The sequence below is a fragment of the Lactuca serriola genome, chromosome 3, assembly GCF_051521515.1.
Source record: "Lactuca serriola cultivar US96UC23 chromosome 3, Lser_US96UC23_V15, whole genome shotgun sequence".
Taxonomy (NCBI): domain Eukaryota; kingdom Viridiplantae; phylum Streptophyta; class Magnoliopsida; order Asterales; family Asteraceae; genus Lactuca; species Lactuca serriola.
The window spans coordinates 200,708,545-200,780,633 of record NC_136410.1 but is presented as its reverse complement, the minus strand read 5'-3'; the positions used below and the strand labels follow the sequence as shown (position 1 = coordinate 200,780,633).

The 72,089-nt window shown below is 40.6% G+C and overlaps 2 protein-coding genes and 1 non-coding gene across 4 annotated transcripts; 1 reads left to right on the top strand and 2 right to left on the bottom strand.

Moving 5' to 3' along the window:
- The first annotated feature begins 3,690 nt into the window (after positions 1-3,690).
- Positions 3,691-3,797, top strand: LOC145096621 (small nucleolar RNA R71). Its single transcript, XR_013703996.1, has one exon. It is a non-coding gene; the product is annotated as a small nucleolar RNA R71 (small nucleolar RNA).
- Positions 3,798-24,220: 20,423 nt separating this feature from the next.
- On the bottom strand, positions 24,221-41,749 carry LOC145093508 (uncharacterized). Of its 2 annotated transcripts, none has more exons than XM_079031650.1 (2): positions 41,376-41,749; positions 24,221-24,242 (listed from the first exon to the last, which is right to left on the bottom strand). In XM_079031650.1, exon 1 carries the CDS (start codon positions 41,613-41,615, stop codon positions 41,406-41,408), a length of 210 nt encoding a protein of 69 aa, XP_078887776.1. In that variant the 5' UTR covers positions 41,616-41,749; the 3' UTR covers positions 24,221-24,242; positions 41,376-41,405. The 2 variants fall into 2 exon arrangements, with proteins under 2 accessions (XP_078887776.1, XP_078887775.1); XM_079031649.1 differs by lacking the exon at positions 24,221-24,242 and adding an exon at positions 30,816-30,954.
- Positions 40,087-40,584, bottom strand: LOC145095973 (uncharacterized). The gene has a single exon (XM_079033772.1). It carries the CDS (start codon positions 40,582-40,584, stop codon positions 40,087-40,089), a length of 498 nt encoding a protein of 165 aa, XP_078889898.1.
- Positions 41,750-72,089: the final 30,340 nt, after the last annotated feature.

Genomic DNA, 72,089 nt, shown 5'->3' with positions numbered 1-72,089 from the left:
ACAAGATAAATATGTTATCAAGGAATTTTCGAAGAAAAGTATTTTTATTCATTTTAAAACATTTGGGATGTCATCGTCAATACAGAAACATAAGCATAAACAGAACTTACATTCATTATCACTAGTGATTTATATCTCCTTAATCTCTCAGTGTAATGTGACTTCATATCAACACCTGTGATGAAAATAAACTAAGTGTAATGTGACTTCATATCAACCCGGATTTCCAGGTATCTTTTATTCATATATTTTTGGTATTTTGTGAGGGGACTCGGCGAGTTGGAGCTTAGACTCGCCGAGTAGGATCGAGGTTCTGTATGCGGGTTCGCACCTGGACTCGGCGAGTCCAAGGAATGGACTCGGCGAGTCCAAGTTGTTTAATGAAACCCTAATTTCCCGGTCCTAATCCCTATTTGAAGGACCTTATGGCCCTTCATTGCGGCTACCTTGTCCTTGAGAGCACCTAAACAGCTGAGGGATTCTTGTGAGTGAGATAAGAGGCCATTATTCACCAATTTTGTGTGTGTTTGCAAGAAAGGAAGGGGAAAGTCAAGCTAGAGGAGTTGGGGGAGCTTGGATCTACTTCCATTTCGTCATAGGAAGCTTCTTGAGGTATCATTCAGAGCTTATTCTCGTATTTTTGTTGATATGGTCAAATCTAGGGTTTCTTCATGCTATGTTTGCCTTGTATTTGGAGTGTGAGAGGTCCCATGGGGATATGGTACCTAGATCTGGACCTTAGTAGGTCCAGAGAGTCCCAAGTACCATTCTTTATGTCCTTCCTTTTGGGTTGGAGACTTAGGTTGCCATCTTAGAGGTCATTTCTTCAAAAGGAGCCTTGTAGGTGTTGCATGGTAGCCAAGACTATGACTTTACGTGATGAATGAGCTTGGGAGGGCCAGATCTATGAGTTGATGGAGCGGATCTAACCTCAGAAGCGAGATTGAGTTGATGCATGGCATGGACTCACCGAGTCCGAAGAACAGACTCGGCGAGTAGCTTGAAGATTGCCTTTAACCACTCAACGAGTGGTCTTACCGAGTTATGGGTTGACTCAGTGAGTCAGGGAGAGTCAGAGAGGGTTGACAGGTGGACTGAGTCGAGCTGGAACTCGCCGCGTTGTTCTTGAGACTCGGCGAGTTGAGTCGTGGTGGCCCCGTGATTCATGCTAGGTGGGACTCGTCGAGTTGGGGGTGTACTCAACGTGTCAGGAGAGGATCCTAGGGAGTCAGTGAACACGTATAGACTCGTCGAGTCGCCCTAGTGCACTCGCCGAGTCCGGTCAAAGTTGGCCGTTGACTGTTGACCAGAGTTGACCAGTGTTGACTTGATAGGGGTAGTCAACCTTAGTGGTAAAAGTGTTAATTATAGATATATGATGTTATAGGAGGATTATAGCTCGGAGGATCGAGCACGAGTGATTTCCGGGATTCACGAGTTATCGAGATATACGAGGTGAGTCTTCTCACTATACTTTACCTTGAGTAGGTAATCAGAGTTATGTGATAGAGTATTTGTATGCTATATTCTTGTTATGTGTTGTACTGCATTATTTCTATGTGATTTATGTTGTGCATGTTTATAGAGTTGGAACCGGAAGGTTCCCAAAGTTAGAACCAGTGGGTTCACAGAGCAGGGTCTACGGACCCACAGAGTTATAGCCTCGAGTGGCTAATATGTCTTATGTGTGGTATTTTGGGGAACTCACTAAGCTTTGTGCTTACAGTGTTAGTGTTGTTTGTTTCAGGTACTAGTGATGACCGTGGGAAGGCGCCGGCTTGATCTGTACACACGCATGGGATTTTTATGATATGTGATCTTGGGATTTTGTATGATATGGATTGGAGTTTTAAACTTGATGTTTTATGAAAATTAAATGAAAATGTTTTTATATTATGCGAAAAATTATTTTGAAATTCACGGTGTTACATAAAACATAAGATATACTAACGATAGAGTAGGCGTAGGTCACTTACAGCGGGTTTTTCGCAAAACTGGGCTTCGCTGGAGCAGTGTTCCCGAGCTGAAAGGCTCTTTTCTCGGGGCTTCATGAGCCTCGGGGATTCCTTCGGGTGCTAGGGGTTTACCTAGATTTTAGGGGGGGTTAGGGAGCTTAGAGAGAGAGTATAGAGAGAGAAAGAAGAGGGTTGAGGGGTGAGGAAATGAGGGAACCCGGGACTCTTATTTATAGGCTGAATTCCTGATGAACTCGCCGATTTGGTCCACTGACTCGCCGAGTCAGTACCATGTGTTATCATCTGATGGCTTTCCTTGGAGAGAAAACAACGGCTGTGATCACGCCACGTCACCCAAACTCGCACAACACCCTCCCGACTTAGAAAAATCATAACCCTCGCATACGAGCTCCATTTTCTATGTTTTTTCCACGCGTAGGTAAAAACAAGATCTACAACTTTTATTTAGACTCCATCGGCAAATTCTCGACCGATCTTAAATTTAACAGTAGGAGGAGATTATATTGTTAAATGTCCGCGTAAAATTCATAACTTCTACATACGGACTCCGTTTTTGTCTGTCTTTTTATCATTGAGTTCCTATTAATGAGATCTTCAACTCTCATTTAGGTCTCGTAGGCCACAAACCGCTCGAGCTAAAATTCGAGTTTCATGTCGTGCACTACTATGCCAAATCTTAGAAAATTCATAACTTCCTCATACGAAGTCAGATTTGGGTGTTCTTTTTTTGTATGTTCTCGGTTTAATGTATACTACAATTTCTTTTTAGATCACTAAGGCTAAAAATTCCTCTATCTTAAATTCACTATTTACGTCTCCCGGTGCCGATTTTGCCGTAAAACTTCGACGAGCCATAACTTCTTCGTTATAACTCGGATTTCGGCGTTCTTTATGTGTACGGAACCCTTATAACACATACTACAACTTGATTAAGATTAATCCTTCTAAATAATCTTCCATCAAAAACTCAATTTTGATGCTTATTGTCTCTAAATTGACTAGCCCGAATTAACGGGCGTTACAAGAGGCTTGATGATTTCTTAATGATGCTTGCTGGTCAATCATCATTGCCTGATGTTCTTTCATCATAGATTATTGATCCTTCATCATTATTCTTCGATCCTTCAGTGTTGTATCAGTATCATCATGTCTTTTCTCTGAAGCTTCCATGAAATGAAGTAGCATGGTTTCCAAGTCAACCTTCTTCTTAGCTGGTGGTTGCCCTTTTTGGTAAAAGCCTCGACCTGTCTGCCTATATCTTTCTTCCTTTTGCTTCTTGTATTCATCATATGGCAATCACTCCTTCTTTCTTTTCTGCCAGTCTTCATCATATTTATCCCCACCCGATAAGAAAACTTGAGCTATTTTATTCCCATATTCATCCATGTAGCAATCCTTAGTCAAGTGTGGACCATTGCACCTTTCACAACCAACTCTTATAGGATGTATTGACTGGTCTATCTTGGTCATCCTATTATCCATAGTGTTGAGCATTTCTAGCACAGAAACCATGTCTTCTGAACTTCCTCCCCCAATTCCTTTAATTCCTTCATGCCTTGGATTGTGGTACTCACGAGAATGATTTGAAAATTCTTCAACTAACTCCTTGACTTCCCCCAGATTTTTCTTTATAAGCCATCCTTGAGAATCAAGGATTTGTCTTGTCATTACATTAACCCCGTCATAGAAAATGGATACTTCTTGTTGAATGTTAAGGTCATGTTGAGGACAATTCCTTAACAAACCTTTGTAGCATTCCCATGCCTCGTAGAGTGACTCACCCGGATTTTGGTCAAAATTAGCTATCGCCTTCTTGAGTTTAGCTATCTTGGAAGGTAGGCAGAATTAATCTAGAAACTGCTCACGCATCTGATCCCAAGTAGTGATTGCACCAGGTGGTAGTGCCTTCAGCCAGTCTTTTGGAGGTCCTTTAAAAGTGACTGGCAGCATCCTTAGTAAAGTTGTCTCTCTAGGAACATTAGGAGCATTGAAGTAATCGGTAATGTCATTGACCTCATCTAGATGCTTAAAAGCGTCCTCATGTGTAACAGCCCGGATTTCCAGGTATCTTTTATGTTTATGTTTTGGTGTTTTGAGAAGGGACTTGGTGAGTTGGAGCTCAGACTCGTCGAGTAGGATCGCGGGTCTGGACGTGGGTTCGCGCTTGGACTCGGCGAGTCCAAAGTATGGACTCGGCGAGTCTGCGCTGTTTAATGAAACCCTAATTTCTCGGGTTTGGGACCTATTTAAAGGGCCTTATGGCCGTCATTTGTGCTCATCAGTCCCTTGAGTGAAACCCTTATCGAGTGTAAGCGTTTTGAGCATAGAAGGAGGCCATTGTTGATCTTGGAAGTGTCATCTTGCAAGGAAAAGGGAGGATTAGCTAAGGAAAGGCAAGAGGAGCCACTTTCTAAGAGTTTGGGGTCCAGAGCATCACATTTGAGGTATATTCTTCGAGCTATTTCTGCTATGTCGAAATTTATGTTGGTTTAGGGCTTATTGAACCCTTTTATGATAAGATCTAGTGCTTCCTTGGTCCCTTGAGTGAGTAAGTTGTAGATCTGGACCTTTGGAGGTCCAGAGTGTCCCTTTGCCCAAGCTTTTTGTGAATCAATGGAGGTTTTGGATTGGAATCCTTATGCCTTAGGTCAAAATGCCATTTATGAGCCATGGGGTGTGTTATGAACACCAAGATAAGGACTTTACGTGTTCAATCAGTCTAGGAAGGCCAGATCTATGAATTTTTGGAGCAGATCTGACCTTAGAAGCAAGTTTGAGTGATTGCATGGCATGGACTCGCCGAGTCCGATGGGCAAACTCGGCGAGTAGCTTGAAGATTGCCCTCAGATCGCCCAGTGAGTGGTCCAGTCGAGTCATAGGTTGACTCAGTGAGTCAGGGCGAGTGTGAGAGGGTTGGCAGGTGGTCTGAGTTGAACTGGGACTCGCCGAGTTGTTCTTGAGACTCGGCGAGTTGAGTCGGGGTGGCCCCGCGATTCTTCCAGGTGGAACTCGTCGAGTCAGGGGGAGTACTCGACGTGTAAAAAGGGAATTCCAGAGATTGGTGAAAACGTTTAGACTCGCCGAGTCGCCATAGTGCACTCGCCGAATCCGGTCAAAGTTGACCGTTGACCATTGCCCAAGAGTTGACCAATGTTGACTTCTTAGGGGTAGTCAACCTTAGTGTTAAAAAGTGTTAATTAGAGATATATGATGTTATAGGGAGATTGTAGCTCGGAGGATCGAGCACGTGTGATTTCGGGATTTGTTAGCTATCGATATTCACGAGGTGAGTCTTCTCATTATACTTTACCTTGAGTAGGTAATCAGAGTTATGTGTATGTTGTGTGTATGCTATGTGTTGTACTGCATGATTTCTATGTGATTTATGCTGTGCCTGTTTATAGGGTTGGAACCGGAAGGTTCCCAGAGTTAGAACCTGAGGGTTCACAGAGCTTGGGTGCACGGACCCACAGAGTTATAGCCTCGAGTGGCTAATATATATATATATATATATATATATATATATGTGTGTGTGTGTGTGTGTGTTTATGTGGTATTTTGGGGAACTCACTAAGCTTTGTGCTTACAGTGTTAGTGTTGTTATTTCAGGTACTAGCGATGACCGTGGGAAGGCGCCGGCTTGATCTGTACACACGCATGGGATTTTCGATATACATTGATCTTGGGATTTTGTATAATGTGAATTGAGATTTAAACTTGATGTTTTTATGAAAAGTTAATGAGAAATGTTTTTATAAATTGTGAAAATTTATTTTGAAATTTACGGTGTTACATCATGATCCTTCCTATAAAATGGAATATCCTTAAGTGCAGTAAGGATGTGTCCTTTTAGCTCGAATCTGACAGTGGCAAGAATTGTAGGTTGAACTAACCCCAGACCATCATCATCTCTAATCCGCTTCTTGTAAGCTCCCATAGACATATTCGTAATGTCTGCCATCTTGGTTTCTGGCTCATCTTCGGATTCACTTCTATGTAGTTCGAATTTTGGGTTGGATTCGTACTCGGATTCTTGTAGGTTAGATGTTTGATCAAAGCTTTCAACTTTTGATGATGTACTAGTTTCTCTTACTTTCTCTCATGACTTTTTTCCAAAAACTGACTTTAGATCTTTAAAAGGTGACTTCTTTGGTGTTTGGTTCACTCCTGTGTTCTTATCCGTCTTCTTGTGAAGGTCCGACTCTGGATCTTCAATTGGTGGCACCAAAGGTGTCTTGGATCCTCTAGTCATGAACTTCTGCAAAATAAACAAAAATAAAAACGTAAAACTAAACTAAAAATTAACTAAAAATAGCCTACTGACTGGTCACCACGACGTGGTAAAGATCACCACCTTGTGTTGTCGCAGTAAATTTAACAAAAAAGAAAAACGAAGAAAAACTAAAAACTTCTGCACTCACGTCGTGATCCTAATGCTCACGTCGTGAGTTGGGTACTAAAACAAAAATTTAAGCTGAAAAAGTAACTGTTTGCAGGTTTTACCCCACAAAAAGGATCGATTACCCTAAAGCAAATAAATCAACAATTAAATAAGCCGTTCCCCGGCAACGGCGCCAAAAACTTGATGCGTGCAAATAGCTACACTTAATTTTATATTTATAACCTAACTACTAAACGAACTAAAATGCACCTAGGCAATGTACCTAGTCGAATTATACAATAGTTTGGGTAAGTCGGGTGTCGATCACAGGGAACGGTTTTAACTAATTAATCTATCTACAACTAAATTAAGCTAATTTTCTAGCAAGGTGGGTTTTTATCTAATTTTGCAAGTTTAGATGAAGTTAACTCTTAACACGAAATTCAATCAATTAACAAATACTTCTGTTAGTTCGAATCCACTTTCCCTCAATGGTTTATAAATTAGCTATGACAATTATTGTTGGTTACCAATTAAGATAGTATTAGCAATTTACTTCTAAATCTACTAACATTAATTAATTATGTAAATATATGTTTCGTCACACAATTGCTAACACAAAATCAATTATTAAATAGAATTGGAGCTATGTAAGATTGATTTCATAAACACACTTTTGGTCATAATATGAGTTCTCTAGCACAGCCTAAATTTAATAATTCAATTGTTTATCTAAGATTGGTTTGATCTTAGCTCTAATAAACTAGTGTTCACTAAATTACAAGGTATTCTAATTCATGTAGATTAATGGTCATTAACTATATAGAATAAGAAATCAAAGCAATCAAATATCAAATCAAACATGCTAGGTAAAATCAATCAACATAAGTCTTAACCAACAAATAAATCAAAGCTAGAATATTAAAACCATTAGTTCCAACTTCATCTAGCTAACAGAAGCAGCTAGATTTAGCTAGACATACTAGCAAACAAACATAAACAACTCATACTCAAAAACATAATTAAAGTGTACCAAAACTAGAATCCAATTATGAACTTCACTTCTCCATCAGCCAAAAGTCCCCCAAGTCGTAATGATCAAGCATATATATAGTTTCTAATTTTTCCACGCTCACGTCGTGAGCAATAAAGACTCACGTCGTGAGCAATAAAGACTCACGTCGTGAGCAAGTAGTTATCCGTGTTTGACAAGGATTCTTCCTCCCGATGCCTATCTTCTCGAATACTCCAACTCACGTCATGAGCCTTCAATTCTCACGTCGTGAGTATGCCTTTTTGCTGGATTTTTATTCTTCTTTTCTTAAAGCCTCCAAAGTTCCATGTCTTGTCAATTTTAGTCCTTTTCTCCAAAAATGCTTCTATTTGGCTGCAAAGTATAATTTAAGCTTATAAGTATCATTAGTCAATGCAAATAATCAAATTATCAATAAAAATGTAAATAAATATTGCCTAAAAACATGTATAAATATGGCAATATCATTAACGCTTTTCAAAATAAATTGTATTCTCAGGAACTCATTAAGCAGGTTGGTAGCTTGGGACTTTTGGGAATTTGTTGTGTTTTGTTTTCACCATATACTTGTAAATTTTTGGGATTTAATTTATGAATGGATACAATGATGCAAACCATGTACGTTGTTATATTTTATGTATGGTGATGATGATTGTCTATGTTTCATCTATATATACTTGTTATGATATTACAAGATGAAGTCATTCGCCCCCGAACGTTTCTGCCATTCTGGTTCGAGGGTGTGACATGGTTCAACCTTTAAGGTAAATGGGCATAGAGTCAAACATTATCAAGAAGGGATGTCAAGCGAAGATAGAATGGAAGAAGGAATGAACTTGGAGGAGGACGCCATAATGTAGGGCGGTAAGGAGTCTAGCTCAAGACTCCTAAAAAAGAAGCGCTTGCGGGAGGCAACCAATCAATTGAGTTTGCATTTCTTTTCCCTTTATCTTTCTTTAATTTTTTGTTTTCTCTCCTTTATTTTGTTAAGTTTTGTTAACGATTTTCATCTTTGTCTTTTGATAATTAAAATGTTTCTTGAGAGCAAGCAAGGCTTAAGTGTGGGGTGTGGTAAAACCTTTAGTGAGCAAATTTAAAATTTTGTGTTGAGAACATCCAACACGGTGTGGAAGAGTTGTTCCCATGCCGTGTTTGGGCAAAAATTCACGATTTTTCGAAGATTCCCATTTCAAAATGGCGTGTTGATTACCCCAACACGACGTGTTGCTTTATCAGTTACCGAAATAGATCATTTTTTTAACTCAATCAAAAAGGTTCTCTAACCCTAAAAGGGCAAAAATTGTTTTCACCTTTACCCCACTACCCGCAAACATGCCGAGTTTGCTTAAATACCCTTCAAACCCTAAAAATTAGGGGTTCCTCCGAACATTAGTACTCCCTACGTACATAAGTGTACGCTCAGCGTACACACATGTACGCTTGGCGTACTTCTCCTACCCAAATTACTAAATTGCCACTAGGGCTTCAAAGCATAATGCTTGGACTTAGGGACCAATTTGACATAAAATAGAATTATAGGTATGAATTTTGATGTACCTGACCGGGATGTTACATGTTTATGTCATGATTTACCATAAATAAATATCACTATAGGGTAACAAATAGCCACATCATTTAAAAAAAATGTGTTGTTATAAATAATATTCAACGATGGTTTTAAATATTATGCATCACTAATACAAAAAAAACGGTCACATTTTTTTCTTTATGAGTTTATTTTTTATGTGAGAAATGATACAATATGTTATGCTTTAATATACATTAATGTAACTAAAGGGTAAGCACTAGTCACAACAAATATAAACTAATCATGGTTAAAAATAAATTTGTCTTACTTTATATGTGACTAAAAGGTACGTTATAGTCATATTCAACAATTTTATGTGTCACAAAATAATAACAAAAGCCACACTAATAACACATTTTTGTCTCCATAGAGGCACCTAACGCCACTTAATTAATGAAAATTTGTGTCTAAAAAGTATGTACGACCACATATTCGATACAATCATTGATTAAATCCATACAAAATAGCCGCACTTATTTATGCTACGGTCACACTTTTAAATTCTAAATTTTAATGTGATCATAAGATGCCTAAGGTGTCATGACATTCGGTTACACTTTCAATGAAAAAAGTGTGACCATAGGGATATGGTCACATTTTTTGGGCTTGAAAAGTGTGGTTGTATGTCGGAGTTCTTGTGTTGTTAAGATATGAATGCATTCATAGTTTGGTAAGGATCAGGACAAGTCCCTGTAATAGTTTCGTAAGGATCTGGACAAGTGCATGTAATAGGACATAACGGATACTCCTACTCTCCAAGAGTCATATCAAAACTCCTACTGAAGGACCGAGATACAAAGGACCGACTCGCACCCGAGTCAAAAATCACAAGAGTAGGAAAAGAGTTCACTAAGAAAGTACCAATCAAAATCATAAACATAAGCATAACATAAAATAATTGATAGAATAATAAAGGGAAATATACCAATAATGACATCCGGTGATGCCCTGACATCCTTTGCAATTAGCTAGAATGCACGATCTTGAGCCCTTGGGGGCTCCGCCCTACCCTATTGTCCATCTGTAATCCTCAAAGTAGCTGGTTATGGAGCATGAGCCAACATTCCAATGAGCAAGGAACAGTTGGATTCACATGGCCAACCTGCTCACAGTGGTAACAAATCTTGGGACCTACAGGCAGGGCCTGCTAATGAAAACCCTTGGCATAATGCCCTCCTTGCCATATTTGTGGCATCCGGATGATGATCGGCAAGCACCATCATGAACCTTTCCGCACTTCTCACAAGTGTGGCCCCTTTGTCCCCTGGATCTCGAATCAGTTGGCTTAAACCGCTTCATTGCAGGTTGTGATTGAACATGAGCCTGCATAAAATCCCTCATCTTAATCTCTAACTCAATCTCCTGCTTCCTCGCGGCAGCCTAAAGCTCAGCGAGTGTAGCTTAACACACCTGAGTCAAAAAGCACAAGAGCAGGCAAAGAGTTCACTAAGAAGGTACCTAAAAGAATCATAAACATAAGCATACTATAAAATGAATGACAAGATAATAAAGGGAAACATACCAAAAACAATGTTGGGCGCCGCCCTGGAATCCTTTGCAGTGAGATGGAATGTACGACCTCGAGCCCTTGGGGGCTCCACCCTACCCCGGCTTCCATCTGTAATCCTCAAAGTAGCTGGTGATGGAGCATGAGCCAGCATTGCAGCGAGCAAGGGATAGTTGGCTTCATATGGCCAACATGCTCATAGTGGTAAAGATTCTTGGGACCCACAGGCGGGGCCTGCTGATGAAAATCCTTGGCGGAATGCCCTCCTTGCCATATTTGTGGCATCCAAATGTTGATCGTCAAGCACCATCATGAACCTTGCCATACTTCCCACAAGTGAGACCCTAATGTCCCCCAGATATCGAATCAATGGGCTTGAACTGCTTCACTGCAGGCTGTGACTAGACATGAGCCTACATAAACTCTATTGTCTGAATCTCTAACTCAATCTCCTACCTCCTTGCGGTAGCCTGAAGCTCAGTGAGGGTAGCATAACAATGGGTGGACACGAACTGGCAAATATTTGCCGTTAGCATGTTCATGTACTGATTCACCTGAGCCTGCTCCGAAGCAGCAAACTCAGGGTAGAAAAGAGCCCTCCTAGTAAACATCTTGGTGATCTCCATCACCGAATCGATCTTCTGTCTTAGGTCCAAGTATTCTCGAGCCAACCTCTCCCTCTCCACCAAGAGAAAGTATCTCGTACGGAACATCTCCATGAACTGCTCCCAAGTAACAGCAGCCCTCTACTCATGAGTGTGAGTACCATTCACCAGTCTCTGATAATCCTTCGCCCCTAACCTGAGAAGCTTCAGGGCACACTTGATTCCATCAAACTCCAAGGTACTCATATTATCGAAGTCTCGATACTGAAAATCTCTCTCCCCTCAAACCCCCGTAGCAACAACAACCGTGGTAGCTACAAAAACAACAACCTCAAAGATTGTAGTGTAACGATCATCGAATAGCTCAATCACCCAAACAACTCTGGAATAGATCCCTGGACAGCAGTAGCCACCTCGGTGGCAATCATCTCTCTTATTTGATCACCAGTTAACCCTGACCTATCCTGGCCGCTCACTCCAGATCCAGAACCTGATCCCCGCGTGATTACCATACTAAAAATAAGCCAGAATATATTAGAATTTTCATAATTCATAACATCATAACCACCCCAGACAGACTAAACCTTCAGGTTTTGTAACTTTCTTGATACGTGTATAGGTCCTATGTTTCCAGTATCACAGGCCCATACTACCTTCCGAACCTACCCGTGTTTGTCTTAAGGATCGTCACAAAAATCCGATACATATATACAACTAGGATATGCATACATCCTATCCTCACACTATCAAGAGTGGCTAATCATTCCTTATCTGTCCAGTTCCTCACACACATACTCATCCATGAAACTTCTACCAACCCTGCGGCCACTCATGCATGCTAATGATACATAACATTGGATCTGATAAACAGTCGAATATTTAAATCTATCCTAAGCCCACAACCAAACAAGGAACAAGAAATAAGGCTAAAACAAACATTCTTAGGCTATAAAATATTTGTTATGTACAACTATGATGCATACACTAAGAAACTACAGTAATGATGTCAATTTTATAAAAGAATACCTCCTAGGCTATCAGGCATCATACATCAACCAATCCTATCATGCAATTCCTGAAGATCCCTAGCCTACCACTAGCATGAAGTTCTATAATAATCATCAATAACAACAACAGTGTAGGTATCTGATCGTACATATCTCATCCTTCCTTGGTTACTATTGAAAACAATTTTGAAAACCATTTTGTAAACTTTTACAGATCCATAGTTTGAGTCTGGATTCGAACGAATGTTCATACAATTCACCCAAACAATGGCTCTGATACCAACTTGTAACATCCCAAAACACTTGGTAAAAATTTTTATTTTTAAATCAAGTGAAATCATTATTTTCAAATAAAATCCCAAATCAACCAAACGTTTACAAAAAATTGTTCTCAAACCTAGTAATCATATATCAAAGTGTCCCAAATCAAAATCATCAACACCAAGAGGATGTACACGATCACGCCTTCGCTTTCTCACGGTCATCTGAAGTACCTAAAACATAAACTGAAACTATAAGCCAAAGCTTAGTGAGTTCCCCCAAGGTACCACCACACAGCATATAACATCATGCATATTGGCTCCATAACTAACAAACTAGATTACCCTGGAGTCCACAACATGAGTATGAATTTCCTTCAAGCCCACATCTTATGCCTGGCTTACTCCCGAAGCCACAACATAAGTCTCGCTTGCCCCTCGGGACTATAACTTATGGCTAACTTGCTCCCACGTTTATTGGCTTCCGCACAAAGTAGTAACGCCTCTACCTAACCATACTATGTCTACATACACATAAAAGATAACATAAAACAGTAACATATAAACATATATCCAGTCAATTAGACTAACAGGCAGAACCACATATCACTATCACATAACAACATCCTATATACCAGGACTCAATACTAACAAATGAATACAGCATAGCAACATCCTCAAAACCAGGCACATAACCCAATGGACATTATGGGTTCCTTCATCTTGCAAGTACAGTGAGGAAAACTCACCTCACAGTTTGAAATGTAGCTGAACCGATCACTGCTCTGACTCTTGACTCTACCGCTCACCTATTCAATAAGCAGTGACCAAAACTCAATTACTACACAAATTACCCAAAATACATTAAGCAAACTTGGTCAAACCCTTGGTCAAAGTCAACCCTCACTCAAAAGTCCTATAGCCGCTTGTTACATCGTCACCCTCTACTGGTCACGTTGTGACCTAATAAGACAAAATAGTCGAGGAATCTCAGCCTCACGTCGTCACACACAGGTACTCACGTCGTGAGGACGCTCTGGACAGAACAACTTAATAACGTTCTTAATCATTTTAGCTAAGAAACCAAAACTTCTATGGTGTGTTATCTACTCCAGAACATCATAAAAATCGTAGCTTTTTGGACATGCATGTCCAATACATGTCCTAACACAAATTAGGGCACAAAAGGAAGAAATGACACCAAATCTCATGAAAGAGTCACAAGGCTCATCCATACTTCAGATCTAGCAACTATTTGAACAAAGGGATGTTGGAGATCCATAAAGTTGGCAACTTTATGGATTCCAACCATATATCATCAAATCCATGAAGGAAAGTGCATCAAAACCTATATATAAGCTTATAAACCCATAAAGGTATGACCTTGAAAACTCACAAAGGTCCAGAAGGAGTGAAAATAAATGATGGAGAGGCTTAAGTACTGAGGTGATGGCTAGATGCTCTTCTTTTTCTTCTCTTTTGGTAGAAATGACCACAAATGAGCTCAAAATCAACTATAGAGTACTAGGGATCAAAGGAAAGTGTTGAGAGGTGATGGAGGTTAAGGGTAGGCTAACCCTAACCCCCCACTTCCCTTTAAATATGAACACAAGCCTCAAAATTAGGGTTTTCCACTCATATCGGCCTTACTTCGTGAGCAAAATATGCTCACGTTGTGAGCCCAAAGTTGATGTGTGTTTTCAAACATACCCCTCACGACGTAGCAAGCTTATATCACGTCGTGAGCCAGGTGAGACTTCCAAATTTAACTTAATGCAATGATTATCTGAATTGGGTGTTACAATATATATATATATATATATATATATATATATATATATATATATATATATATATAAACACAAATTTATATACATTTATGATTAGAAACCTGATTGTATATATTTTATAAAATATGTGTTTGTATACATTTTTTTTTATAAAAACATGTTTGTAGACATTTTTTTTATAAAAATGTGTTTGTATAAAATCATGTTTTTATAAAAACGTATTTGTATACATAACTATATACAACTACGTTACTATGAAATTGGTGTTATATATATATATATATATATATATATATATATATATATATATATATATATATATATATATTACAGGCCGAATACTATAAAAACCATTATAGTTTCAATTCTTTTTTTCTTTAACCATAGAAAGAACTTTTTTCTAGTTTAACCATTGAAAGTTGTTTTTTCAAAAAAAAAAAAACCACTATGGGTTTTTTTCCATTAGTCAGTTGCAAATGTAACAGCCCGGATTTCCAAGTATCTTTTATGTTTATGTTTTGGTGTTTTGAGAAGGGACTCGGCGAGTTGGAGCTCAGACTCGCTGAGTAGGATCGCGGGTCTGGACGCGGGTTCGCGCTTGGACTCGGCGAGTCTGCGCTGTTTAATGAAACCCTAATTTCTCGGGTTTGGGACCTATTTAAAGGGCCTTATGGCCGTCATTTGTGCTCACCAGTCCCTTGAGTGAAACCCTTATCGAGTGTAAGCGTTTTGAGCATAGAAGGAGGCATTTGTTGATCTTGGAAGTGTCATCATGCAAGGAAAAGGGAGGATCAGCTAAGGAAAGGCAAGAGGAGCCACTTTCTGAGAGTTTGGGGTCCAGAGCATCACATTTGAGGTATATTCTTCGAGCTATTTCTGCTATGTCGAAATTTATGTTGATTTAGGGCTTATTGAACCCTTTTATGATAAGATCTAATGCTTCCTTGGTCCCTTGAGTGAGTAAGTTGTAGATCTGGACCTTTGGAGGTCCAGAGTGTCCCTTTGCCCAAGATTTTTGTGAATCAATGGAGGTTTTGGATTGGAATCCTTATGCCTTAGGTCAAAATGCCATTTATGAGCCATGGGGTGTGTTATGAACACCAAGATAAGGACTTTACGTGTTGAATCAGTCTAGGAAGGCCAGATCTATGAATTGTTGGAGCAGATCTGACCTTAGAAGCAAGTTTGAGTGATTGCATGGCATGGACTCGCCGAGTCCGATGGGCAAACTCGGCGAGTAGCTTGAAGATTGCCCTCAGATCGCCCAGTGAGTGGTCCAGTCGAGTCATAGGCTGACTCAGTGAGTCAGGGCGAGTCTGAGAGGGTTGGCAGGTGGTCTGAGTTGAACTGGGACTCGCCGAGTTGTTCTTGAGACTCGGCGAGTTGAGTCGGGGTGGCCCCGCGATTCTTCCAGGTGGAACTCGTCGAGTCAGGGGGAGTACTCGACGTGTAAAAAGGGAATTCCAGAGATTGGTGAAAACGTTTAGACTCGCCGAGTCGCCATAGTGCACTCGCCGAGTCCGGTCAAAGTTGACCGTTGACCGTTGACCAAGAGTTGACCAGTGTTGACTTCTTAGGGGTAGTCAACCTTAGTGTTAAAAAGTGTTAATTAGAGATATATGATGTTATAGGGAGATTGTAGCTCGGAGGATCGAGCGCGTGTGATTTCGGGATTTGTTAGCTATCGATATTCACGAGGTGAGTCTTCTCATTATACTTTACCTTGAGTAGGTAATCAGAGTTATGTGTATGTTGTGTGTATGCTATGTGTTGTATTGCATGATGTCTATGTGATTTATGCTGTGCCTGTTTATAGGGTTGGAACCGGAAGGTTCCCAGAGTTAGAACCTGAGGGTTCACAGAGCTTCGGTGCACAGACCCACAGAGTTATAGCCTCGAGTGGCTAGTATATATATATGTGTTTATGTGGTATTTTGGGGAACTCACTAAGCTTTGTGCTTACAGTGTTAGTGTTGTTATTTCAGGTACTAGCGATAACCGTGGGAAGGCGCCGGCTTGATCTGTACACACGCATGGGATTTTTGATATACATTGATCTTGGGATTTTGTATAATGTGAATTGAGATTTAAACTTGATGTTTTTATGAAAAGTTAATGAGAAATGTTTTTATAAATTGTGAAAAATTATTTTGAAATTTACGGTGTTACAAGTTGGTATCAGAGCCTTGGTTTGAGGGATTCAAGTACACCTTCGGGCGTATTTGAACTCAAACTGAGGATTTGAGAACTATTTTCAAAAGAGTAAAAGATTTTGAAAAGAAACGCAGAGCAGAGTTGTCTGTACGATCAGTCCGCGCCCGAACGGTGATTTCCCAAAATACCCTCATGTTATGTGCTATTGATTTTGATATGATATTTTCGCATGCTAGAGTATGCTAGGTATTCCTATTAGGACTAGAATGGCCGGATTGTGATGCCTTAGCCTAGGAAGGGGTGAGCTGCTATGAGATGTTTGAGAGTGAGTAGGTAGCAGCGAGGGGCTTATGAGAGATCTATTAGAGGGAGGTCTATGCATGATAGAGTACTTGGAATTTGGGATCCGAAGAGGAGGACTTGGGGTGTATTCTGATACAGTGTGGACAGTAGTATTGGGCCCATACTACTGGAAGCACCGGAGCGGTGTACAGCCCAAGTAAGAATCTTTGGAATACCAAGAATCAAGGAGGAGAGAGTTGACGAGTGTGTGTATGCTCGTAAGGGTTCTAATTTATCGTATGTTGTATTTCAGAGGTAGATCATGGTGAGGACACACTTGATGCCCGAGAGCAGTGGTACCAGTGATGAGGAGATCCGCCGGATCATCCATGAGAAGGTGGCTGCGGCCATCAGGGCAGAGATACCGGAGATGTTTGGGTCTATAAAGACCATGCTGATCGAGACTTTTGACGAGCGTTATGCCGCTCTTTCTGAGGCTGCTGTTGCAGCGGATACCACAGCGATTGCTGCTGCGAGGCCGCAAGGTGGTGATGCGTTGCTGTTCCGGGAGTTCAGCAACACAAAACCACCAGAGTTTGATGGGACCCAGGATCCGGTGGCAGCGATGAGGTGGATATCTGATATTAAGGGGTGCTTCTTCACTTGCTCATCTCCTGAGCATTTGAAGGTTCGGTTCGCGTTGAACCAGCTTCGCTTGGGAGCGAAGGACTGGTGGAAGTTTGTAACGACGCATTATACGCCTGCTGAGCTTGCGGCAGTGACCTGGGAGAGGTTCACTGTCATGTTCCGAGATGAGTACGTTCCCCAGGTGGAGAGGGAACGTTTGGCACAGGAGTTTCTGACCCTCAAGCAGGGTACTGAGTCGGTTACAGCGATCACGAGGATGTTTCATGTGAGGGCGATGTTCTGCCCTGAGCACGTGTCCACTGAGCAGGCACGTATGAGCCGTTATCTGAGCGTTTTGAGGCGGGATATTCGAGAGTTCGTGGCGAACTCCTCGTACCGGACATTTATTGAGCTTCAGGCAAATGCCCGGAAGAGGGAGATTGAGCTAGAGACTCGGGCTAGGGAGGATTCGGAGTCTCAGGGGAGGGATCGGCGACCAGCACAGTCTCAGCCGGCAGCCAAGCGGGCCAAGCCCGCTAATCCCAAACCAGGGAGCCAGAAGGGCCGCACTTGTGGGAAGTGTGGCAAGGGTCATGATGGAGTCTGCCGAGCGGGATCTTGCTACAAATGTGGCAAGGAGGGGCATATGGCCAAGGATTGCCCCAAGGGGTTTGCAGTGTGCTTCCACTGCAATCAGACTGGACACCGAAAGGCAGAGTGTCCGCAGCTGCGAGGGTCATCTCAGGGAGCACCTCAGGGATCTGCCCCTACCGCCATCAGAGCTACAGAGAGTCGGCCAGTGAAGGACGAGGCGCCGAGGGCACGAGGGAGAGCCTTTCAACTGACCGCGGAGGAGGTCCGCGCAGCGCCCGATGTCGTGGCTGGTATGTATTTTTTCATATATTTATTTTGATGTTGAGATAGTATGCTTATGTTATGTTATGCGTAGGTACTTTTCTTGTGAACTCTGTACCTGCCTTGGTGTTATTTGACTCGGGTGCGAGTCGGTCTTTTGTATCTTCGGCTTTTAGTCAGCATATCAATGTTAGTCGTGAGGCGTTGAGCCGGCCTCTGAGAGTTTCCATAGCTGATGAGAGGGTGATATATGCCATGGAGGTTCTCCGAGATTACGTAGTTGAGATATTCGGTGTTGAGTTCCCGATTGATCTGATTCCTATTGCTATGGGTGATGTATGTGTCATTGTGGGCATGGATTGGTTGAGCAGATTCGGTGCGGTCATCGACTGCGAGCGACAGCTGGTGACCATACGAGACCCTAGTGGGGGAGTTCTTTCAGTATACGGTGAGGGTACACGTTCAGGATCAGCGTTTTGTTCGGCCGCTAGGGCGAGGCAGTGTTTACAGCAGGGCTGTAAGGGTTTTGTGGCGTATGTGGTGGATACGCGGGTGAGTTCCGAGAGGCCGAGTTCAGTGGAGGAGGTTCCAGTAGTGCGTGAGTTCCCGGATGTATTTCCCGAGGAGTTGCCGGGTGTGCCTCCTGTGAGGCAAGTGGAGTTTAGTATCGATTTGGTTCCGGGGGCTACGCCTATCGCTAAGGTGCCTTATCGCCTTGCACCTCCAGAGATGCATGAGTTATCCTCACAGCTTTAGGAGCTGTTGGGGAAGGGGTTTATCCGGCCGAGCAGCTCGCCGTGGGGAGCACCTATCCTGTTCGTCAAGAAGAAGGATGGTTCACACCGGATGTGCATTGATTACTGGGAGTTGAACAAGCTGACGGTCAAGAACCGTTACCCATTGCCGAGGATCGACGATTTGTTCGATCAGTTGCAGGGAGCATCTTGGTTCTCCAAGATCGATTTGAGATCGGGATATCATCAAGTGAGAGTGCGGGATGAGGACGTCCAGAAGACAGCGTTCAGGACGCGTTATGGGCATTATGAGTTTGTGGTGATGCCTTTTGGACTCACCAATGCCCCGACAGTGTTCATGGATCTCATGAACCGAGTGTGTAGGCCGATACTGGATCGGTCGGTGATTGTGTTTATCGACGACATTCTGGTATATTCGAGATCTAGAGAGCAGCATGAGGAGCACCTGCGGGAGGTTCTTGGAGTTCTGAGATCGGAGAGGCTCTATGTCAAATTCTCCAAGTGTGATTTCTGGTTGTGGGAGGTTCAGTTATTAGGACATCTCGTTAACCACGAAGGGATTTTGGTCGATCCAGCCAAGGTGGAGGCAGTGATGAGTTGGGAGGCGCCGAAGTCACATTCCGAGATCAGGAGTTTCCTAGGGTTGGCAGGGTATTATCGGAGGTTTATCAAGGATTTCTCCAAGATCGCAGTGCCACTCACCAGATTGACCCGGAAGGGTGTTGCTTTTTCATGGGGCCCCGAGCAGCAGGCCTCCTTTGAGACACTTCGCCAGAGGTTGTGCGAAGCCCCGGTGTTAGCCCTCCCGGAAGGGATGGAGGACTTTGTGGTATTCTGTGATGCATCGATTTTGGGATTGGGAGCGGTGCTGATGCAGAGAGGGCATGTGATAGCATATGCATCGAGGCAGCTGAAGCCTCATGAGACGAGATATCCCACCCATGATCTAGAGTTGGGGGCAGTGGTGTTCACCCTCAAGATTTGGCATCACTACTTGTATGGGGTTCGGTGTACGATATACACGGACCATAAGAGTCTGAAGTATTTGATGGATCAGCCCAACCTAAATATGCGTCAGAGAAGGTGGTTGGATGTGGTCAAGGATTATGATTGTGAGATCCTGTACCACCCAGGCAAGGCTAATGTGGTAGCCGATGCGTTGAGCCACAGGGCGGAGAGCACTCCACTGCGGGATGTGTGTTTGAGATTGACCGTGATAGCTCCGGTATTGGACGCCATTCGCGGGGCACAGGCCGAGGCTGTGCAACCTGAGATGCAGAAAAGGGAATGGGTTGTTGGTTTGGTTTCAGAGTTCGTGACCGATGGTCGGGGTCTTGTGACATTCCAGGGGCGTATTTGGGTACCGTTTGTGGGAGGAACGCGTACCACTTTGATGGAGGAGGCTCATCGGTCAAAATTTTCGATCCATCCGGGGGCCACTAAGATGTATTTGGATTTGAGAAAGGAGTATTGGTGTCCCTGTATGAAGAGGGACGTCGCATGGTTTGTTGAGAGGTGCTTGACCTGCCGTAGGGTTAAGGCCGAGCACCAGAGGCCGCATGGCAAGTTGCAGCCATTAGAGGTTCCCGAGTGGAAGTGGGAACAGATCACTATGGATTTCATCACCAAATTGCCGAGGACTGCCAGAGGAGTTGATGCAATTTGGGTGATTGTGGATAGATTGACGAAGAGCGCTCACTTCCTTGCCATTACTGAGAGTTCTTCAGCAGAGAAATTGGTGGAGGTGTATGTGAGGGAAGTGGTATCTCGGCATGGGGTGCCGATCTCGATTGTTTCGGACCGTGATGTGCGTTTCACTTCCAGGTTCTGGAAGAAATTTCATGAAGAGTTGGGTACTAGACTGCATTTTAGTACCGCATATCATCCCCAGACAGACGGTCAGAGTGAGCAGACGATTCAGACGCTTGAGGACATGCTCCGAGCATGTGTGTTGGATTTTGGGGGTAGCTGGGATGCGTATTTACCCTTGGCAGAGTTTTCCTACAACAACAGTCATCATTCGAGCATTGGTATGCCACCCTTTGAGTTGTTGTATGGGAGGAGGTGTCGGACCCCCATTTGTTGGGGAGAGGTTGGTCAGCGATTAATGAGCAGTACAGAGATCATGCTTCAGACGACAGAGCAGATTCAGCAGGTCAGACAGAGGTTGTTGACCGCTCAGAGCCGACAGAAGAGTTATGCAGATAGACGTCGGTCCGAGCTTGAGTTTCAGGTCGGCGACTTCGTTCTCCTGAAGGTCTCTCCTTGGAAAGGAGTGATTCGATTCAGGAAGAGGGGCAAGTTGGGGCCCCGGTATATTGGTCCATTTCGTGTGGTCGCGAGGGTAGGCCGGGTAGCTTATCGTTTGGAGTTTCCAGCAGAGTTGGGGCAGATTCACAACACCTTTCACGTGTCGCAGTTGAGGAAGTGTATAGCCGACGAGTTGGCAGTGGTTCCATTAGAGGATATTCAGGTGGATGCGAGCCTGAATTATGCCGAGAGGCCAGTGGCCATCAGAGATCGGAAGATCAAGGTTCTGAGGAACAAGGAGGTACCTCTAGTGTTGGTTCAGTGGCAACATCGGAGGCGATCAGAGATGACCTGGGAGCTGGAGCGTGAGATGCGTGAGCAGCATCCGGAGCTATTTTCAGAGCGAGACTTTGAGGGCGAAATCTAGTTCTAGTGGGGGAGAGTTGTAACAGCCCGGATTTCCAAGTATCTTTTATGTTTATATTTTGGTGTTTTGAGAAGGGACCCGGCGAGTTGGAGCTCAGACTCGCCGAGTAGGATCGCGGGTCTGGACGCGGGTTCGCGCTTGGACTCGACGAGTCCAAAGTATGGACTTGGCGAGTCTGCGCTGTTTAATGAAACCCTAATTTCTCGGGTTTGGGACCTATTTAAAGGGCCTTATGGCCGTCATTTGTGCTCACCAGTCCCTTGAGTGAAACCCTTATCGAGTGTGAGCGTTTTGAGCATAGAAGGAGGCCATTGTTGATCTTGGAAGTGTCATCTTGCAAGGAAAAGGGAGGATCAGCTAAGGAAAGGCAAGAGGAGCCACTTTCTGAGAGTTTGGGGTCCAAAGCATCACATTTGAGGTATATTCTTCGAGCTATTTCTGCTATGTCGAAATTTATGTTGATTTAGGGCTTATTGAACCCTTTTATGATAAGATCTAGTGCTTCCTTGGTCCCTTGAGTGAGTAAGTTGTAGATCTGGACCTTTGGAGGTCCAGAGTGTCCCTTTGCCCAAGCTTTTTGTGAATCAATGGAGGTTTTGGATTGGAATCCTTATGCCTTAGGTCAAAATGCCATTTATGAGCCATGGGGTGTGTTATGAACACCAAGATAAGGACTTTACGTGTTGAATCAGTCTAGGAAGGCCAGATCTATGAATTGTTGGAGCAGATCTGACCTTAGAAGCAAGTTTGAGTGATTGCATGGCATGGACTCGCCGAGTCCGATGGGCAAACTCGGCGAGTAGCTTGCAGATTGCCCTCAGATCGCCCAGTGAGTGGTCCAGTCGAGTCATAGGTTGACTCAGTGAGTCAGGGCGAGTCTGAGAGGGTTGGCAGGTGGTCTGAGTTGAACTGGGACTCGCTGAGTTGTTCTTGAGACTCGGCGAGTTGAGTCGGGGTGGCCCTGCGATTCTTCCAGGTGGAACTCGTCGAGTCAGGGGGAGTACTCGACATGTAAAAAGGGAATTCTAGAGATTGGTGAAAACGTTTAGACTCGCCGAGTCGCCATAGTGCACTCGCCGAGTCCGGTCAAAGTTGACCGTTGACCGTTGACCAAGAGTTGACCAGTGTTGACTTCTTAGGGGTAGTCAACCTTAGTGTTAAAAAGTGTTAATTAGAGATATATGATGTTATAGGGAGATTGTAGCTCGGAGGATCGAGCACGTGTGATTTCGGGATTTGTTAGCTATCGATATTCACGAGGTGAGTCTTCTCATTATACTTTACCTTGAGTAGGTAATCAGAGTTATGTGTATGTTGTGTGTATGTTGTGTGTATGCTATGTGTTGTACTGCATGATGTCTATGTGATTTATGTTGTGCCTGTTTATAGGGTTGGAACCGGAAGGTTCCCAGAGTTAGAACCTGAGGGTTCACAGAGCTTGGGTGCACGGACCCACAGAGTTATAGCCTCGAGTGGCTAATATATATATGTATTCATGTGGTATTTTGGGGAACTCACTAAGCTTTGTGCTTACAGTGTTAGTGTTGTTATTTCAGGTACTAGCGATGACCGTGGGAAGGCGCCGGCTTGATCTGTACACACGCATGGGATTTTCGATATACATTGATCTTGGGATTTTGTATAATGTTAATTGAGATTTAAACTTGATGTTTTTATGAAAAGTTAATGAGAAATGTTTTTATAAATTGTGAAAAATTATTTTGAAATGTACGGTGTTACAGCAAACAACTGAAGGAAAATTATTTCTTTCGATCAATGAATGTTTTGTTAAAAAAATTCAAATTATCGATGGTTAAGTCGAAAATAAAAATTTATTCTAGTGGTTAAATCAAACAATATTCAAACTCTCATGGTTTTATAGGATACAAAGTTGTATGCAGTAATTTTTTTAAATAAAAGAGAACTCTCAGTTATTAACATAAAAAAAATCTTTCGATGGTTAAACCGAAAAAAAAAACAACTATAGTGGTTTTTATGAAAACCTTTTTTTCCCATAAAAACATATTTGTATGCATTTTTTGTAATATAATTGTTTGTATACATTGTTTTTATAACAATGTTCTTGTATACGAAAACCTATTATATATATATATATATATATATATATATATATATATATATATATATATATATATATATATATATATATATATATATGCATTTATTATAAAATAGATGTGTCACACCCCCGAACCAGACGTCGGAAACATGCACGGGCTTGGGTGACTTCATTCTTGTAGTATCATCGCAGAGTATATAATTGAAAAATAACAACATCATCATCACACAAGTAATATTACAACTAGCATTGGTTTACATCAAATACTGTATTTAAATATTACATGCCAAAATAGTCAAAGTATGATGACACAAAATATAAAAAATATCCATGAATTCTTTCTGCCCAATCTGCTCTACGGTTTCCTGAGAATACAAGTTAATTTGAAAGGTCAACATAAAAATATTGGTGAGTTCATAAGCATGTTTGAGAAAATGATTTGTATTACTTTGTAAACACCAGAAATCCAATATTTTCTGAAAAACAGTTTGATATGTTTGTGTCCGGTCTTTTATTAATGCATGTGTGTTAATGTTTGCTAGAATGCAAAGAGAGTATGGAGAGAATGACAAAAAGAATATAAATAGAATACAAAGGGAATACAAAGAGAATGACCTCAGATAACCCGATGTTGTCTGCAAAAGAGAATGCTGATATCTCAACCCCTGAAGTTAAGTAACAATACGAGTATATTACTGTGTTATCCAAAAAGAAAAGAGAATGGTTTCCCGTAAAATTTATAACGTTAATTCCTCTAAGTGAGTCGTTACAACCATAAATGAAAATTTCGTCTGTCTTGGCGTTTTTCGGATGCCGACTGAACAAGGTAAGGTTTTTGGTACCCTAGACTGGTCTAGTCTAACTGTAGCGAACAGCTCAGGTGTGGGGTGTCAACTTCGTATAGATCTAGATCTATACACAAACTGATGCTCTCCCTCCAGGAGACTCTGGTTATAACAACAAGCTACGATTGTACACTCAATGGGTGTCAACCAACATGACTCACAAGATCCTTAATCGAATTTACGCGAAAAGAAACATATAAGGTATATTCCTAGCCCAATGAACATGTAAGTGGACAACTAAGGCCCACTAAGCATGTGAATTATTTCCATGCTCAAAAGGAATGAGAATATATATCCAGGGCCCAATATATATGTAAAAGGACAACTAAGGCCCATTTAACATGTATATCATTTCCAGGCCCAATAAGCATATAAGGAGTATCCCAGGCCCAATAAACATGTAAGTGAACTACTAAGGCCCACTAAGCATGAAAATTAATTCCAGACCCAATAAAGGTAAGAATGACGTAGTCTATCTGTTGTTTGTTACGTTAATTGTATAAGCTTCGTTGGTTACCAAATTGACCTGAAAAGCCCACTTTTTTTGTAAAAAGACATTTTTGGTCCTAAAACCACAAATTTACAATTGTAGCACATGTTTGGTAAAAGTGACAATTTAGGTCCTTTAAGGACAAAATTTCTATTTGAGACTAGATTTAAGTATAAATAACATTTTTAACTCACTTTTGTCAAAAATATCATTTTTGGCTTGATTTTTATGAAAATGTACATTTTCGGCCCATTTATAAATGAATATATCTTTTTTGCCCAAGTTTTAATAAATTTACATTTTTTTTGTTCCTCTTATCAAAAACTCGAAAAAGCCTAAAAGAAGCCCATTTATGAATTTTTAAACAGGTAAGCCCTTTTAAGGTCACAAATATCAAAAAGATTCATATTTATGAAAATACATTCCTTTTGGTTCCTAAAAAACGGTGAGTTACATATAGTACCCCATTTTTGGTTATTTTGTCACTTTTGGCCCCTTTCATCAAAATCTCATAGTTTTAAGTAACTTTGATGTATTTTAAAACCTTTTCTTTGCATAATTAGTTGAAATGAGTATTATGTTCTACAAATATCATCACATTTTAGTAGATCTTCAAGTTCATGGAGTTTATAACACATAATCACACATATATCTTGAAAAACACACAATATCATGCATACACACATAGATCTACATAAAACAACTTGTATTCTCCCCCAAAAGATAGTAAAAACTGAAAATAGGGGGTATGAACTGACATTGCTTTGAAGGTTTCGGTTTTTGATAAAGAATGATGAGGATCTCGGCCCTAGAAGCTTCTTATGTGGAGCTTTTCGAATCTAAGATGGATCTAGAGCATAGATCACGAATGAGGTGTTAATAGATGGAGGATTTGTCATATGATGAAGTTAAACACTAGAATATAAGATATCTTAGCAAGATGATGAACTTTAATGATGTATTCTCAAGCATACACATGATTTTTCTAGGAGGAAATGAGAGGTTTCTTGAGATTTCTAAAGAGAAGTCTTTGGTTGAATTTGAGAGAAAAAAAATGAAGGTGGTGGGAGTTTTTGCTCCTTGACCGTGATTAAGAAGAAGAGAGAAGAGAGAAGTGTGAAAAGACATTGCATGGATGTATGGGATTTTCTTGCTGTATGTTGTGTATTGCATGGATATTCACCATGTAAACATGAGGTGTTAAGTAATTATTCATGCTAATTTGTTTTTTTATATGTGTGGGTCATGAATGACGAGGAAAGAAAAAGAGAAGGAGAAGGTTGGGCCCTCATTGAACATTTTCGAGATCATAGGCCCAATCATGAAGATTCTCGGCCCATTGGGCCCTTCTTATGGGTTCACGGCCTAAAGGTGGTGAAAGGATGGGGTTTACGGCCCAATCGCAATGGAAATATGGGTTTACAGCCCATCGTGGTTCGATAGAGTGATTCACGGCCCATCATGGCCCATGTTAACATGGTGAGACATTTTAGGCCCAATAAGGCCCAAATGCCATGGTTTGACGAATGTGGGTCCAATTAGAGCACAAATGGGGTTCTTTAGCCCCAAATCGTCTAATGAAAGGTTTACTGGCCCATACGAAGTTTAAACCAGGTTATTAGGGTTTCAAACCCATAGTTGAGTATATGAGATGTCTTAATTTAGATTTTGGACTTCACTCAGGAGTTTTGATTCAAATGGATGTTTTTGATTGAGTAGAGAATATGATATCCACTTAGATTACAAGTCTTACAAGAGTTGATGTTTACATGAAAACAGAATTTCCTAGCTAAAAATGCTAGTTGTGACATCATCCCCCCGTTAGAGGGAATTTCGCCCGAAATTCTTTTGGAAGGTAGGATCATGAACGAGAGAATAAGTGAGCGTACTTCTGCTTCATCTGGTCCTCGCGTTCCCATGTGAATTTCGGTCCATGTTTAGCGTTCCACCGAACCTTCATAATTAGAATACGACTCTGCTTCGTACGCTTCACTTACCTGTCCATAATCTCGACCGGTTCCTCGATGAACAGGAGATTCTCGTTTATTTCGATCTCTTCCAGAGGAATGATATGAGTTTCATCTGATAAGCACTTTTTCAGATTTGAGACGTAGAACACAGGGTGTACGCTGCTGAGCTCCGCAGGCAGCTGCAGCTTGTATGCCACCAAGCCAACTCGGGCTAGAATATCGAACGGCCCGATGTATCACAGATTTAGTTTTCCACGTTTCCTAAAACGGATCATCTCTTTCCATGGAGAGACCTTTAATAGTACCCGATCTTCGACTTGGAATTCCAGAGGTGTTTGTCGTTTGTCAGCGTAACTCTTTTGTCGGTCACGCGATGATTGGAGTCGGGCTTTGATTTAGATTATCTTCTCTGTCGTTTCTCGAATGATTTATGGTCTTGTAAGTGTGCTGCTCAGTGATTGCCCTTTTTCCAGATGAGTGTCACCGACCTCATACCAACAGAGAGGCGATCGACATTTGCGACCATATAAAGCCTCAAAAGGTGCAACCTTTATGCTTGTATGATAACTGTTGTTGTACGAGAACTCAATCAAAGGAAAGTGGGTATCCCATGATTAGCCGAAATCGATCACACAGGCTCAAAGCATGTCTTCAAGTGTTTGAATGGTTCGTTCGCTCTGGCCATCGGTTTGAGGGTGGTAAGCAGTGCTCATGTCTAGTTGTGTTCCTATAGCTTTGTGCAGTGACTACCAAAATCATGAAGTAAATCTACTATCACGGTCCGAGATAATAAATAATGGCACTCCATGGAGTCTCACGATCTCTTTTATATAGATTTGTGTTAATCTTTCCATCTTGTACGATTCTTTTATTGGCAGGAAATGGGCGGATATGGTTAATCTATCAACAATCACCCAGATAGCATCCAATCTATCTGCTGTCTTAGGTAATTTGGTTATGAAGTCCATAATAACCCTTTCCCACTTCCACTCGGGTATTACTGGCTGTTGCAGTAACCCTGAGGGCTTCTGATACTCCACTTTCACTTTGGCGCAAGTGAGACACTTGCTCACGTAAGTGGCGATCTCTGCCTTCATATTTGGCCACCAATAATGTTGCTTAATGTCTAGGTACATCTTATCTAAACCTGGATGGACGGAATATCGCGTTCTATGAGCCTCGTTCATGAATATCTCTCTAAATCTCCCAAGTTTAGGGACCCAGATTCTATTCATGAAGTAGTAAGTTTTGTTCCTCCTTGGCTTCAAGGTTTTTATCCATTCCACGCAGTGTTTCATTTGTGGCATTCTCCGGCTTCAATGCATTTGATTGGGCTCCCTTGATCTGTGAAGTTAGGTGGGAGTGGATGGTTATCGATAATGTCTTCACCTGGCGACCTAAGTATTCTTTCCTGTTCAGGGCATCGGCTACCACGTTAGCCTTGCCTGGGTGGTACTTGATTTCGCATTCGTAATCGTTTAGCAGCTCGACCCACCTTCTCTGCCTCATGTTCATCTCCTTTTGGTTCAGAATGTGTTGGAGGCTTTTGTGATCCATGAAGATGGTGCACTTCGTACCGTAGAGGTAGTGCCTCCAAATCTTTAGGGCGAAGACCACAGCTCCCAGCTCAAGATCATGGGTGGTGTAATTTACTTCATGCGTCTTCAATTGTCTAGATACATACCTATGTTTTTATAAATAGCTATATAAAATAAAATAAAATTATAAATAGGAATTTTGCATACAAAAATGTTCTTTTTAAAAAATATATATATAGGAATTTAGCATACAAAAATGTTTTTTATAAAAAATGTTTTTAGGTAGAAAAAAGAAGGCTTTTTATATGAAAATATGTTCTTTTCTATAAATATAATTTTATACAGTAGAAAAAACTATTTGAAACAAGATTTTTAAAAACTAAATTTAGGATGAATTCATAACAAAATTGAAATCTATGCAAAAAGTGTAAATTTTTTACCAAATTTGTAATAAATTTAAAATCTGGGCCAAAAGTGTAAATTGTGAAAGTAATATTACATGTTGACTGGGTCAAGGAGTCAAAATGAATACAATTTTTGATTTTTGGGACTTCTTTGGATAAAAAAATATATATAATAATTAACTCGACTATGAGGCCAAAGTATTAAGATTTTGATGGAGTTTCCCTTTTATTTACATGTTTTACACCTTATTGAGAATATCAATTTAGAATCTCTACAATTGATCATACTTTATAGGATGAAAGTAATTAATTAAGACCAATGTAGGGTGATAGTAGATTATTCATAAAGATGGATATAGCATAGAGATACGACCGACTACTACACACATGTACCGAAGTAAACCACACTCACATAATTACGTCATGGAATATTGTCGCAAGGAAGATCGTAATATCTTTTTTCCTCGAAACTAAGATACATATGACTTACTTTTTTGCCTTAATGTCCTCCAACGTTGTCTGTAATTGAAAAAAATACATAGTACGCTCGCGTGTGAGATGGAAAAGGTGTACAAGTCGGTGTAGTTGAAGTTGACTTGTTCCTTCTGTTCCTCTTCGATAAAAGTGATATCATAGGGTCCGTTAATGATTCGGTGTTGATAGTGAAGTATAGCTATACTTAGAGTGGATGGATAGTCGTTCAATTATACAGTTTATCTTTTAGGTCACCATGACTCCATACTAAGAAACAGAATCATGAACGTCATAGTTAGACAACATTTCTATGTTTCACGTTTATACAAATATCCATAACAAAAGAATGTTTGATCACAAACTTTGGAGTAGGCTGAATCTAAAGGTTCATAGATCTAAGTACTTATCATGAAGACATACCCTGTATAATTTACAAGTTCGAATATACAAATATTGTCTGTTCGAAATATGTTTACTGGAAACAACGTGTTAGTGACAGAATTAGTTATATGATCATATATAGATTACACACTTGGATCAATCTTAAAACAAGAGTATTTATTTGAGAGAGATTAATTTGTTATTTACTGATTTACCAAGTAAATAACTATAAACTAATTAGAGGGGGTAATAATGGAATATTATTAAAGGTTTAAATTATGACTTATTATCATATTTGACTAATAGATAATTATAATTCAAATAAACCTTAGAGGCTAAGGAGAAACATAATTGAATTTGCACCACCTATATATAACTTACCTGACGTTTGGTTTACAAAATGTTTTTAAATGATTTGTAATTTGTTAGGAATTGTAATTCAATTTCATATTCTGTTTGGTTTGGTTGATAGGAAATGTAAATGGAATAATGTAAAATGACATAATTGTTCTTCTTGTTTTTTTGCTTAATTTTACTTTGTTTTATAATTTATATGTAAAAATATATTACTCCCTCCGTCCCAAAATAATAGTTCACAGACAAAAAACACACAGTTTAAGAAAACATTAATTACCGTTAACTTTATTAAATGAAATGACAGTCTTACCCTTCTGTTGCATTTAATTCCATGGTAGTTGCATTTAATTTTATGGTAATTTAACTAATAATGAGGGGTATTATGGTAAAAGACATATTTATTTTTAGAAGTAGACAATTATTTTGGGACAAACCAAAAAGGAAACATGGACTATTAATATGGGACGGAGGGAGTATATAAATTATAAAAACAATAAATGGTGGCAGTGCCAGTACTGTTGGGTGCTAATGATTGTGGTTGTGGCGGCGGCAATGGTGGTCTTGGTAGTAGAGGTGGGGCGGGTGGTGGTTGCAAAGGTAGGTGGTGGGTGTTGGTTGTAACAAGTAGTGGTAAAGGTGGCAGCAATAGTGATGGTGGAGGTGGCAGTTGCGGTGGTGGTATGGTGGTTGATGGTGGTGAAAAAAATATTATGGTAATTGTAATAGCGTAAATTTTCAAACAAATTTTCTTTTAAAATCACATAATTCCCAAATCACGTTTCACAAAAACACCATTGAATTTATTTACAAAACACAACTCTATATTTTTTTAATAATAATAATCCAGGATCCTCAAATCATAACTCCTTCTCTGGTGTGTACTATCGAGTCAGTGCCTTCCCGTGATTCCAAGAAAACCTGAAACACATAACACATAACACGGTAAGCACAAAGCTTAGTGAGTTCCCCAAAATACAACACACACAGCTCATCAGCCACTCGAGGCTATATCACTGTAAGACCCTCCGGTCAATGTGTCTTAGTGGGACCCTCCAGTCCCACGGTTCGTTGGACCCTCTGGTCCGGTCTGTAAAGCTCCGCATAGCATAAATCACAAAGACATAATGCATAGCATGCAACATAAAGCGGGATAATGTAATACTCAATGTAAACACATAAGACCCTCCGGTCAAACATAAGTACCACTCTAGGTAACGTATAGTAAGCAGACCCACCTCGGATGAAGAATGGCTCCTATAATTGTTGACACTGCACACCGGCCCCTAACACTGTGCCAAACCCACAGTTAACTCAATTAGGATCTAAGACCATACCTTCACTCATCAGGTCTAAAGATGACCCACCAACTCAGTCCACAAATAACCCAAATCCATTGGGCCCAACGAGGCCCAATACTAATTGGGCCCATCCAAGGCCCAACCCTTAACTCAAGTCAAGAAGGCAAGCCCAACATAAGGGCCCACTAATGGCCCAATCTTCCCAATTAGGCCCATCCTTAAATAGACCTAACCCTCAAGCCCAATAATCCTTTGCTAAATCCAAGGAGGGTAAAAAGACCATTTTGCCCCTCAATATTCACATTTGCTCAAAACACTAAAAAGTCAACAGAAAGTCAACACTTGCCACGTACGCTGGGCGTACGTCTCTCTACGTTGGGCGTACGTCTCTCTACGCTGGGCGTACGTCTCTCTACGCTGGGCGTACGTCTCTCAACGTTGGGTGTACGCTTAGCCATGCATGCAACGTGGGTGACTCAGTACAACGTTGCGCGTAGCTGGGAGTACACTCGACGTACGTCCCAGACTTGCTTATCCCACTCAAGTGGTCTTAACCCGTTAAGACAAAGGCTACCATCTCAGATCTCGGTCAAATGAAGTCTCTTATAACATAAAGTTGGTGACTTTAAGCTCTATCAAGGCTGAACAAGTCAAGATCTCATAAACTCTCACTTTTTCCACCATAAAATCCACATATCTCATAGTTTGGGAGATCTTGACCACCAAGACTCCATTTTTATGAACTTATACCATCTAAAGACATCAAAGGGGACAAGTACACTGTTCTTGGGTTGACCAACTCATAAACCTTCAAGCTTTGGGGACATAAACCCTAAAATGGACCATTAGATGAACCATGCAAAAGAAGAGCCAAGTTTTGAGCTTTATACCTCTGAATGATGCTCAATCCTCAAGGAAACTCAGATCCAAGAGCTTGAATGACAACTCTTCTTCCTTCAAAGTTCCTTCTTCTCAAAAGAATCCCCCAAGATCGCTTCATAAGCCTCCAATGCTCACATAAGCAAAGAAACGAGATTTAGGGTTTTGAGGGAAGTAACATGCTGGAAATGGTGGTTGAATATGATGGCATATTGTTCCTTAAATAGGGATACTTCAAGACATTAGGGTTTTCTTCCAGGACCTAGTACGCTGGGCGTACCCTCTGGTACGCTAGGCGTACTAGGTGGCCTTCGCGTCTCTTCCACGCATATAAGTACGCCGAGCGTACACATAATTACGCCCCGCGTACTCGACCGCGACACATCTCAAAATAAGGACTTAGCTTGCCAAATCATCAAACTTTCATCGCTTCCTCGACATAACCCCGATTCCCACCAACCTCATATCCTCGGATAGGTGACGAGATGCCCTAAGCTCCTAACAACTCGTCACAACCCCGAGAATCCCTCATGCCCTATTTGTAGCCCATGAACCCTAATCACGGACAATCAGAAGCAGGATGTTATAGTAATCTTGAACTTTCCCTACTAAAAAGGATGAAAGTAATTCAATGGAATGGACTTTCCCTCATTTGATGGAAAGTTCATCTCATTTAGGAATCTAATTCTTTAGCAAAAACAAACATGGGAATATGGTGGAATTTGATTTTAATTTCCAAGGATTCCAATGAACCAAATGTCACCTAAGATTTCCACCACTCTCTCCCTCCTCCTAGCCGACGATTCCAAGAAGACAAACCGTAGGGTTTGGTCGATTTTGTTAAGGTCCAACAAAGAAAGATTTTGTTAGAGTTGAAGTATAAAGGGTGTAATGCCATTAGAAAATTTTTACTTTGGATCCTGTAACTTCTTATAAAATAAAGGTTATCCTTAAACCTTCTTGCATGTTAATTTTGGTTGTTATTAATCAAGAAGTAAACTATAATTCAATCATAGTATTTTTTATGTTGCTTCTATTAGAAGTTAATGGTTTATTCTAGAAATCATTTTATACACCATTATGTATGATACAAAACCAAATTGAAACTAAATTGAAATTTAAAAATATTTAATATGAAATTTAAAAATATATATTAGCATGTGTTTTGTGACAACCCGGAATTTTGCATTCGATCAAACCCTAAAAGTCAATCACTTCAATTTATAAGTCAATTACTTTATTACTTATTTTTAGCAAATTTAAAGTTCGTTTGATTATTTTAATATTATTCTTTAAACGAACGGGTGAAAGGAAGTGTCGTCTCGGGTCTTGAAATTTCAAAACCGCAAACACCTCGTGTCTTAGAAGTTCACGGCCAAACTTTTATGTTTGGGCCGAAAAATCTTCCAAAACCGTGAACTCATGCATTAAGCATGAGTTTACTCCCCAAACTAGTCATTTTATGTTTACTCCCCAAAGAACATCACTTTTCATTTTAAAAGAGTAAACTCAAAAACCCTCTCAAGTATCATCCAAGATTTAATTCAAGATCTTCAAACTTGTAAGTGTTCTAGCCATTTCAAGTTGGTATAACACTTAATCTAGTGATTGTGCATCTTTTCATCCATCCATTTTTGTGTTTTGATTAGATTTCCAAAAACACCAAGAACACACACTAAGTGTTCTTGGACTTTTAGCTCATTTCAAGCTTCCTTATAGTAAGTACTTCCATCCTTGAGTCTTATTAAGCTTGTATTACATGTTAGCATCAAGAAAATGTGCCAAGAACACAAGGATTAAGGTGTTCACGGTCCAAGAATGTTCTTGGGTTGTAAACACCAAGTAAGGCACCAAAGTGTGCCTAAGTCCTTTACCTAGCCTTAGTTTGATGTCTAAACCTTCCCTTGATGTGTTTAAGCCTTGAAAAACACCAAAGTCCACCATTTCTATGTGTTTACGGTTTGGGGATCTCCCAAAACCGTAAACACCCTAAAGTAAGTTTATTTGGGCCATATTCCTTCCTTAGGCCTAAAAACTAACCTAGACAATTACCTTGATGAGTTAAGGACTTGAAAACATGGCAATACCATTTTCCATATGGGTTTACGGTAGTAAACCCAAAGGGAAATGACCATGAGTCCGTAAACTCCTCAAAGGAGTGTTTTATTGCCCTAATCCCTTCCAAAGGCCTAACCACCAAGTAGAAATGTTTCAAAGGACTTGTAAAACCTCAAAACAACATATGGTCATAAAGTGTAGAGTTTACGACCGTAAACCCTTGAGTTTACTGCCGTAAACTCCTTGGGTAATGGTCATTAAAACCGTAAACTCCAAAGGAGTTTACCCTTGAACTCCAAACACTCTAGCTTTGCCCTACAAACACTTGGATGCAACCCTTGTGATCTTTAACACTCGGAACAAAGTGTTTTCATGTTCTAGAGTGTCCCAACTTAATTTATTAGTTATAAATTGGCTAATTAGTTATATATATGTTCATTATATGATAACTAGGCTCGTGCATGTGTACAAGTCTCCATTTGTCACCTAGCATCGTATCCGACATTTCAATCCAATTAACTCACTGCAAGTGAGTTCATACCCCTAATCAATGGTTTAATTGTTTTAAATGCTTTTATGGGGGGAATACAAGTTGAATACTTATAGTTATTACTTCAATCACATGTGATTAATAACTACAAAACCAGTGATTTTTCTTACTGTTTAAACTGTTTATCAAACTGCTTTGCTTCAAACTGTTTTACAAACTCTTTTACTTATCAAATACTTTTACTTAAACTCTGTTATACTTATTATCAATTGCATGTCCATGTATGTATAGTTATATAAGCAATGTCTAAAAGGCTTAGGAAGGCCGCCCGCCTTATTTCCTTTTCGCCATTGAGATGTGGTCTGGTGGGGTATCGGGTGTCCGTTCAAAGTTCGTTTAAATATTAGTTATATATCATGTGTACATATATAGTCATAAAAGGGTATTTCCAGTAAAATCAATACCCTTGGGTAGCAAGGGTATATTTCAATGTTCATACGTACAAGTTATATTACTAGTAAACTACAATAGGCGTAGTTTAGGGTTTTACTAATACTAATACAAGAACAATGAATCACACAAAGAGTCAGTGCATACATGAGTCATAATACTTAGTGATGAGAAACAAACATAATACATAGTGATGAGAAACAAACATAATACGTAGTGATGAGAAACAAACATAATACGTAGTGATGAGAAACAAACATACAGGCTAAACAGAGGAAGAACACACAATACAACTAGCACATACATTACATTCAGTTATATGAGCCATTAAACGGGTCATGGCACTACCTGCCATGACAGTTTTTGTATCCAGAATCTCCTTAATTGGGGAGCGTATGAGTTTGCATATAGATCTATACTGGATTGACTATCCTACACCTTGCTGCTCGCTACAGTGGGACTTGCAAGTCTTCGGGTGCCAAATGTCATTTCTTACGGCGTCTTACATCATCGTTTTACTATTGAGTCGGTAGCAGGGTACAGGCCGATCACATTGTACTTTAAATAACAATTGGTTTAAGGTAGTTAGTACAACAGTAGTTACTTAATACAACACTACAGTACTATAATATTTATCCCATTACATTCACTTCGTGAACATTCACACGATGCACGGTAATGTAAAAACTATATTTTTGGTTAATGATAGTCGGATTTGGGAAAATACATACTCTTACAAGAGACACACATACAGTTACTAGATGCCTTGGTAGAAGGCTACTCTTAGTAGGAAACATAGGGTTTTCTAGGATAGTTCAAACAAACACAAACTTTACAAAACTTATACATTACATCTTACAAACATCTTACCAGCTTTCATACAAACTAAGACACTAATATACTTATGATCTCACCATCTTTAAAGCTGATACTCGCTTTCAAAATAACTTGTATTCTCAGGTCACCACTAGACAGGTACAGGTGCCAGGCTTTTGAGAAGATGAAGTTCATTCAAGACTCATCTTTTATTTTGATATGTATATTTTTAGTGTCTATATAACTTGACAGAACATACATGTATGAAATTATATTATTAATGCAATGGATGATGTTGTTGCTTGTTTACTGTTATTCATTGTTATGATACTGTACATGACGTCCTCCGCCCCAGAATGTTTCCGCCATTCATGGTTTTGGGGTATGACATGTTTCTCGTGTCTTTTGTGTTATATATGATTAAGTACTGATTAATTCCAATAATAGTTATGTTATGCTATTTTTCTCGTTCCATGTCGTGTTTTAATTGAATGGTTTTCGTATTAGTAAAAAAAATAATGACATCATGCCATGTTGTATTGTGGTACATAAAACATTATTGTGTTGTGTGAGACAGAGTTGCAAACAAACCAAAGGTTTATCGAATTGTTCGTAAACCGTTCAACAGTACTTTTGTTTATGTTCGCTTATTTAATAAATGAACGAACATAAACACAAATTTTCATTTAGGAAAAAGTCTTGTTCGTTCAAAAATTATGTTTGTTTATTTAAGTTCCTTTTATTTCCTTTTATGTTCTTATATGTTCAACTGCGTTTGATTACATTACCATATTATATGTTCGTTTATGTTTATATATGTTCAATTATATTTATTTATCTTCGTTCGTTTAGCATGTTCACGAATATAAACAATGTAATTCGTTAAACAAACCAACATAAACAAAAAAAAACTCGTTCATTTATTCGTTAATTAGTTCGACTAACTTAAACAAATGAACATGAATATGACCTTGTTCTGTCTTGGTGGGTTGGTTCGTTTACCGCACTAGTGAGACAAAATTTTGTCTTAAGGCTGGAGGGAGTGGTGCCACCGAAACCACACTCCCTCCCCCGCCACATAAGCGTCATGTCACTTTTTACCACTCAAATGTGGTTTCTTGCCACACTAAGGGTGTGGTGCCACAGTTTTAGTTTTAGTTTTTTTTTTGTTTGTTTTTTTTTTTTTTGTTAATTATTTTAATTTAGTAAAACTTATTTTTTTAATAAAAAAACATAATTTTAAAAAACATAATATTTCATTAATTAAAAATACAAATACCATACATTACTTAATTTAAAAAAAAAAAAAAAAAAAAAAAAAAAAAAAAAAAAAAAAAAAAAAACCCTAAAAATTTTTAAAAAACAAAGTAGAAACATAAAACCTACAACTTAAAAAAAACACACACAAAACCATTAAAAACTTGAAAAAAAAACTAGAAATTAGCCACGATTGATGTAACGGTTTTTTACTTCCTCCTTCATCGCCAAAACCACTTCAAGCTCGGCCCCGGTCATATTCGACGTGTCCATCGCTAGTATTCGCATGTCGCTCTCACTTTGTTTCCGAAGCTCTCTTTCAGAAGCAATTTTCAAAATCTTGTCCATTCTGTCTTTTATACCCCTCATGTCGGATCCCATTTCTTTCAAATCATCTGAGTCCGACGTTTTGCCTTTGTCTTTACTTTTTGATTTGTCTCTTCCCAATGGTCGGGAAGGTGGTGAAACTGAAATAGGCTCATCTTCGTTCAGATCAAATTGAACACGAGCATCTGATGTAGTGTGGTCGGACTCAGATGTTCTGCTGCGTTTTGACCCACTATCGATATGTTGGTCAGATGTTTTGCTACTCAGTCATTTCCTATTATCTTTCAAAAAATTCCAAACTTCAAGAAACTTGAAAGGTTTCAGATTTTCTTTTTGATACACTTTCAACGCTTTCTTCAAAATCACTTCATCGCTTTCTCCACTTTTCCATTAACGTTTCATGTTGTTCCACAAGTCATTAAACAACATGACTTTTTTGTTCATCTTCCCCCATTTGGAGTACACTTGATGTTTTGAACGGTATTCTCCACGGTTCATTCATTTATGGAACCTGTGTAAAACGCGAATCCAAAAGCGTCATGCTTTTGGTCTTTTCCAACCGCCGCATCTTCTGAAATATCGATCCAAGATTGTGCCAACACTAACGTTTCCAAAGGTTTCCAACATCTAGCCTCCGCCTTCTCTTTTCTTTTAGTCGCTGCTCGAGTGGGTTGGGTTTCTGTAACGAATTCCGGTTCAGAATCAGAAACGACCGTTTCTGGTTGTGTTTGTGTTTGTTGAACAAACTCGGGTTGGGACAAAAAATCAAATGGATTAAAATCCGAGTTGGATTGTGGTAGTGGTGATGTTTGTGGTTGTCCTGGTCGTTGTGGAAAATACGGAAACATACCACCGTAGTGGTAATACGGAGGTGAGAAAATCGGTTGATCAAACGAAGGTACTAGGGTGTTGGTATTTCTGACTGGTGTTTTTTCTTTGCTAGTTCGTTTGGAAGATGACATTTTTCAAATAAAAATATAAAAAAAAGAGTAGAGATATGATAAAAAAATTGTGTAAAAATGTTGTGTAAAAATATTGTGTAGATTGGTAATATAGTAAAGTTTAAAATAAAAAAAAAAACAAAAAAATAAAAAAAAAATAAAAAAGAATAATAATAATAAAAAAAAACATTCAACGGTCAAAAGGCAGTCAAACATCAAGGACCAATCACAATGCACGGTACTCCCTAGACGCACTGCGGCCGAGACCGCGGTCTGGGGGCGGTGTTCCAGGTCCATGTGGCACGAAGTGCGGTCCCGGACCGCACCCATACCGTTAAGCCAAATAACTTTCCATCATTCCATGCGTTGTTAGGCTGGAGGGAGTGGTGCCACCGAAACCGCACTCCCTCCCTCGCCACGTAAGCGCCACATCACATTTTACCACTTAAGTGTGGTTTCTTGCCACACCAAGGGTGTGGTGCCACACTTTGCATTTCCTTTATTTTTTTGTTTTTTTTTTAAGTATTTTAATTTAATAAAACTTCTTTTTTTTTTAACTAATTTAATTTAATATACCTTCTATTTTAATAAAAAAAAAAACATAATTCTTCATTACTTGAAAATAAAATAAAAAACAGTACATTGCGTTACTAAAAAAAAACCACACACATGACATTTAAATAACCCTATAAACTTAAAAAACATAAATAAAATAACTAAAGGAAACTACATAAAGTCGTTCTCCGAGAACTCGTCTTCGGGGTCATCCGGTGGATCCAAATTAAGGTTAATGTTTTGAACCCCGTAAATGTGTTCCACCAAGTCATTGCGAAGATTATGAAATGTTTCATTGCAACGTATCTCTGCTCTTCTGTTTATATACTCTTCGCCACCAATTTTTATTGGCTGTGTCTCTGGTATTATTTCTTCCTCGTCAAACACACATATCGCTCTTCCTTCGTCTTCAATAATCATGTTATGCAATATAATACACGTATACATGATTTCTTGAAGTTTTTCCTCGCCCAAATAAGCTGCTGGTTTTTTCAGTATGAACCATCGTTTCTTCAGAGCTCCAAAAGCACGCTCAACATCCTTCATAGCTCTTTCTTGAGCTCTCTTGAATTTCTTTCGTCTAGAACCATGTGGAGCTGAAAACGACTTAACAAACACAGCATACTCAGGATAGATTCCATCGACCAGATAATAACCATACTTATATGGCGTTCCATGCACTTGAAAAGAAGAATCTGGTACGGATCCATCGTATATATTGTTAAATATTGGTGAACAGTTAAGAACGTTGATGTCGTTAATCGAACCAGGAGAACCAAAAAAAGCATGCCAAATCCACATATCTTGTGATGCAACTGCTTCAAGTACCACCGTTGGGTGACCATGATCACCTTGTGTAAATTGCCCATGATATGCTGTAGGGCAATTTTCCCATGCCCAATGGAGACAATCTAAGCTTCCTAGCATTCCAGGAAACCCATGCACACTAGCATGATGAGCTTGCAATTGCAAGATGTCATTACGTGTAGGCTTTTGGACCATAAAACTGAATGACAGTTTTGCAGAAAAAATGGAGACTGTCTCGTGCTGTCCTAGCAGACATCCTAAAACTTTCGTCTAACGCATCAGGCGGAATGCCATATGCTAACTGACGAAGTGCGGCCGTACATTTTTGTAACGAAGTGAAACCGGGTGTACCTCTAGCATCGTAGCGTTGTTGGAAAAAACTGCACTCCCTCGTTACATCTTCAACTATACGTTCGAATAAACCTTTGAGCATTCTGAAGCGCCTACGAAAATAATACCCTTGGTAAGTGGCATTCTCTGCAAAATAGTCTTGCACCAAACGTTGGTTGGCTTTTTCACGATTTCTGTAAATGTATCTTCGTGTTCTCTGTTGAGAACTTGCAGCTGCGTTGTTACATACAACGTTGTATGTTTGTTCCGCCATTTGAACACACGCAATAGCGGTATCAAAAATAGTTTGAAATTCTTCAGAAGATGAAGAAGATGACATTTTTTGGAGAGTGGTGATTTAAAAAAAAAAAAAAAAAAATTGAGAGAGAAGATTGTATTGTGAAAAAAATTGAGTTTGATATGTGTATATATATAGGAAGGAAAGAAAAAAAAAACAAAAAAAAAGAAAAAAAAAAAAAGGGGAAATTGCGTTCAACGGTCAAGAATATGACCAACCAATCAAATACCACGGTCTTCAAGGGCCGCACTGCGGTCTCAATGGCAGGAAACCGCACCCTGGGGGCGGTGTTCCCTGCTGATGTGGCACCAAGGTGCGGTCTCCTACCGCACCACTCCGAGAAGTCTTACCGGAATCAATCAATTTCCAAACGAATTCCCATTCGCCCAACACAACTTTGAAGATATCAATATATGGAGTGACACTTGAAAAGAAAAATCAACTTAATTAATCAATCAAATGCAATGGAAAGCTAAAACCTATTTGTTTTTCCGACTGCCCACCACCTACCACCGTCAAGCGATATATTTATGCGTCGGTGCTGTCCTGTTGGAAAATACCCAAAATAGAAAAGATTTTGCTATTTAACTAAGTTAAGGGGTTCTACAGTGTTCTTGATGTCATAGCAACAACAAGTTGTACCACACGCATTATACATTTCAACTTCACTAACACTCGAATCAAAAACACAATAACCAGCAAAAGAAAACCCAGATCTAAACGGAGCTAATAAATCAATAACCAAATCGAAACATCCATCGAAAAGAAACAGATTATTGATAAAACTACAAGTAGAATAAAGCTATTACAGTACAGATCTCTAGATTTAAAACCTGATTTATGCGGAGGAGGTGCGGCGGTGTTTAGCCGGTGTAGATATGGACATGAACGGCGAGGATAAGGATGGAATAGATGGTGAAGAAGATGAGAGTGTGAACAGCGATTGCTTTGCCGTTGGTCTTCATGCTCCCAAATTCTACCTGCTTACCGTTTCCGGGTAACTGAAAAAGGAGTCCCGGCTGCAATAGAATGAAGAGTACTACACCAATCAATACGGGTCCCCAGTCCGCCATTTTTGTTCTTGTGTTCTATTGCAGAACTGAAATTGGTGCTTGTGGAGAAGCGTTGGAAAGAGAGATTCGAATCGAAGGAGAAGTGCTAGGGGCGGGATGGGACCTAAGCTCGCTTTAACACGTATAAAAGATGTTTGTGCACATAAAGGTGTTTTTTAGTTTCCAAGATATTAAGTTATTATTTTATAGATTTATTAGTTTATAAATATGAGGTCACCATTATAAAATTAATTATATTTTTATAATAAAATTTTATAATTATTAATCAATTATTTTAAATAAATTATTAATTAAGAGATATATATAAATTTTAAAATTATTATAACTTCAAATTTAACATATAATTAGAAAATGTAAATTTAAGTTTTTAAATGAGTTGCCTAATATATCTACGTGACACATGACATTAATAATAATATTAATGAGGAATTGTATTAGAGTGACACTTGGCAAAAGGAGATTAAAACTATTCATTTATTAGAATAGGAATTATTTGGAAAATTCTGTGGTTATAGACAATTTTTTTTGGGATTTCAAAATTTATTCATAAAAAGCAAAATTCCATGTATAAACATACGTTCCGTGGAGGGGTGTTTTACGGACTCCACGGAATCATAAAATCACCGCAGAATGATTGATTTTGTATGATTTTCAAATATTTTGTACGGACCGCATAGGGCTTCGCAGAGTTATCTCCGCAGACACATTATACCCTCCGCGGAGTGTTTGACTCAGCATATTATTAAATCCTCCGCGTAGCATATTGACATGGCCTCCGCGGAATGTGTTTGGTCTTTAGTGATGTTTTTTTTGTAATTCAAAAGAAATTTTGGTCAATTAAAAGAAAATTTTTGTTCTATTTGAAAAAACCGATCAGCTTTAGGGTGAATTTTTTTTCATAGAAAATATGAGTTTTGTTATTTTATATATGGGGTGGTTTTGGCAGTTGAGTAATAAAATTAACACCTACATTAGACCAAAGTTTAACAACTTAGGTTTACTACTTCAGCCTAATTTTGACCGTCAAATATCGTTTGATTTGGTTAAAACTAAGGCTAATACGTTCAATAGTAATATATCATTGTCATTTTAACATCCGGTTCATGGGTATGTTATGAATATTGTAGACGAAGCAAATGTTCATCAATTCGAATATGTAATGTCTGAAACGAAGGAGATTGTGCAGTTATATTTGGAGGTGTTTGAGGGATGGGTCGAACAGACAGATGCGATTGACAAGATTGTATCATACAATGTAGGCAACATTGTATACAATGTTGACAACATTGCATTAGATAATGTTGAAAAGTGTTCACGAGAAGAAATTGTGGCAGTAAATACAGTGGAAGAAGAAAATCTATATAAGTTTGGAAGACTATATAACAAAACTTTGTCAGACGATGAAGAATCAAATGAAGGATGGCCATAACATGAGTTCACACACGGAAATAAACCGTTATACATCTTTTACGATGTGTCTCCCATACTTGATTGTCCTAATGTGATTCTTGAACCTGGACCATTTCACAGTTTAGGTCCAAATTATGATATGTTTGTTCGTCAAACGTATTATAACAAACAACTAATATTTGTTTTGAGTCTTAAAGCAACCAGAGAAAGGTTTCAGTTTAAGACCAAACATTCTAACAAAAATTATTACGAGGTATATTGTGAAATCGAGAAATGTAGTTGGCGTTTATATGCAAAACGTCTTGATCCGACTGACGAATTTGAATCAGGACTTTCAACAATGTACACACATGTTCGTCATTACAGATACGCCTAAATCATAAGCACGCAAATAAAAAAAAGCCATGGGTATTATATTGCATGAGATTATGGGAAAAATCGTTTGAAGGTATGGAGGCCATATGAAATATCAAGGGATTTGAAAGCTTTGCTAGAAATCAATGTAAGTTACAAACAAGCTTGGCGTGCAAACAATATGTTATGAAACTGTTGTTGGGGTCCTCTGAAGAATGTTTTTCTAAACTTTCTATTTATTTTCACAACTTGAATAATCATAATCTTGGTACAGTGGCCTATATACAAAAAAAAAATATGAAGATTGCTTCAAGTGTTGTTTTTATGCCATTGGGAGCATGGTAAATACAATAAATTTGTTCTTATTTAATATATACTAGTTTATAAAAAATGTAGAGTTGTTACGTGTTCCATACAAATATATTGCAGATATAAGCGTTCAAACGTTTTTGTCGTAAAGTCATAATTATGGATGGTGCCCATTTGATGTGGGATTTTAAGGGAACCATATTGCATGCAGTAGCTATTGACGAGAACAACCAAATAGTGCTCGTTGCACAAGGAATATGCAAAAAAAAAAAAAAAAAGAATGGCCTTACTTGGACATGGTTTCTTGAAAAAATGTATGAATGCATTAGTGTTTGTCAAGATTTGACCTTTGTAACTAACAGGGTTGATGCAATTCAGGTTAGTATTGAAAATGTTTTCCCAAACGCTTATCATGGCGTGTGTAATTTTCATCTACTAGGAAACATAGTGCACCGGTTTGGGAAAAATGATAAAACAAAACTCTTGTTTTGGAGGCTTGTGAGAGCTTACAAAACAAATGTATTTGAAAATTTATGGTATAGATTTAGTTCTACTAGGCCGCAAGTAGTGGCGTACCTAAGTGAAATTCAGCGTGTTAAATAGACTAGAGCATATGCCCCGTTGAAACGGAATGATTACATGACCTCCAACAATGCAGAGTCTGTGAATGTAACATCCATAAATTTTACGCCAAATTTAAACTTTCTCAATCATAAATAAAAACCAAATAGCATTGTTTACAAAATGTTTTCAAATCATTTTCCATCAGAGTGTCCCAAAAATCATAACATAAGGATGAGGAATGGTATGGTCACGCCTTCGCCTTTCCATGATCTCCTGAAGTACCTGAAACAATAAACTGAAAACTGTAAGCCTGAGGGCTTAGTGAGCTACCCCCAAAATACCAATACCACACTAACAATACCATATCAGTAATAATCAATCAATCAACATGCATACTGGGCCGTCGGCCTGACTGGACCGCCCTACCGGGCCTACAGTCTGTCTGAATCTATCCCGAGCCTTCGGCATGACTGTTTCGCCATGTAAGCCTACAGTCTCCCCGGACCGCTCATAGGGTATATTGGCCTTCAGCACAAAGCAGGACCGCCTCAACCCAACCACAAGCAAATAACCATCTATACATACTATCATATAATGGAATATACAAACATTAAACATATCTATCTCACTGATCATCAATCATAGAATTCTCCTTTAACTAGAGTACCGTCCTAGCAGGTCACTAACATACCAATCCCTACGGATCATAAGAGCATAACATACTGTCTACCCCGATTCCGATCTAACAGATCATAACTACATGTACCATACCATAACAATAACAACTAAAGGGTCGGCCGTGGTGCCGTAGACCCTATCAATATAGTGAGGATAACTCACCTCACAGATGTCGACTCGAAAGGTAAACTCCAACTCTCGGATCATTTGACACAGGCTCCACCACCTATTATCATAGTACAATATACTCGTAAGTCCTTAACCTTATAACGTACTCCATAACCCACTAGTCAACCCCTGATCAGAGTCAAAGCCCTCAGTCAAGGTCAACAGTCCATGTTGACCCCAACTCGCCGAGTACCCTTGGCTACTCGCCGAGTTCCTTGAAGTACAATCTAACTCGCCGAGTCATCGGGGTGACTCGTTGAGTTCCTTTGATTCTCGTTCAAACTTTAAGGCCACCCGTCGAGTTTTCCTCCTTGCAACTCGACGGATACACATGCATATATATCCTGGAGAAAACTCATCCGAATCGCCGAGTTGTTCTTCAATTCGTCGAGTTTATGGCAATCTTCATCGGACTCGCCGAGTTGTTCATCCAACTCATCGAGTTCACGGCCATCTTCATGTGACTCGCCGAGTCCACTCAGTCCACTTTCCATACATACTTGTTTTGAGCCATGCAGCGGCTCCAAATCATAGATCCAAGCTTCTAGGGTATGCTTATCATGTAAAGTTGCAAACTTTACGTGCATACATGGCTACAAAGGCTCTAAATGCCTATTTTAAGTTCTTAATGGGGCTTCATGCCCAAGAGGGACCTCAATCACAACCAAAACTGTGACTTTATGCTTCTAAAATCCAAGGAGGGTCCAGATCTGAAGTTACAACTTCAGATCTAGCCCATAGCTCATTATACCAACTTAAAAATCCATAAAAAGCCCTAGAAACTCAACAAAAAGGAAAAAGGGAAGTAAGGATGGCACTTTGATACCTCCAAAGGATGCTAGCTGAGGAAAATCCTGCTTCCCACGCCTTCCTTGCTTCAATTCCTTTGCACTCCTAGCTTTCTTGCTCCTAGTTCTAAGCTTCAAACACCACATAAAGGCACTCACACACGTATAAGGACTCTCAGGACTCTCTAGATCTGTAAAGAGACCCAAGGGAGGCTGAGGTCCCTTTAAATAGGGTTGCAAACCCCGGGATTTAGGGTTTCCTCTGCCAGCTCCTACTCGCCGAGTCCCAATATGGACTCGTCGAGTAGGTCACTTAATACGCGATCTCATCCAGCTGCTACTCAACGAGTAGGTCAACCAACTCGTCGAGTAGAGCTTAACCCAATAAATCTTATTTAAGCAATACCTGAGAATCGGAGCGCTACAACTCTCCCCCACTTGAACTAGACTTCGTCCTCGAAGTCCGTTGGAATAAACAATGTCGGGTAATGCTCGCGCATCTCCACCTCCGGCTCCCATGTCCACTCGGATCCCTTCCGATGTTCCCAATGTACCTTTACTAAACGTATTTCCTTGTTCCGCAGAATCTTCTTCTTCCTTTCCTAAATAGCCACAGGCCTCTCCACATAGTTTAGGTGCTCATCGACCATGATGTCATCCAACAATACCACTGCCTCCTGGTCCATAATGCATTTTCGCAATTGCGAAACATGAAACGTGTTGTGGATCCGGCTGAGCTCTTCAGGGAGCTCTAGCCTATAAGCCACCCTGCCAACCCTGGCGACAATCCTGAATGGCCCAATATAATGGGGATCTAATTTTCCCCTCTTCCTGAAGCGGATCACACACTTCCAGGGTGAGACCTTCAGGAGAACCATGTCACCCACTTGAAATTCCAGCTCATATCGGCGTCGGTCGGCATAACTTTTTTTCCGACTCTGAGCGGTCTGCAGTCGCTGTCTAATCTTCTGTATCATCCCGGTAGTTTGCAGAACTACCTCTGTCCGACCTATCACCCTGTGCCCGACCTCACCCCAGCAGACTGGGGTCCTGCACTTCCGCCCATACAACAGCTCGAAAGGCGGGGTACCAATACTGGAATGATAGTTGTTGTTGTAGGCGAATTCTGCAAGCGGTAGGTGGGAATCCCAACTCCCACCAAAATCAATGACACACGCTCTCAACATATCCTCGAGGGTCTGAATGGTCCGCTCACTCTGCCCATCAGTTCGCGGATGGAATGTTGTGCTAAAATGCAGTCTCATACCCAGTTCCTCGTGGAACTTCTGCCAAAAACGGGAAGTAAACCTGACATCTTGATCGGAAACGATAGAAACTGGAATCCCATGGCGAGAGACAATCTCTCTGACATACAGGTCGACCAACTTCTTTGCCGACGAACTCTCCCGTATGGCTAGGAAATGGGCACTCTTGGTCAATCGATCCACGATGACCCATATAGCATCGAACCCCCTTGTCGTCTTCAACAACTTTGTGATGAAATCCATCGCGATCCGTTCCCATTTCCACATGTGAATCTCCAGAGGCTGCAGCTTACCATGCGGCCTCTGGTGCTCGACCTTGACCATCCTACAGGTCAAGCACCTCTCGACAAACTAAGTGATATCTCGCTTCATTCCAGGCCACCAATAACTCGAACTCAAATCACGGTACATCTTGGTGGCTCTCGGGGTGAATCGAAAAACGAGACATATAAGCCTCTTCCATCACTGTCTGTCGGACCCCTCCGGACATTGGAACCCAAACCCGACCGTAACGGGTCAACAACCCGCGGCTATCCGGATCAAACCAGGTGCTTTCGCCCTTTATCCTCTCTAACTTCCAGTTCTCTGGTCTCATACCCTCAATTTGAGCATCCCTGACCAAACCTACCAGCGAGGAATCCACCGCTATCGTCATACACCTGGCTGGGGTCGAGGACCTAGCTGACTTACGGCTCAGAGCATCCGCAACCACGTTCGCTTTACCAGGATGTTAAAGGATCTCACAATCATAGTCCTTGACCACATCCAGCCACCTGCGCTGCCTCATGTTCAGGTTCGGCTGATCCATGATATGTCTCAAACTCTTGTGATCCGTGTATATAGTACAACGGACCCCGTACAGATAGTGCCTCCAAATCTAGAGAGCGAAAACCACCGCTCCTAACTCAAGACCGTGTGTAGGGTATCTCGTCTTATGCGGCTTCAACTATCGCGATGCGTAGGCTATCACTCCTCCTCTCTGCATGAGGACTGCCCCCAAACCTGCGATGGACGCATCACAAAACGCCATAAAATCCTCAACTCCCTCGGGGAGTGTCAACACCGACGCGTCGCATAAACATCGCCGCAGGGTCTCAAATGCCCTCTGCTGCTCAGGGCCCCATCGGAAATCTACCCACTTCCTTGTTATACGAGTGAGGGGTACGACAATCTTGGAGAAATGACGAATGAATCTCCGATAATAAACCCAAGAAACTCCTAATGTCTAAGGGAGATTTTGGAGTCTCTCACTGCATAACCGCCTTTACCTTAGCCGGATCGACCAAAATCCCCTCCTGGTTAACGAGATGTTCGAGGAACTGCACCTCTTGTAACCAAAACTCGCATTTCGAGAACTTGGCATTCAACCGTTCTCGCCTCAGAACCTCCAACAGCTCCCTAAGATGCTCCTCATGCTGCTCTCGAGTCTTGGAATACACCAAGATATCATCTATGAACACAATGAACGAGCAATCGAGCATTGGTCTGCAGACTCGGTTCATCTGATCCATGAACACCGCTGGCACATTGGTGAGCCCAAACGACATCACCACGAACTCGTAATGACCATAACAAGTCCGAAACACGGTCTTCTCCACGTCCTCCTCCCTCACCCTGACCTGGTGATATCATGATCTCAAATCAATCTTGGAAAACCAAGATGCACCCTGCAGGTGATCGAAAAGATCATCTATCCTTGGGAGCGGGTAACGGTTCTTCACCGACACCTTGTTCAGCTCCCTATAGTCAATGCACATCCTGTGTGAACCGTCCTTCTTCCTGAAGAAAAGGATCGGTGCTCCCTAGGGTGAACTACTCGAATAAACTGCTTACCCAGCAGCTCCTGCAACTGAGATGATAGCTCCTGCATCTCAGGAGGTGTCAATCGGTACGGCGCCTTGGCGATAGGGGCCGCACCTGGCACTAGGTCAATCCTGAACTCAACCTGCCTCTCCGGAGGCACTCCGGGTAACTCCTCCGGAAACACATCAGCAAACTCCCTCACCACCGGAACCTCAGAAACTGAGAGTTGCTCACTAACCCGCGTATCTACCACATATGCCAAATAACCGGCACACTCGTGCTGAATATACTGTCGAGCCCTGGCTGCCGAACAAAACCCTGCTCCCAACCTGGTGCCCTCACCATATACTACAAGTTCTATGTGACAACCCGAAATTTCCATTATGTATGAACATTATCAAGTCAATGGAAGTTAGATCAGTTACAGTAAATTTTCAGACTTTTCCGAATAAGTTTGAGTATTTCAGATATCAGGAGAGTGGATGCACATAGGTTTGTGCAACTCGGTTTTTTCAAAACTTTATGATATTAAAGTTCATTTCTTGAATAAGAATATTTTCTGCCAAAAATCCCAGGACTATATATATGATTCTTAACCAAATTATTTCATTAGTTACATTTCCAACTAGAGAAAAGCCATTTTCTCTCTCACGGATCTTCGGGTTTTCATCCCAAATTGTGAGTACCTCTCTCTAGTTGTATTATATGGCTTATAATGTGTTTAATAACATAGATTTCATAGCAAAACTGCAAGATTCGAGAGTTTACCACCCAAGAACACCTTGGGGAGTAAACTCTTTTATAAGGGTTAAATGATGCCTAGTCCCTTCCCCTTGATAAGTAACTACCTTAGGCTTGTAGGTGTATTTAAGACTAGAAATCATCCATGAACACCAAGATTTAGGTGTTCACGGCCCAAGAAGTTCTTGGACCGTGAACTCCAAAATCAAAGGCAAAATAGTGCCTTAATCACTCCTAAAGCCTTGGACAATAGCCTCGAGTTATTCCTAGTTAATTTAGGGACTTTAAATCATCAAAAAACCCCTCCCAAAGAGAGATTACGGCCCTAATATCTAATGGTTATGGTTCTTGGGCCGTGAACATCAAAGAAGGGTACCAAAGTGTGCCTAAGGCCTTCATTAGCCTTAGATAATTGTCTAGAACCTATCCTAGATGGGCATGGGACTTGAAAACATAAAAATACCCTTTCCATATGAGTTTACGGCAGTAAACTCAAAAGGAAATGGCCTTGGGGCCGTAAACTCCTAAAAGGAGTGTCTTAATGCCCTAAACTCTTCCAAGGATTAAACCACCAATTAGAATTGCTTCTAGGAATCATGTAACACTTCAAAACACAAAATGTCTTTAAGCTTAGGAGCTTACGGCCGTAAACTCAAGGGTTTACGACTGTAAAATCCTTGTGTGAGGTATATTGAAGAGTAAACCCATGTATAGGGTCCTTTGGAACCCTAAGCCCATTAGCTTTGTCCCACAACAACTTAGATGCAACCCTTATGACTTATAACACTTATACAAAGTGTTTTCATGTTCTAGAGTGTCCCAACTTAATTTATTAGTTATAATTTGGCTAATTATTTATATATATATATATATATATATATATATATATATATATATATATATATATGTTCATTATATGATAACTAGGCTCGTGCGTGTGTACAAGTCTCCATTTGCCACCTAGCACCGTATCCGACACTTCAATCCAATCCACTCACTACAAGTGAGTTCATACCCCTTTAACTAACCTTTGAAATACTTTTAAATGTGTTAAATGCTTTAATGGGGGGCGGGATACAAGTTGAATACTTATAGTTATCACATCAATCACATGTGATTAATAACTACAAAACCAATGATTTTATTACTGTTCAAACTGTTTATCAAACTGTTTTACTTCAAACTGCTTTACAAACTCTTTTACTTATCAATTACTTTTACTTAAACTTATTTATACTTATTATAAATTGCATGCATGCATATGTATAGTTATATAAGAAATGTTTAAAAGGCTTAGGAAGGCCGCACGCCCTATTTCCTTTTCCCGCTTGAGATGTGGTCTGGTGGGATATCGGGTAGCCGTCCGAAGGTCGTTTCAATATTAATTATATATCATGTGTACATATATAGTCATAAAATTCCTTCCATATTCATGCGTACTAGTTACATCATTAGTAAGTTACCATCGGGGTCGCACAGGTTAATACTTATGCTATTGCTATATCAATGAGTCAGTTCCTTCATGAGTTAGTACTTATTACTACGAGAACATATACATTACATTACTATGAGAATATATACAACTATACTAGAAGAAGAACATATACGATTATACTAGGAAGAGAACATATACGATTATACTAGGAAGAGAACATATACAAACAATACTAGAACGAGTAACAATACATTACATATACATGAATACGTTAACAATTGTGATCCACTGTATCGGAGCATGCCTTCAATGTCATGGCCCGAGTTGTAGCCAGAGTCTCTTGGAGGGAGAGCGTGAGTTTGCGTATAGATCTATACTGGATTGACTATCCTACACCTTGCTGCTAGCTACAGCCGGACCTGCAGGTCTGCGGGTGCCAAACGTCATACCTTTTTACGACCTACATTGTCGTGTTACCTAGTCGATAGTATGGTACAATTAATCACATGATACCTTAATATAAATCCGGTTTTAGGTAGTTAGTACAGCAGTAGTTCCTATAATACAACACTACAGTACTACAATAATTTACCCTTTTCATACATTTAGTGATCATTTCACTTAAACATTAATGTACAAACTATATTTTGTTAATGATAGTTACACTTGGGAAAATTATACACTCTTACAATAAACAAACATACCAAACAGTCGCCTTGGTAGAAGGCTACTTTTAATAGAAAATATAGGTTTTTCTGACAGATTCAAACTTTTACAAACACTTACAAAGATTCACATACTTTTATCACCAATGTTTACAAACTCATACTTAAAACCACGTTCAAACATTTTGATACAAACACCGACACTAAAATACTTATGAAGTCACCAATTTAATGCTGATAAACTCTTTCAAAATAACTTGTATTCTCAGGTCAACAGTAGACAGGTACCGAGGCCAGCTTTTGAGAAGATGGAGCGCATCCAAATCTCATCTTATTATTTTGATTTACTTTTTGGTGTCTATAACTGTACGGAACACACTTGTATTAAAATTATATATTTAATGCAATGGATGATGTTGTTTCCTTATTTACTATTATACTGTGTTGTGATACTCTACATGACGTCCTCCGCCCCAGAACGTTTCTGCCGTTCTTGGTTTTGGGGTGTGACATTCTCCCCCGCTTGGGGTTCGAACCACCACCTGCTGTCCTTCACAGTCGATCATGGCGCCAAAATGGCTAAGCCAATCCATCCCCACAATCACAGTACATCCCCCATGGGGATAGGGATCAAATCTATCGGGAAGGACACCCCGAAAATCTCCAACTCGCATCCCTAGTAGACCGAAGAAGCAGAAACCCCGTGCTCGTTGGTGATCGAAACTCGCAACAGGCACTCAAGATCATCCATCGGCACACTGAACCCTCTAGAGAAGGTCTGGGATACAAACGATCGACTCGCCCCCGAGTCAAATAATACCAAAGCGGGCAAAGAATTTACTAAAAATGTACCTAATTACATGTACAATTCATAAGCATAACACAAATACCATAACTGAGACAGAGAATAGAAACGTACCAGCAACCACATCCAATGCTGACTTGGCCTCCTCGGCCGTGAGCTGGAAGGCGTGACCCTGAGCCTTTAGAGGCTCCACCTTGATTGGCCTCCTATCTCCAATCCTCACAGTAGTTGGCGCGGAACCCTGCGCCAGCTTGGCGGCGAGCTGCGGACAGTTGGTCTTCACATGACCAACCCAATGACAATGGTAACAAATCCTCATATCTGTCGGAGGGGCAGACAGACGGCAGTCCCTGGCATAGTGCCCCTCCTTGCCACATATGTGGCACCCACCTCCTGCTCGACAAACCCCCGAATGAACCCTGCCAGATTTTCCACAAGTGCGGCTCTGATGACCCCCAGGCCATGTATCAACGGTCTTAGACCGCTTAGGCGCCGGCTGAGACTGTGCATGTTCCTGGTGCTGCTCCTTCAGCTACAACTCTATCTCCAACACACGTCGCCTCGCGGCTTCTTGAAGAGCCAGAAGGGTATCACATCGCTATGTAGACACAAACTGTCGAATATCAGTCTTGAGCATACTCATATAACGAGTCATCTAAGACTGATCTGAAGCAAACTCTGGGCAAAACATAGCCCTCTATGTGAACATACGGGTAATCTCCATCACACACACCCCATCCTGTCTCAATTTCAAAAACTCATGCGCAAGCCGCTCCCGCTCAATGCGTGGAATGTAGCGGGTGCGGAACATATCTATGAACTGCTCCCAAGTAATAGCAGCCCGCTGATCATCAGTATACGAACTAGTCGTCAGCCTCCACCAGTCCTTTGCCCCAAGCCTCAGCAGGTTCAGGGCACACCTGACCTTGTGGTCAGCAGGACATGAGCACGTGAAGAAACAACCCTCCACGTCAGATAACCACCTCATAGCCCTAATCGCATCCTGTGTACCTTCAAACATCGGGGGGCTTCGTATCATCGAAGTCCCGGTACTGGAAAGCCCTGCCAGCTCCTCCTCCAACCCCTACCGCAGTTACAACCGAAGTGGCTGCAGCCGCAGCTGTCTCTGCTAGAGCTGCATGTCGCTCATCAAAGTACTCAACCATCGCGGTCTTAATCGACCCAAACATCTCTGGCAGCTGCGCTCGGAATGAAACAACAATCTCATTGTGCATGATCTCCCGGATCCTGGCATGCAACTCCTCGGTCCCTATCTGAACCACGGGCTCAGGTGTTACCGGCACCTCCAACCCTCCGTCTCCTGACCTCGATCCTGATCCTGATCCCGAAGCAACACGTCTCGTCACCACCATACTAAAATATATATATACAAGTCATCAGATAAATATCATAATGTCGGGAGACCAAAACCCAAAAATCCTAGGGGTTGTGATTTCCTTGCTATGAGTATGGGTCCTGTGCTTTCAGTAGTACAGGACTATACTACCTTCCACACCTACCCATATTTGTCTCAAGTATCACCACAACGCCCTAAAAATATCATCAACATAGGAAATGCGCTCAACCCTCATTTCTAGAGGAATATCAGCTATCTCGCATCTAGTCTCACCACTCCTCATGACTCATACATCCATGAAACTTCCATCATCCCCTGCAACGCTAGTGCATGTTAGCTTCACATAACGCTGGACCCAATAGACTTTCGAATATTCAATCCTACCCGAAGGCCGAATCAACATTCTCAGGCTATAAGGTCTTTATTATGCACAACCGTGATGCATACACTAAACATCTACAATTATGATGTCAATTCCACATACAAGAAACCCTAGGCTAATAGGCATCATATAATCAGGCAAATCTATCATGTGATTCCTGAAGATCCCTAGCCTAGCACTAGCATGTTGTTCTAACATATCAGAATATCAAATAACTGTATGGTATTTTGGGGTTTATTTATAGGCTCCGGCTGATCGTACCCTCTACATCCTCCATCCTTTATTTTGAAAACCATTTTAAAAACTTACTTTCCGAAAATCTCCTTGATTTGAGACTGGATTCACACGAGTGTTCCTCCAATTCGCTCAAACCAAGGCTCTGATACCAAATTGTAACATCCATAAATTTTACGCCAAATTTAAACTTTTTCAATCGTAAATAAAAACCAAATAGCATTGTTTACAAAATGTTTTCAAATCATTTTCCATCAGAGTGTCCCAAAAATCATAACATAAGGATGAGGAGCGGTACGGTCACGCCTTCCCCTTTCCATGATCTCCTGAAGTACCTGAAACAATAAACTGAAAACTGTAAGCCCGAGGGCTTAGTGAGCTACCCCCAAAATACCAATATCACACTAACAATACCATATCAGTAATAATCAATCAATCAACATGCATACTGGGCCATCAGCTTGACTGGACCGCCCTACCGGGCCTACAGTATGTCTGAATCTATCCCGAGCCTTCGGCATGACTGGTTCGCCATGTAAGTCTACAGTCTCCCCGGACCGCTCATAGGGTATATTGGCCTTCAGCACAAAGCAGGACCGCCTCAACCCAACCACAAGCAAATAACCATCTGCGCATAGAATCATATACTGGCATATACAAACATCAAACATATCTATCTCACTGATCATCAATCATAGAATTCTCCTTTAACTAGAGTACCGGCCTAGCAGGTCACTAACATACCAATCGCTACGGATCATAAGAGCATAACATACTGTCTTCCCCGATTCCGATCTAACAGATCATAACTACATGTACCATACCATAATAATAACAACTAAAGGGCCGGCCTTGGTGCCGTAGACCCTATCGATATAGTGAGGATAACTCACCTCACAAATGTCGACTCGAAATTTAAACTCCAACTCTCGGATCACTTGACACAGGCTCCACCACCTATTATCATAGTACAATATACTCGTAAGTCCTTAATCTTATAAGGTACTCCATAACCCACTAGTCAACCCCTGATCAAAGTCAAAGCCCTCAGTCAAGGTCAACAGTCCATGTTGACCCCAACTCGCCGAGTACCCTTGGCTACTCGCCGAGTTCCTTGAAGTACAATCTATCTCGCCGAGTCATCGGGGTGACTCGTCAAGTTCCTTTGATTCTCGTTCAAACTTTAAGGCCACCCGTCGAGTTTTCCTCCTTGCAACTCGACGGATACACATGCATACATATCCTGGAGAAAACTCATCCGACTCGCTGAGTTGTTCTTCAACTCGTCGAGTTTATGGCAATCTTCATCGGACTCGCCGAGTTGTTCATCCAACTCGTCGAGTTCACGACCATCTTCATGTGACTCGCCGAGTCCATTTAGTCCTCTTTCCATACAAACTTGTTTTGAGCCATTCAGCGGCTCCAAATCACAGATCCAAGCTTCTAGGGCATGCTTATCACGTAAAGTTGCAAACTTTACGTGCATGCATGGCTATAAAGGCTCTAAATGCCTATTTTAAGTTCTTAATGGGGCTTCATGCCCAAGAGGGACCTCAATCACAACCAAAACTGTGACTTTATGCTTCTAAAATCCAAGGAGGGTCCAGATCTGAAGTTACAACTTCAGATCTAGCCCATAGCTCATCATACTAACTTGAAAATCCATAAAAAGCCCTAGAAACTCAACAAAAAGGAAAATGGGAAGTAAGGATGGCACTTTGATACCTCCAAAGGATGCTAGCTGAGGTAAATCCTGTTTCCCACGCCTTCCTTGCTTCAATTGCTTTGCACTCCTAGCTTTCTTGCTCCAAGATTCTCTTTCTATGCTTCAAACACCACATAAAGGCACTCACACACGTATAAGGACTCTCAGGACTCTCTAGATCTGTAAAGAAACCCAAGGGAGGCTGAGGTCCCTTTAAATAGGGGTGCAAACCCCGGGATTTAGGGTTTCCTCTGCCAGCTCCTACTCACCGAGTCCCAATATGGACTCATCGAGTAGGTCACTTAATACGCGATCTCATCCAGCTGCTACTCGACGAGTAGGTCAACCAACTCGTCGAGTAGAGCTTAACCCAATAAATCTTATTTAAGCAATACCTGAGAATCGGGGCGTTACAATGAATGCTTTATTTATAGATTCAAGGAAGATGCCTATAATACCCCTCCTTGAGTTCTTCCACTATCTTTCACAGGAATGGTGTAACAAGTGTCGCATCGATGGAGGTATGACTTTAATTAGGTCGAATAATAATAATTATATATATATATATATATATATATATATATATATATATATATGTGTGTGTGTGTGTTCATTACAAGGAAACGTTAAAGTGTGCTAACAGAGTGGGGTGAAAAAGTAGTTAGAAAAAATGAAGAGCGTACGACAATATTGGTCCGTTTCAAGCGTTTGAGATGCAATATATCAAGTGCTTGATTTTAAACACGGTGGCATGGTTGATCTGAGGCAAGATACTTTTACATGAAAATATTGGGAAGGAACTAGTTTGTTTTGTGGTCATGTCATAATGGTCTTAAGGCACTTGAAATAAACTGACTTTGGACATTTGGCTATAGACGCTTACCAAATGGAAACGTACCAAAGTACATATGAGGAGGCGGTTTACCCCCTTCCAGAATCATGTGATTGGGAGCTTCTTGATGAGATGATGGTTGTTAAACCCCCGATAATGGATACACGTCAAGCTGGTAGACCGAAAAACAAAAACCGTATCCCATCACAAGGTAAGGAACCTATAGTAAAAAGGTGTAGTAGATGTGATAGTACAACACATAATGGAGGGACTTGTCTTTCTTTGGTCCCAGTTAAGAAAAAGAAGCCTAAAAAGTAGCACGACGTCAAGTAGTATAAAAAATGGGAAAGGGATGCACGGGACGCACGAGATGCAAGAGACGCACGAGACGCAAAGAGAAGATTATTGTTTGATGTTTGATTAAGTATTTTATGTTTCGGAAGACATTGATTGTGTACTTTGATTACCCTATCAAGTAAATTAGCTTTTGTTATGAACGTAACACAACTAAGGATTACATAGAAAATACATTACTCAAACAAGGAAAACACAATAAAAATACATATAGATAACCTAAAAACATAAGAAGTGTAAAACATTTTTTTACCATTTATTAACTTTCGGGAACTGCTTTGGATACTTTATGTAGTCATCCCAAATTCTCATTTTATCTTCAAAACGATCATTTTTCAGACTAAGATCTAACATATTTGCATCCTTCTCAGCAACCTATTTTTCATTCATTTTGATACTCTTCTTACTCTTTTTAACCCATTATTCATGCTCTTTGATTTTCTTTTTCTTGATATCAATCCATTGTTCGGCCTTTTTTCATTCTAACGCAATGTATTCAATATGTTCAGTAAGATCCCATGATGACTGTTTATCTTGTTTTTGTTGTTCTTCAGTAATTGCAATTCTTTCATGGTTTCATAAGACATATATGGCCCTTCCGTAGAGGCTATAACAAAATGGTCGATTGGATCACAGTATTAACAATGAACTTCGTTGCAGGAGCAAACTTGGCAGTTCGCTAGCAGTCTGCGTAACCGACTTGTCAGTCTGTATAACTGACTTGGCAGCCTGCGAAAGTAACTTGGCAGTCCGTGTAACCTATCTTTTTGTATAATAAAGCTCGTGTCTATATGAAACTGACATCTTTATTCACAAAATGGCGTCCAGTATACCAACTTCTTCGAATGCAGCAAATATGTCAAATGCAACAGCTCCATCCAATGGTACATGTCCATGGACGACAACAAAGGTGTTGGTCCTAACACGATATTGGATTACTGTTTACGTGGGTGTAGCAACAATGGATCCCCCTCATTGCCTTGTAGGTGATGAATGGTCCCACCTAATAGCTTTGTTCAACCATGTGGTGGGAGAAGGACAAGAACAGATAAAACCTGAAATTCTTAGTAAATGAATGGATTTAAAGTAAAAGTCACATGGTTCAATCAATGCTACAATTATGCTAAAATGAAACACTCTCATGCAAACGATGAAGAACTTTTTGAAGAAGTGAACGAATATTACATTTTTGAGTTTGATGGAAATGAGTTCGAGTACAAGGATGTTTGGAATCTCGTTAAAAATAAACCTTTTTTCATGTAGACGACTCTTTTATTTGTAATGTTTTATGTAATGTTTGTGAATCCTATATCTTATTCTTAATGTTTATGTTTCTGCTTGTTATTTGTAATGTTTTTTTATTTGAATGTAATGTTTATGTTTATGTTTTTTTGTAATCTTTTTATGTTATTTGTAATGTTTGTTATTTGAATGTATTGTAATTTTTGTTTGTGCATTCTGTTTCGAAAAAATAAAGGATAAATAATATAATACAAACGCAGTAAATATAAATAATCGCTGAATCAAACATAGTACATATAAATAACGTAATACAAACGCAGTACAAGTTAAAAATACGGGAGATCTTTCAAAAGATTCCAAGGTGCTTTATAGTTGAAAATCTCTTCATTGCTAATGGATTTGTATTTCTCTTTAGCTGCCTCCAAGATGTCTTCCTCAATATCATTCACACGTGCGTTTTCAATGTTCTAATAAAGATCGTTGAATAACAGAACTTCTGTTATCAATTCATACCATTTTGCTACTATATCAAGGGTGTTACGTTGATTTTAAGGGTGTTACGATGGTTCTCTAAGTTGGTTTGAGAGTTAGTGTTGAAGGCATCGGTTAACGGGGCCAAAACATTGTATCATTCAACCTGGTGTTCTCATAGACATTAATATATGCACGAGTTAGAAACAAATACTCATCTGCGGTCCATGGTTTTGAACTAATTGTGAGAGATACAAAGTAGATATAATGATATAGATTAGATGACATGATACAGAGTTTCAAGTCATTTATAGTGAAATGTAATTTACGACTTATCAATCCGTATAATTGACTTGGCAATCCGTAAAAGTAATTTGGCAGTCCGCCTAACTGACTTGTGTGTCCGCATAACTGAATTGGCAGTCCGTGAAATGAATATAATAAAAAATAAAAACACATATATATTAAATGAAACTACTAAATACAAGTATTTCATATTAATATAAACAAAGTTCCTAAAATCAAATTATATAGTGTCCCAAATAATATTTGTCATCCTATTTCTATATATAAATCCCACATCTTTATATGGCTTTCAAATCTTCACCGGTACCACCGAAATAATCGTTTCCATAAACATGTATATGAAAACTCCACAATCACCTCAATATTTGATGTGTTCCTACTGTGGCACGTCTATACCTTCAACAAAGTTCATAATTGCAATGCCTCTGTGTCCAACGGGGAAATAATTCCAATACTCAATCACGTCTAGCTCTCTGAGATAAGACTATCCCCAAAAATTTTGAATACTCACCAACTTTGTACTTACTAAAGAAATTCATAGATTGTGCTGAATCGTAAATGGTTACTATCGACATTTGTAAATCTAGCATTGCCAAAAACAAATTGACACCAATAACATTTATAGGGAATGAAAACTGCAAAAAAAATGATTAATTAAATACATAACAAATTTAAATGGTAATATTGTATATATAAATAAATGTTAAAGTAATCATATCCACATCCTTCCATTTAGGATAGCCTCCAACACCATTTGCTATATTCCTAAAAAATGTGATTTTTCAGGTTGCAAATTGATTTTTCGAGGGTATATCGTCCACCTTGCAGACGTCGACCGTCTTTCCATGAGCAAGGCACTACATATTGAAATATGTTGTACATTTTAAGATATAAATGTTATAATTAATTATATAAATTATCATCTAAAAAAGTAGTTAAAATTTAACAAATGTTACCGAAGAAATTAACCACCCAGAGTCAGTAACTGCAAGTAACTTTGACCAAAACTCCACATCTAGTGGGATTATATGCAGCATGTGTGTAGTATTAAAGTTGTAAGAGATCGTATTCCATTCTTTCTAAAAACCCAACGTACTAGCAGCATGAAGACTGCCTAACAGTCGATGATTTAAAACATCACCAATGTTTTTTCGGGACACTCCACCGCTTTGTTTTTTCCTTGGTTTGGTGATTTCTTCAATTTTGGTTTGGATTCAATGTAGAAATTAAAATGTTAATTAATTATCAACAACGTAATATTTTATAAATACACCAAATTTAGAATAGATTAATACCACTGCGTACGACGTGTGTTGATATTGTGAAATATCCCTTGTTCGTTGCGGCCTAACAATAGGAGTGACTATTTTTTTGTGATGTCGAACCACCTCCGGTGATGGCTCAACATATTTCTCCGTAGTTGTAAGCCCAAATTCTCCCTCCAAACCATGGATAAATGTATCATCATAATTCATCCCCGTACCATGGTAATATGTTTCTTCCTCCTCTTCATTTACCATGTCCTCCCCACCACTAAACCCTGTATGTGGGTTTTTTTGTAATACACAACCTACTTTAGAAGTTCATTCAGCCACAATGCCTATTAGATGCTTCATAAATGTCTTTAAGCTCGTCTTCTTCTTCTTTACCGACCTTGTTGATGTGTCGCTTGACATATGACTTCTTTCTACTTGAGGTTGTTGTGAGGTATACACACTTGTGGTCGTTTCAGTCGAAGATATTTCTGACTTGTACTTATTTCTTCGAGGAGAAGAGGCAACAATAGGTGGTGGAATTTGCTGCCATGGGGAAGATTCTACTTGGTTAAGAGTCCAATTCACATAGCGAATATAAAATGGCTCCATGATCTCCGTCTCGTTTTCCGTGACAACAACAGGCTGGTTGTTGGGCTGCAAAAATAAGATTGTTAGTTTAACATGAAAAACATTGGAATTTGTAACTATATATAATTATAATATAAAAAACATACCACAAACATGTTGATTATTCGACAATATTGAACCCAAGATAATGATGTTTTTCTTCTCCATGACCTCATTCGTGGCAATTCTGTCGGCATGTGAATATAATATTGTGTTGCCTCTAAGAAGTCTCCAAAATCCATATCTATGAAAAAAGGGAAGCATGATGCTATTATAGTATAAAAATGAAAGTACAACGGTATTATATAGTACAAACAGAAGTACAATGCTATTATGATATAAAAAACAAAAGTATGATAACTATTTAAATTTACCTTAGAAACTAACCTTAAACAGAAGCATAAAACCGGAAACAGTATACTTGTGTATTTTCGTCGATTCGGGATCGGCCTGCTTAAATAGTTTAAAATTTTCTATTTTCTCAAACATTCCACACATCAACCCCAAAGTATAGGTCCAGAAATATGTAGCCCATGCAAACCTGTAATTTTCAATTTATTTATTATAATTATTTATTTAATATAATACATGTTCTAATCATATATATTATCTGTAAGCTTGTATACTTCTGTAGGAATGCACATTTTAACGTCCCGTCTGTGGAGACCTTTCAACATAAAAACAAGCTAGATTGTAACGGCCAAAATTTTCAACAAATTTTTTATTTTTAAAATATCACAAAAACATAGTTCGTAGCATCACTCCATGCCAAAAAATATAATTGTCAACATAGAATATCATAAAACAAAGTCAAGTATCCCAAAATCGACATAAACCCTAAACATCAAGCTAGTGTGTATAATCATGTCGGTGCCTTCCCGCGGTCCTGTGATGTACCTAAGACACATTTAATCAACATTGTAAGCACAAAACTTAGTGAGTCCCTCAAAATACCATATATATACAAATAATTAGCCATTCATGGCTAATCCTGATAAGGACCCTCCGGTCATGTGTCTTAGTGAAGACCCTTTGGTCTCACGTATCAGTATGGACCCTCCAGTCACAACTCAATAGATACACAGAATAATACAATAACATATGTCACAAAGACAGATGCAAAATGATACATAAACAGATAAGACCCTCTGGTCAGTCATACAATTAAGACCCTCCGATCCATAACATGCATACAACCCTCCAGTCATGCCAAAAGTTATCACACGGATAAGTATAGTGAGAAGACTCACGTCTCGCTGGAAAAGTAATCAACCTGGTACCCGAACTGCTGGTCTAGACTCCGCCTGATATAGCACATTTAACTCTAATTAATAAATATTACTAGAAATCCCAATATGCTATACTAAGTCTCCTTACGAAGTCTCAGGAGGGAGAAAAGACCATTTTGCACCTCCTTGACCAAAAGTCCACCAAATGGCCAAAAGCTCCAAAAGTCAACAAAGGTCAATACACAGCGAGTACGTTGGGCGTACAACCCTCTACGATGGGCATAGTACTCTCAATGCATGCATGGGTAAAACTTAACGCTACGCTGGGTGTAGCTAGAAGTACGTACCACGTACGTCTCAGATATCATTCCTCACTCATTTAGTCTTAATTCGTTAAGACAAATGCCACAACTATAGATCCAAGTTGTCTAAGGCCTATTACTCCATAAAGTTGTGGACTTTGAGCCTTAGCATGGGTAAACAAGTCCCAAACTTGCAATCTCTAATCTTTTCAACACCAAAGCCCACATATCTCATGCATGGGGAGGTCTAGGCGATCAAGTCCCCATTTTTGTGAATCTAGACAACCAAATACACTCAAAAGGACAGAGGATATGCTATGGAGTTCACCGAACTCACAAAGCTCCAAACCTAGGACATAAAACCCTAAAAATGGACCCAAAACATGAACTAATCAAAACATTGAGCAAGTTTCAAACTTGATACCTTTGAATGATGTACCAATAATAGAAGAACTCAGATCTAAGAGCTGAAAGCACCATCTATTCTTCCTTCAAGGCTCCTTCTTCGCAAAGAGCTTCACAAGAACAATCAATAAGCCACAAGCACTCACACAAGCTATGGAAACGAGTTTTAGGGTTTGAGGAAAGTTGGAGGTTGGAAATGGTGGCTGGAAATGAGGCTATCATGTTCCTCAAATAGAGGCACACAAAGCATTAGGGTTTACATTCCGAGCCTCGTATGCCCAGCGTACTAGGTGGCTTCTGCGTTCATGCGAAACACATGGGTACACTGAGCGTAAAAATGTGTACACCGTGTGTACTCAATTTCCACCTTTTCTCAAATAAGGACTAGTCTTAACAACTGGATAAAAGATTAAGGTCATCGATGTATACCTTATTTCGGGATGTTACAATTCTCCCCCACTAGGATTAGACTTCACCCTCGAAGTCATCCTACGGAAACAGCTCTGGGTACTGCTCGCGCATCTCGGACTCTGGATCCTAAGTCCACTCTGAGCCTCTATGATGTTGCCTCTAGACTTTAACCCAGTGCACTTCCTTGTTCCTCAAGGTCTTTAATTTCTTACCCAGTGCACTTCCTTGTTCCTCACTATACTTATCCTTGTTCCTCAAGGTCTTTAATTTCTTACAATTCAGGTGATCATCAACCTGAATGTCCTCTAAAGGAACCACTGCCGTCTCATTAGCTACACACTTCCCCAACTGGGATACATGGAAGGTGTCATGAATCTTACTCAGCTCCTCAGGCAGCTCTAACCGATAAGCTACCTTACCCACTCGAGCAATCACCCTGAGAGGACCAATAAATTTAGGGCCCAACTTACCCTGCTTCCTGAATCGGATCACCCTTTTCCATGGGGATACCTTTAGGAGAACAAAGTCACCGACTTAGAACTCTAGCTCAGAACGCCTTTGATTTGCATAACTCTTCTGGCGACTCTGGGTCTTCAGCAATCTCTGTCTGACCTGTTGGATATGTTCTGTCGTCTTGAGCACTATCTCCGTGCTCCCAATAACTCTCTGTTCGACCTCCCCCCAACAGATAGGAGCTTGACATCTCCACCCATATAAAAGCTCAAAGGGAGGCATCCTAATACTGGAGTGATGACTGTTGTTGTAAGAAAACTCAGCCAAGGGAAGACAGGAATCCCAACTCCCACCAAAATCCATAACACAAGCACGTAGCATATCCTTGAGTGTCAGAATCGTCCGTTCACTCTGCCTATCTGTCTGCGGATGGTAAGTGGTGTTAAAATGAATCCGGGTACCCAACTCCTCATGAAATTTCTTCCAGAATCTGGAAGTAAAACGTACATCACGATCAAACACTATCGATGTTGGCACTCTGTGCTGAGCCACCACCTCTCAAAAATAGATCTCGGCCAGGTCTCCGCAGAAGAGTTCTCACCTATAGCCAATAAGTGAGCACTCTTTGTCAATCAGTACACTATCACCCAAATGGTGTCCAGACCCCTCACAGACCTTGGTAATTTGGTAATAAAATCCATAGAAGTATGTTCCCATTTACAAAGAGGAACCTCCACAGGTTGTAACTTGTCATGAGGGCGCTGGTGCTCTGCCTTGACCTTGCGGCAGATCAAATATCTCTCTACAACCCATGCCACATCTCTCTTCATACAAGGCCACCAATAATTGTGTTTCAAATCCAGATACATCATCGTGGCCCCCAAATGGATAGAAAACCTCAACATATGGGCATCCTCCATCAAAATCTGTCGGGCCCCACCTGCATACAGCACCCAAATCCACCCATGGAAAGTCATAACCCCCTACTATCCGTCTTAAAATCCGAAATATGCCCGATCATCTACTCCCTCTTGTGGTTTTCTGGTCTCATGGCGACCGTGATCTGTTCCATGGGAAGTTACTTGGTAATGAATTCCATCGTGATTTGTTCTCCTTGTAAATATGGACACCTGTTGGTATGAGGTCCATTTTAGTGCAAAAATCGTAAGGAATAGATGGGGCCTACACACTTAGGTCATTTCCAATCATCATAACTAATTGGGCTAGCTCAGAAAGTTGGTCTTTAATGTAAGGAGTGTTCATTTCCGAGCCACATTTTTTTTAAGAGAGATGTACCTGCTCACAAAAATTTGACATAAACAATTAGTATCACCGTGTCCTCGACAATGGCGCTAATTTGTTAGGCGTGTCAAACCCAACAAATAAAGGGGTACAATAAGACTCCAAAAACACTACTACTTTGCACTAAAAATGTAATACAAGGTAAGCAGGGTCGATCCACAGAGACACAGAACAAATTTTTATACCTTATTGCAGAAGGTACAATAATACTCATAAACGTGGGGGGTTTATATGACTGATTTAAATAAAAGATTAAAATAGTAAGTAAATGATTGATTAATTAAAATAAATTCAAGATTTGTAAGTACTCCAACTCTATGCAAGACAAATTAGCAATGAGATTCCATTGATAAAATGATATTTGTTCAATTCTATCTAAGTTGGAACTTGGAAATGTTAAAAAGCTCTAGCACTTCCCACTCACCATATTAACTAACAAAATAAACTCTTTGATTAATCCTAACCTTACCAATCTAATCTAAACAAGCTCTCAGAGTTAGGTTGAAAGATTGCATTAAACTTTATGTGAATGTTCCCAACAACATTCAATACTCCTCACAAGCTTGGGAGCGTAAGAATTTGTGAATAAGATTTACGTAAAATTCATTTAATAGAAATCAATTTAGTTCTTGTTACCTAGTCCAATTTACAAAACAATTACAGATTTTGCAATTGGATAAGTTGAATGACCTAACCCTAATTTAAATGGCCAATAAGGATCACAATTAGAATCAAACATTCAATTGAAACAAAATCAAATTCACTAGATAGAAATGGAAAGCAAACATCAAGTCACATGATCGAAATCACAACTAAGAAGTCAAGACATAAAGTTGGAGAATCTAGGGTTCTAGCCACTCATGACTAGAACAAGATCACAAATCTAGAAAATGAAATTAAAGTTCTTACAAAGTGAAATCAAATGTTCCCAAGTGTTAATCAACCCCAAAATCCTCAAGAAAATTGTTTTCTCTACTCCAAAAATCGATAGCCCAAACTGTTTTAAAACCCACATTTACGTTTACACAGCCTGCGTAAATTAACATTGTCATTTATGCAGCCCGTGTAAACGCAAAAAGTAGAACTCTCAAACTACCTTTGTAGATTCAAATCTGCGGCCGCGTAAACTCATGCCTTATGTTTACATGGCCGTGTAAATCACCGAATTGCCAAAATCTTCAATTCTTCAATATCTTCATCCATGGTGCTCCGCAAATCCCGAAATTTTGTCCACATCTCTTATTTAACTCCTCAAGCAAGATCCTCCCCCCAAAAGTCCCTAAAATATCACAAAAGTGTGTGAATGAAATAGCCTCATGAAAAATCCCAAAAAACATGCAAAATACATGAGTGTAAGACTATATGCATTGCACTTTTACGAAATAAAACTACAAAATGGGTGCATGAAATGCACCTAATACGGGACTTCGATAACAGGAAGCCCCTAGCCTTCGATGGGACCCAGGATCTGATCATAGCCATGAGGTGGCTGTCTGATGTAGAGGGATGTTTCTTCACATGCTCATGTCCTGCTGACCAGAAGGTCAGATGTGCCCTGAACTTGTTGAGGTCCAGGGCAAAGGACTGGTGGAGGTTGATGATTGGGTTGTATAATGATTATCAGAGTTACGGTACAGGAGCAGAGGCAGGCCCCGACGCAGTCACAGCCGACGCCAAAGCGGTCCAAGACCGCTGATTCCAGGTCTGGAGGTCATCCGGGCCATGCTTGTAGGAAGTGCAGGAAGGTTCATTCGGGGGCTTGTTGATTGGGGAACGGGTGCCACAAATATGGAAAGCAGAGCCACCTTACCAGGGACTGCAGATAGCAGATTCCAACTTCCAGGGTCAGACTTTGTTACAATTGTGAGCAGGTGGGCCATATGAAGGCCGAGTGTCCCATATTAGCCGCCAAGTCGGCGCAGGCTCCCATGCCGGCTACACTGAGGATTACTGACAGGGGTTAGGGTAGATTAGAGCCTCTGAAGGCTCGGGGATGCGCCTTCCAGCTTACAGCCGAGGAGGCCAGGACAGCACCGGATGTGGTTGCTGGTATGTTTCTACCCTTTATCTTATTGAGTATATATGTTTTATGCTTATATGTTGTACCTATGATTAGGTATGTTCTTAGTGAACTCCTTACCTGCTTTGGTATTATTTGACTCGGGGGCCATTAGGAGAGCTAGAGTGTCCGTTGCGAGTCTCTATCGCCAACAAACACAAGATTTCTGCTTCTTCAGTCTATCGGGGTTGCGTGTTGGAGATCTTTGGGGTGTCTTTCCCTATAGACTTGATTCTAATCCCCATGGGGGAGGTATGTGTGATTATGGGTATGGATTGGCTTAGTCACTTTGGTGCCATGATCGATTGTGAGGGTCAGCGGGTGGTAGTTAGAACCCCAAGTGGGGGAGAACTGATCATCTACAATGAAGACACCAGATTGGGATCAGGGTTTTGCTCAGCTAACAGGGCTCGACATGGGTGTGCGGGATATTTAGCGTATGTGGTGGATATGTAGGTCGGGGACCAGACCACGGTTTCAGAGGTTCCAATAGTCAGGGAGTCTGCTGACATGTTTCCACAGGAGTTACACGGGGTGCCTCCGGAGAGGCAGGTCGAGTTTAGGATCGACCTAGTGCCAGGCGTGACCCCTATCGCCAAGGCGTCATACCGATTGGCACCACCAGAGATGCAGGAGCTGCCATCACAGCTATAGGAACTGTTGGGCAAGCAGTTCATTTGTCCAAGTAGCTTTCCGTGGGGAGCCCTGATTCTATTCGTCAGAAAGAAGAACGATTCACACCTGATGTGCATTGACTACCAGGAGTTGAACAAGTTCACGGTGAAGAACTGATATCCACTCCCAAGGATAGATGATATTTTTGATCAATTGCAGGGAGCATCTTGGTTCTCCAAGATAGACCTGAGGTCCGGGTACTGTCAGGTCAGGGTTAGGGCGGAGAATATGGAGAAGATCGTGTTTCGGACTTGTTATGGACATTATGAGTTCATGGTGATGCCGTTTGGGCTCACCAACGTGCCGGTAATGTTTATAGACCTGATGAATCAGTTCTGCAGACCGATGCTCGATCGATCGGTCCTCATGTTCATAGATGATATCTTGGTGTACTCCAAGACTAGAGTGCATCACGAGGAGCATCTCCGAGAGTTGCTGGCAGTTTTGAGACGAGAGCGGTTTTATGCCAAGTTCTCAAAGTGTGAGTTTTGGTTGCGAGAGGTTCAGTTCCTTGGACATCTCGTTAACCAGGATGGGAGTTTGGTCGATCCGGCCAAGATCGAGGCGGTTATGCAGTGGGAGGTTCCGAAATCTCACTTGGATATCAAGAGCTTCTTGGGATTGGCAGGGTACTACCGGAGATTCATACACGATTTATCCAAGATTTCAGTACCCCTCACTCATCTAACAACGAAGGGGGTGGATTTCCGGTGGGGCCCTGAGCAACATAAGGCATTTGAGACCCTCAGATAGCGACTTTGCGAGTCTCCTCTTGACTCTCCTGGAGGGGGTTGAGGATTTCGTGGTAATCTGTGATGCATCTATCACTTAAATGGGAGTGGTACTCATGCAGAGGGGGCTGGTGATAGCGTATGCTTCGCGGCAGCTGAAGACGCATGAGACGAGATATCCCACGCATGATATGGAGTTGGGAGCGGTGGTATTTGCTCTTAAGACTTGGAGACACTATCTATGTGGGGTCCGTTGTACCATATACACGGACCACAAGAGTTTGAGACACATCATGGATCAGCCGAACTTGAACATGAGACAACGCAGGTGGCTGGATGTAGTCAAGGACTACGACTATGAGATCCTTTACCACCAAGGTAAATCAAACGTGGTTGCAGATGCTCTGAGCCGAAATTCAGTTGGATCCTCCACTCCAGCGACATGTATGAAGATATCAGTGGACTCTACACTTGTGGTATTAATTAGAGAGGCCTAGGATGAGGGTATACGACCAGAGAATTGGAAACTAGAGAGGATCAAGGGCGAGAACACCCGATTTGTGTAGGATAGACGGGGATTATTGACCCGATGCGGTCGGGTATGGGTTCTGATATCTGGTGGGGTCAGACAGATGGTTTTGGAGGAGGCTCATAAGTCCCACTTCTCTATTCACCCGGGGGCCCCTAAGATGTATCAGGATTTTAGTTTGAGCTACTAGTGGCCGCGCATGAAGGGAGAAATTACTTGGTATGTCGAGAGTTGCTTGACCTGCAGGATGGTCAAGGCCGAGCATCAGAGGCCGCATGGCAAGCTGCAATCTCTAGAGATTCCCATGAGAAAAAAGGAACAGATCACGATGGAATTCATTACCAAGTTGCTGAGGAAGGCAAAGGGATTTGATTCTATATGGGTCATCGTGGATCGATTGACCAAGAGTGCCAATTTTCTGGCCATACGGGAGAGCTCATCGGCCGAGAAGCTGGCCGACGTGTATGTCTGCGAGATCATTGCTCACTATGGAGTTTCGATCTCTATTGTTTACGACCGTGATGGTAGGTTCGCCTCCCACATCTGGCAGAAGTTCCTAGAAGAGCTGGGCACGCAGCCGCATTTTAGTACAACTTATCATCCGCAAACCGATGGCCAGAGTGAGCGTACCATACAGACCCTCGAGGACATGTTGTGGGCCTGCGTCATGGAATTTGGTAGGAGCTGGGATTCCCACCTACCCCTTGCAGAGTTTTCCTACAACAACAACTATCACTCCAACATTGGTGCTCCACCTTTCGAGCAATTGTACGGTCGACGATGTCGTACCCCAGTCTGTTGGGGCGAGGTCGGCCACAAAGTGATAAGTCAGATCAAGGTAGTTCTACAGACTACCGAGAAGATTCAGTAGATTAGGCAGCGGTTGCAGACTGCCCAGAGTCGGCGACATGGTATTGCTGAAGGTCTCACCTTGGAAGGGTATGATCCGCTTCAAGTAGAGGGGAAAGTTGGGTCCCTGATACATTGGGCCATTCAGGATCATTTCCAGGGTTGGCAAAGTGGCGTATAGACTAGATCTCCTGAAGGAGCTTAGTCAGATCCATAACACTTTCCATGTTTCACAGTTGCGGAGTGCATATTAGATGAGGAGGCGGTGGTATCATTGGACGATATACAGGTTAACGAGTGTCAGAATTAAGTGGAGAGGCTAATGGTCATTTTGGAGATGAAAGTGAAGGTTCTACAGAATAAGGAAGTACCTTTAGTAAAGGTGTAATGGGAGCATCGGAGGGGATCTGAGTGGACTTTGGAGCCGGAGGCAAAGATGCAGCAGCACTATCCGGAGTTGTTTACTGCAGCAGACTTCGAGGATGAACTCTAGTTCAAGTCTGGGATAATTTTAAAATCTCAACTCCCAGGTATAATTTTCAAAGCTTTGTATTCAATTTATTGAGGGAACTCGACGATTTAGAGACCCCAACTCGTCGTTTTGAACCTGGTCATCTCGCATGATTTATGACTTCTACTCGATGAGTTGGAGGACCCCAACTCGATGAGTAGGGGTTGTGAATGAAACCCTAATTTTCAGGATTTTACACCCTATTTAAAGGGTCATTAGCCTCCCTCTTCATTCCTTACCGTCCCCCTTGAGCTCAGAAAACCCTAATCGCATCTACTCTCCATTTTTGTGTGTTAAGAACCTTGGAAGGTGGATTTTGTGAAGAGAGCTTGAAGTCTAAGGAGCTTGGAGCAAGAAGAAGCTTATGGAAATGATTTCTACTTCATCTTAACATCATCTTGAAGCTAATAAGTTGCTACCTTCATCTTAGAATCATCTTGAAGCTAACAAGACGTTACCTTGACTTCTCTCGAGCTAGATCTCTTCATGCAAAGGTTTAGGGCTATTTCTAGTTTGTTATGAAGTTACTTCTTGTATTGGCATGATCTAAAGTTGTAACTTTAGATCTGGACTCATCTAGCCCCCTATAGTCATAAAGTTCTAGTCTTTAACAAGTTATGGCCTTCTCCTTACCTAAACATTCTTCTTGAGCTTGGTTTTGGCCTTCAATACCTTGCATGTACATAGAGTTTGCAAATTTAAGTGATAACTTTGCCTTAGGAAGCTAGATCTACAATTTGGAGCTTTGGGGTAGCTTAAAAACGTCTAAATGAGAAATAGACTGAATGGTCTCGATGAGTTGCATGGTCAACTCGATGAGTCAGGTGAAGATTGGCCGTTTTTGTTTCTGCATGGACTTGGGGAGTCAATGAGATGACTCAATGGGTTAGTTAGGGTTTTCCTGACATTTGGACACTGCATGGAGTCGACAAGTTGTCTAGAAACTCGGCGAGTCAACTAGGGGTTTCACGATTCCTCGAGTTCTGGAAGAACTCGACGAGTTAGGGAATATACTCGACAAGTTGGGTCAACATGGACTATTGACATTAACCATTTACTTTGACTTTGACCAAGGTTGACCAGTTTGACTTTTGGGGGTATTTTAGTAAATTGGAAATTTATGGAAGTGGATCACTGGTGGATGTAGGAGACTGAGTGTGGAGCTGTATTTGGAGAGTTGACATTATCATCCCAAGCTACATGTTAGGTGAGTTTTCCTCACTATATTAAAGGGTCTAAGGCACCAAGGCTGGCCCTTTTGGATTAT

Excerpts from the sequence above, each read along its gene's own strand:
- LOC145095973 (XM_079033772.1), bottom strand. The coding sequence starts at position 40,584 with ATGTCATCTTCTTCATCTTCTGAAGAATTTCAAACTATTTTTGATACC.
- LOC145093508 (XM_079031650.1), bottom strand. The coding sequence starts at position 41,615 with ATGGCGGACTGGGGACCCGTATTGATTGGTGTAGTACTCTTCATTCTA.